Source organism: Mercenaria mercenaria, chromosome 12 (assembly GCF_021730395.1).
Source record: "Mercenaria mercenaria strain notata chromosome 12, MADL_Memer_1, whole genome shotgun sequence".
Taxonomy (NCBI): Eukaryota; Metazoa; Mollusca; class Bivalvia; order Venerida; family Veneridae; genus Mercenaria; species Mercenaria mercenaria.
In genome coordinates, this window is record NC_069372.1 from 13,275,835 (window position 1) to 13,347,923 (window position 72,089).

The following is a 72,089-nucleotide window of genomic DNA, read 5'->3' on the forward strand; positions in this document are numbered from 1 at the left end:
AGCTTGTCAAACTTCAAAATGATAAAAAAAAATGTATTTTTTGGACGTCTGCACACAATATTACATACATCGAAACATTCTGCAGATTTGATTTCAAATTATCCAGTTGCCGTTTCATATCTGTTCGTTACACATTATGTATTGCATAAGTTATTTCATTTTCTGGCATGTGCATATATTTTTATATTGAAAACGACTACATTAGGCTTGTATAACATATATAAGATAGATAAATTACAAAATTTGTATAACTGTAGAATCGGACATGAATTTAGTTTACTGCACCATTGTTTGTCTTTGGCTAACATTTTAAAATCTAAAATATCCAAACGTTTTAACAAAATATTCGGGAAGCTAATCAAGCATTTATGCATGTGTTTAGAGGTCTGTGATTTGTGTACAAATAACTGTACAGTTTGCAATTTATCTCTTTATTCGATTGTAGACATATATATATATGACTGTATTCAAAGACAATGCTCATGTCGCTTTCTAGTAGCGTCATCGTCGACGGATGCAAACATTGTGTCTGATCTGAAAGATAATGAGGAAAGGGTTAGCGACCTTGTGGAGAAGTATTCCATGAAAAAAACTGTCAGGTAAGACTTCGTTTAACGTGTTATTTTCCTGTAAAATATGTGCTGTCATGTAATTGTAAAAACGTCATTATACTTAGTCTCTTTTAATATATGTTGTTCCTGAAAAACTGGCTAATTTTAAAAGTATAATTACCCCATCATTTATACACTTGATGTTTTCCTTCCGTTACATACGTTCTAAATCTACTTTAATGACATTGTTTCTCCAAACACGCCAGGCATGTTTCAACCGCCATATTAAGTTATAGGTTTTATGAAGAAGTTTATAAACAGTTTAAGTGTTTGTTTGTGTGTTTTGTGTTTCAAAATTAACGCAATTTTTCAACAGTATTTCAGTCATGTAACGGCGGGCAGCTAACCTAACTAGTGTTCCTGGATTCTGTACCAGTACAAACCTGTTCTCCGCAAGTAGCTGCCAACTTCCCCAAATGAATTATCAGAGGTGGAGGACGAATGATTTCAGACACAATGTCTTTTATCAAATCGTCACGGAGAACATACGCCCCGCCCGAGGATCGAACTCGCGACCCTGCGATCCGCAGACAAACCCTCTCCCGGCTGAGTTAAGCGGGCGGGCAAACAGTTTAAGTGAAGAACTCAACAATAATTTGGATCTTAGAAAAGTTAGAAGCCATTAGGCCTAAATAATATCATTAAATATATAACCTGTAAAATATGAAACACTATTTAACGTTTAGGAACATTTTAGCATACGCATGTATATTTTTTTCCGAAATAAATATCATTTTAAATATAAACGAAACACTATAGAATTTTCATCCGAACAACCTTGCACTTTTTTATTGGTGAATTTATGTATTCCAACCAGAATAATGTCGACGTAAAGCGTCAAGCCTCCATGTTTAAATGTATTTAATTATTGCGACATATCTGTTAGAGAGATCATCAATTATATTATAAAGGAATAATTTTTGTATTGAAATGAGTCTTCAGCAAACCATGAAGGTGCCATATGGATTTATAGGTATCTGAGAAAAGCCAATATGTGATTGCTTTCGCAATATATAATAATAATAATATTAACAGTATTGAATAAATGTCAACTAACAGGACAGTAACTCCTCTTTGTGGAACCACTGGATACGCTATTACTATAACATATCAATCATTTTTAACTTCCTAATTATGTATTTCTTTATATTTTATCTACAGTTAAGTGGTTATGGCAACAGTGCGGAAAATCAGGCGAAGCTATTGTAGACACTGCAAAAAGAAGAAGGAGCATCAATGTCGATACTGGGAATATGGAGAATGGGTTTGTTTAGAGGAACATTTACCGGAAGTGTCAGTGATTATTGCTTACATCATTCGGATATCCCAGTTCCTATATGTAGGCATAGACCGCATATCAAACATTCAAGTGAACACCGTTCTTAACAGCGTTCATTAATATATAAAAATCAACGTGTGACGTTGCGTCTGCGTTTTCATGTCATTAAATGATGTTTGTTCTGTTGTTAAACTGAGAAAGCGATGTAAAAATGATGCAAATTCCAGACGGCAAATTTCAAAGGTATATTAGGAGTATGAGACGAATTACATTTTGTATGTTATATTAAACACGGGATTGAAAATCCAGAGAGACTAGTATCATGCGATGAAATAATTACCATTGTTTCGCCGTTCTTAAGGACTATTTGTTTGAACATGTTTTATTGTATAATACATATTCAATTTGATTTATGCTTATATACTTAGCATGTGGAATTAAAGAGTAATTGTTCAACGGGAAAACAAAAATTGATACATTTCTGGCACCAATACGAGTAAGCACGATCAGTGCAAGACAGAATTTAATATCTATTTACAGAAGATAAACCAGTTAAACGGAAATTTCCGAATTTTCGTGTTACAGTTGGCAATCTGGACAAAATTTCTTGTACGCAAGTATTTTCCAAGAACAATAAAAGTATAAAGAGCTAACTCTGATGGATGTGTTAAGCCTTTATGCTTGGATTATTCCATTAAAAACTGAAGCATCTTTTACACCTGTAACATTTAATAATATAGTTTTAGAAGGAATTATAATGCCTTAACATTGTCCTACTGGATATTTAACAATTACGAAGGAAAGGTAGTAGAAATAGAAAAGTCGCAACTTTTTGTTCTGTTCCTTCAATATTAATTAGCATTTGTGTACTACTCTTTTTGCCTAATGTTGATATTTTTATTGTATTATCTAAATGTCCCGTAATGACATGTTTTAAACTTACTAAACAATATCCTTGAAAATATCTTTTTATAAAACAAGGCATTCAATCAAGTAATATAGTAAACTGTTTCAGTTCAATTTAACGTTGTCTTCAAAACACAATATATAGAGGATATTATATGAGTATCTTTTTGTATTGAATTTATTAAACGAGTTGAATAAAATAATAAATTGCAAGGCTCTGCCGAGCATTTTATCAGACAAATTCTATGAGTTTAATAAATTATATGTGAAAAGTCACTAATGTAATATTATTTTTATCACATGTTAGTTAGCTTTTCCTGCCGAAACATCATATATTCTACTTTCATTAACTATTATTAGCATGTCAATTTCACCGACGTCCCCTATGCTTTAAACGACGTCGACGTGAAAGTGACATTAACCACTCGGCAGCGGCCCTCATCCCCCCACCAACCCAACAGAAAATGAGAACACATAACATATATTCTGTCATAAATGTAACTATTATTAGGATGCATTGTGAGTCATTGTTTTAATGCATTGCATTTAGTTACTGATCACGTCACCATTGAACAAAATGTAATAACATAAAATGTAGTAGTGTACAATATAATTCTATTTTCGAATTGATGCTCCATATAATAATTCTACCTGAATCCAAGTGAAAAGACAAAACAAAACGGAGTAGAAAAACATCATTACAGTTTCATTACCACTAGATCAGAAAAAAGTACGTTTTAATTACATTTACAGACATTTCCGTTCTAAAAAAAGAATAGAGACATTCGTGACTGCCACTAAGACGTAGTCAATATCCATAATATAGGTCGTAGCAATGGAAATATCTTCTAAGAATTCTATAAAACTCTTTAAAAGAATGTATTTAGGCTTTCTTTTATTTACGCTGTCTTGTCTAACTTGTTGAAAATAGGGATAATGCGAGGTCGGCATGCCCTGAACGCGTTTAAACCGCCCGTTTCCTTTATACAGGTTACTGACTGTTCCAATGCATTTTAGGAACGTGGCATTCCCTGTTGAATATCCGTCCATTGCAGGACCTACCTTGCAATTCATGGCTGTATGGTTGTGTATGGTGCAATGTAGATTTTAATAAAACTTCTCAAGCTTTGGCGTTAACATATCCAGACTGCCTCATAAATATCGGTGCACTACATGCAAAATGACAGTAACCAGATCCTAAGTGTTAAATTTGTCTTTCAAATAAAAATAAATAAAATAAAAAATAAAATGATATAAGACAAACTGGATAATTGTTTTATAAAAACTTATTTTTCAGTACATACTGCTCTGCTTGAGAAAATTCTACTACATATCATAGCAATCTTTATAGTAAAACTACTGTGTTTTCTGAAATTCATTTCTTTGTCTACTATAACAGGATATTGAACAGACTGTTTGTTATACGATGAATGCAGTCAGAGATGTTACATCATTACCATTTTATACGGAAATTACAGATAACGAACAGACACTTTCACTTATTGTTTATTTGCTTAGCACGTGTATCTGACTGAGTAATATTTCAAATGCTTCGATATCCTAACATCTGGTCAAGCTCGTGTCAGGCATATAGTACCATAAACAACGTGAGGTATATTAACGATCAGTCCAAGATTTCTCTGTAAAAATATTTACATAATGCTGCCAAAGCCTTCCAGAAAATAACCAATGACTGCCAAAACTGAACACGATGATAGCTAATTACCGAACTTCTTTTTATGATAAGCACCAAACAGATTTGTAATCCTACAATTCCAATTGTCTTATAATAACATTTGAAAAGTAGATCCCTCGGAAGCACCGAGAACAAGGCAAACAGTGAAAATTGCAGACTCGGTTTGATTGAGTCTGTTCATGAGCAGTAATGGAATTTGCAACACTGCCCACGCCCCCTAGCACCGGCTTAAGCAGTATTCAATCTTCAAATCTAAATGAGTTGAAATCAATGATCCCGAAGGACCAGAAAATATAAAAAGAAAAATATCTGAAGAATTTAGTTTTTTTCTGTAGAACAAAATTGAATATAGTAATAGATAATATAGTTTAGTGTTGCTTAAAGGTGCCTAAAGTACATCCATCGTGTGTATAAAGACGATATTTTAGACAGTGAGATATGAATATAGCTTTCAGACTTGGAATAGTCTGGAAATCCGATCTTCAAGTTTACAATATGGATAAACTAAAAGGAATCGTTCAGACAATTTTAGCATGAGGTAATGTAGTATGTTCTTAACCTTTCATTCAATTTGAGCGGTACCATTTGTTATTCAAAGGGGTGTTCACTGAAAATTTACTGACTGAAAAGCAAGCAGTACAGACCAAGGTGAGCATACACGGTTGTGCAGGCTCACCTTGGTCTGCCCTGGTCGCAAATCACTTCCTGCAGAAAGCCCTACAGACTCAGGAAAATAAAGGCGTCACTCCTATCGTATTTTAGTTGCACTTTGTTAGTATAATATGTGATCTACTGATATTAGGGGTCAATGTCGAGGCCTTTATCATATGAGCATTATGTTTACACCAAACTTGATATATTATTTAGGTATTTGAAATTTATTGATTTAGTATTTAATGTATTACTGAAGAGTTTATGGAAATATTACATGTAGTTGCAGCAAACTTCTGCAGTCATTTTTAATGGTCGCAGAGGGAAAACAAATCCAACAAATAATACTGATAGAAAATCCACGAGTTACTATTCTCATAAATTTTGCTAAGGCAAGCAATGTTAATGTTGTCACCCTTGATACCTGTTTTTCTTTAAACAAATGATGTGTGACATTCATCTGTTTATGTTTGATCTTTTGAAGCATGCGAATTCAAAATTATTTTATCTAGTTTGAAAAAACAAATGACCTGTTTGCTACAATAAATATCTCAAATAATATTCTAAACTAAATTAAACTGACTAAAGAAACTAAATTGAAAACACCTAACCAAAAATGAATAAAAGAATTATACTAGTACACATGTATATAGTGCCGGATACATATTAATATTATTCCAGCTGAATTATTTGTTATTTGTGTTCGCTTGTAAAATGTTGATGTTCTCTGGTTTGCTTCTGTAACGTGACCATAATTGGCAAAAACATTAAGTTGAATTTTTAATCGGTACGTGTATTTACTAATCGTGTTTTGTTCAATGCATATGCAAGATTTAATCTTTCTTGATTACCGAATAAAGACCGCAGAGGACTTTTCCTGGAACTATTATAAAGCTAGACCGTTGTTACTGTGAACAAAATGTTTAGCTGCACTGATGTCATGTTGTACAAAGGATATTATGACAGGACTCATTTGAAATACTGGTTAATACAGTGTGCTACTGACATGCCTGTAGCCAACTACTAAAGTTTGCTAGACTAAAGTCAAATATCATAGAAAAGGAAAGATATGAAAAAGGAAAGATATGACAATTCATAATTTTCTTAAAACACATTTATTATATAATTTGCTCCAAATAAGCTTTTTCTAGAAAAAGAAGATATTAAAAAGACATTACAACTGCATCGTACATGTATGCAATTATTTTCTTTAAATCACGCAACGCCATAATCCAGACGAGCTTTATTTAAATTTACAGTTTGTAATATTCATCATATCTATATCTTATGTGTATAATACAAAATATTTGAAAAATAAGTGAGTGTATAGAAATTGTGGCTGGCTTTAAGTATGTCCAAATTTCAAAGTTCTGCATGCTAAAGTTTGTACCCGTACAATAATAAATCACAAACCATTCGACACATACGTCGTAGGCTTTTTAAAAGTGAACCATGACGCGGAATCTTCCGAGCACTGAAAACAAAATGAAAGAAGAATAAACAATTTACATTTACCAAGTTGTAAGCCAGTAGCACTGAGATGAAGTTTCCGTTATGTCTGTTGAACATATGTTTATTTTAAGTTAACTGAAAAGTGGATTATCTGGTTTCAGATATAAACTTTCAGTGCCTAATTCTTAGCGCTTATTGAGCGAATGCCACTACATTATTACAAAGTAGCGAGTGTATACAAGTAGAGTTTTTTTCTGATACTCATATTTCGCGCTAGTATAAATGTTTTGCAATGAGATGCGGACCTGATGATTTGGTCACTGTTGTAAGGAATAAAACATTGAAAATATCTATTGGATATTGCTCAACTTGTAAAAGGGGTAATTAATCTTAAGAAATAACTGATACTTATTGAAAAGAGGTTATGATTCTCAACTAGTTATTGTAATAAAAATATGTTATATATTTGGCATGCGCGTAATATCATATATGGCTATTTTACGGCATGATAACACAATAAAGGCTACTTCTCATTTATGTACTAAGAGTTTAGTACTTGTCCGCTTATTGAAATCAGGAAATCCTTCGTAACTTATTTTCATAATCTAATTTATGTCTTAAAACAGGCGTGTACTAACATAGATTTCATAATTTATGTACGAACTCTATTATAGATATGTTCCATAAGGCTTTAAATTGTATGTTCAAAACAGATGAAACAGCTGTCCGAATAGATGTTTTGCACAATTACACGATTAAAAAGCACTACAAGGGATGGATCCATTAATAGTTTCTGCTATGTTAATCAATATCCAGATCTTTCATTGGTATTAGAGAAAACGTAATCTGAAAGAGGATTTAAAAAGAAATTAATATGTTATGTAACAAAACAAAGCTTGCATGGTATTTATATCAATGTACGCTGAATTGATAAATGTGAAGGTAGGTTATATACGATTGGAAAAACGCTACGACTCTAGTTGCTTTATTATGCTTTTGCAGGTATACTGGGTTTCTACGTAAAACTCGTCTGACGTGCCTGATTATATAAAGTTCTTCAACCTATCAATTAGACAAAGCAGATCATTTTTTTAAAAAAATGTCATCTTCATGTATACGCAATAATTTCAAAACATACCTAATTTCAATAAATAATTAAAAAATATCAATATCGGCATATGCGATTATTTGTAAAGTTGATAAGTAATATAACAAATAAAGAACAGTTTTTAACACGGTTTCTTTTTTAAATATTTCTAAAAATAACTAATCGATGTCCTAGTCTTTAGCCACAGCAAACGTAACATTCATTTTCTCGAAAACCAAAACAAAAGATCAATAAAAGATAAACGGTTATCCTTAACTTAAAAATTATACAGACGGCAACACCTGCTGCGGTTTAACCTGCAATAATCAAAAGATGACTTTGAGTAAATTAAAGATGACATTGCGGGAACAGTTTTTCAAGAATTTTCAATAACTGATTTGTTTGCCAAGAGATAGCCTGCTTGTAATTGCTATCAAAGACAATGCATCACGCTTACAAAAATCCCTGCCGCACTAAACGGACATGGAATTGAAAGATAAGAATGCATTTAAGGTAAAAATATAGAATATACATACATAGAATGTAATATAATACGTTATACTCTGAGGAGAAAACCGTACGATATAACAGCCCCAACAGTTGCCCCCTCCTTTCACTATCTTAGTAATGTTTCCTTTGAAAAGTAAGAGGCACAGTGTATGGTGATTCTGCATAGGAAATTTGTCAACTCTCTTGAAATAGATATGAACTTAATATATAATTTTAAACAATTTGGATATAAATAACAAATAAAGTTTCATTATCAAACTCATCTGTGACTGAAATTGTTTTGTGAACATGGGGCCAGGTCGATATTTACATTCAGGAATCATTAAAGATTAAAATTATCTTTAACATAATGAAGGTCGTTTGAATTAGCACTAACTGCATAAATAGAGAGATTACTGACAAATTACATATAGTTGCAACACACATAGGCAGGCAGAGTTAATGGTCGTAGACGGTAAACAATTCTAAAAAAAATAATGTTGATATTGCTTCAGGTTTGCTTATATAACGTACCCATCGTTATTCAAAGATATTACTTTTATTTTTATGTGTACTTTCGTATCAAGTTCCGTTTCATGCATGTGCAAGGTGTTATTTTTCTAGATATAGTCTCCGCTCGTCGTCTAAAGCTAGACCAACATGATTGCTTCCTTACTGATAAAATGTTATATAAAGGATGTTGTTACATAACTGACTGACCCGCAGGTTGTGCTACTGAGAGTTTGTCTTTAGTTCAATACTAAATTTTGCTGGACTGAAGTCAAGTCTTAAAGACAAAAAGGTATAGAAATTATATGTGATGTTATGTAACACTTACTTGTATGACTTGTCTCAGTAAGTGTATACAAGCAAATCATTAGAACTCTGTGTATAAGGTTATTTTCTTTAAATTACGCAAAGCCCTAATCAAGAAAAGCCTTATTTCAATTTACGGATTGTAATATCTACCACATCTATATATGAATAATACAAAATAATCCAAACATTTATAGTAAGTGAGTGTATGAAAATCGTGCGGCTAATAGGTATGTCCGTATTTCAATGTACTGCATGCTGAAGCCTGTATCTGCACAACTGAACTTGCATTTACGTCGTAGGCTTTGTATAGGTCAATCCTGTCGAGGGATCATCAGTGCACTGAAAACAGAACGACAGTAGCATAAACAATATATGGTACAAACTGTAAGCCAATAGCACTAATGAACGTTTTCAATAATGTCTGTTCAACATATGTTTACCTTAATGAAAAACTGGATAATCTGTTTACAGATAGACATTAGTCAGTGCCTAATTCCTAGAGATTACAGAGCGAATGCCATTACATTACGGCAAAGTAGCGAGTTTATGCACGTAGAGGTTTTTCTGATACTCGTATTTCGCCCTAGTACAGATATTATGATGTGAGATGCGGACTTGATTGTTTGTTTAATGGAATAAGGAATTCAACATTATAAATATTTATTGGATACTGTGAAACTTGTAAAGAAAGTATTAAGTATTAAGTAATAACTGATACTTTTTTGTAAATACGGTACGTTTCTATATAATTAAAAATATGCAATACCTAGTGTATGTAAAAAATGTGTTAATTTTTTAGAAGACGTTTTCTATTTTATGAGGAATTTTTACGGCATTTTAACACTGAAAACTACTTATCATTCATGTATTAAGTGTTTGCTACTTGTAAACGTATGCGTATTGAAATCTGAACCCCATTAATAATTCAGTTAGAGTAATCTAAATAAATTTTAAACATGGACGTGCTAATACGAACTTTCATTACTGCGTACGAATACAACACAAATGTTGATGTTGATATACAATAAAATTAACAGTGTTTTTAATCCTGCCCATATTAAAAAAATAATTTTTTTTTATAAAATCATCTGCAAAATACGTTTATGTTCCATAAAGCTTTAATCCTATTTCAAAAACAGATAATTATTAAATAGATGTTTATTTAAACTACTATGCACTACTTTTGTACATTTAATACAGCACATGAATACAGTCAAACTCATAGAGGGTGGCAATAAAAAAGAATGGATTCAGTAATACTTTTTTCAATGTTAAACAATATTCAAATCTTTCATTAATATTACAGAAAACAATTAACTGAAATAGGATTTAACAAGAATCTAATATATATATGTCATGTTCATAACAAATGCGTGGCAGTCATATTATAAATAAAGTTATTATAAGCCATTAAATGCTTTGTATGACATGTATATTTTAGTACGCTGATTTAATAAATGTGCAGGTAGATTAGAACAAATAAATGTATCAAAGTGTCGGGTATATTTACAAGAGCTGGTTTATTATGCTTCCGTCAGTATATTGACTGATTTTCTCCTATTTCCATAGAAAAACTGCTAAAGTGGCTATTAATACTGTCTTCAACCTACCAGTTAGACAGTGTAGTTGAATTCAAAAGTGTTGTCTTTATATAATTATTTATATGCAGTAGTTTCAAGACATATCTTATTTCAATAGATAATTAAAAAGGTCAATATCGGCATATATATTTTTCATTTAAAAAGGTTCCTTATTAATAAATAAAGAACACAATTTTAAACCCGAATTCTTTTTGAAATATTATCCATAAAGGTAATTACCAGCTGAAAGCTTCAGCAGTACAGAATTGTAAATAACTGATGTCCAAGTCTTAGGCATAGGAAACGAAACAATCAGTTTCTCGAAAACCAATAGGAAACATCAGTTAAAGATAAACGTTTATCCTCACGTTTATCCTTAACAAGAATTGTGGAGATGGCAACACCAGCCGCGGCCTAATTTGCAATAATCAAAGGATGTTTATTGAATTTAAGTAAATCAAAGATGACGTAACTGGAAAAGTTTTCCGAGATTTTTCAATAACTGATTTATTTGCCAATAATTAACCTGCTAGCAACTGCTATCAAAGACAATGCATCACGCTCACAAAGGCGTATTTAAAAGAAAAACGTAGGGATATTTCCTAGGAATTTTACTTCTTTGAAAAACTTTGGAAGATGTAGTTGTTGTTTCTCGTTCATATCATAGAAACAACGGAATCGGCAGGCTGAAAATGTCACATAATGAAGTGCTAAGTATGTACAATACATCTGCTCTATACTTCCCTGGCACTTCTCAAAATTAGATTTTTAATGATTTTTTTCGCACTGAAATCAACGCAAATTTGTGGAATTTTCACATATACTGTCCCTTGCCCTATTGTGTAAAAAATACTGGAACATTGACGTGTACATTTGCATTTTACAAAATATCGGCTCCAGCAATTAATTTTAGAAAGAATTAGATGAATTCAAGGTGTCCTGGCAGGCGGCATTAGTAAACAGGCATTCAATTTCAAATTATGTTGGCGCTGGCCTGTTAAATTGAACATTTAATTGTGCACTAGTATCCTTGCCGAGTTTGAATCACATAGGATATAAGTTTAACATCAGGACCAGTCTGATTTATTTTCTTAATTAAAGGTATTTGTAACTATCAGGTCGATAGTTACATTCAGGAATCATTAAAATGTATTTCTTTTGACTTGTTTCACAACACATATTTATGATGAAAGACGAGTTTTGACACTCGTATCAGCCCCGGCTAATACGATAGTTCTTGGTCTAATAACAAAGCCCATGTGAAACACGTAATTGATAGCATTATAATTATATATTTTCTTAATAAGTCAAAACATGCCCAGAGAAATAAAACAATTTGATATTTATAGGCACGAGTTCTGCAGTGGCAATATTGTGTGGCTTTCAGAGTGCATATATATTCACTAAAGAAAGAGTGCACATTTCTTGATGCAAAACTTATCATATTTTAATTAATACTTATCTATACAAATCTATATTATATGAATATTATCGATTTGTTCAAAAGCCTGAATTAAACTGACAAAACTGACGTGAATAAAAAATAACTCAACGACGCACATTAAAATGACGTCATGCACAATAAAATGACGTCATGCACCCGATATAAAATTGAGACGTCGGTAAGAAAACTATTGATGTTTCCAGTCCAACTGTTACTCGACAGAGACTAGCAATTAGACTAGCAACTAGTCTAACTAGCAATGAGCATGTAACAATACTAAATGAATCATGTTAACATGACCTTTATGTTTTTTAATCGAACCAAAATTAAATATTGAAACTACATAGTTTTACATGTATATCACTAAGTAACTCGCAAAACACTTGTTTGTTATAAAAACTTCATATATTAAATGTGTAATACAAACAATTACTAATAGTCTTAATACTTGTGTATAATGCGAGTGATAGATTAATTTCGAGCACAAAAAACTATTAAAAATGTGAAACACAAACCTCTTTAACTTCTCAGCGAGTGTAAGTACTACGTATTGGCAATTCACACTGCTGGAGTTTCTGGAACTCGTTTTTTATCTTTACCTTTTCATTTTCAGCAAAATCTTCAAGAAGGCACCCCTGTGACATGAGTAAAAAAACTATTAACAAAATCAAGCAGCTTGTGTAGAATATGTCTTTTTCTAACTTGAACTGTTCTTGGAATAACTGAACGCCTCATTTTGTTATAACGTTTAGCTCAAACATCTTGTTATAACGTTCGATCTAACATTCTGAGATGTATTATAAATAGTGCCTTGTGCAAGAAAACAATGTTTAGTTTATAGTACATTGTTCATTGTGGCTGTATTTCACTCGGTGGAACTGGTGGAGTAATATAGCTGCCATGTCGGGGCACAGGACAGTTGTCATAGCAATAGACGACAGTTTTCATTCAGAATTCGCGTTTGACTGTAAGTATGTTAAACTTATTTTAAAAGGCTGGGATGGTAAATGCACATTATCTTTGGTATATTTGTATAAAATTAGTCTGATCAGCTCTATTTATTCAAAAGTGATTTTAGATGTTTAGACAGTTAGGAACTTAGAGCTTATGTTGGTCAACAGGACTTAGTCTAACAGAATTAGCACCAAATGTCTGAAAGCTGAAAGCAGTGTTGCCGTTTGTCCGAATTTTATATCATTAGCAGAATTTACTGACGACTGTTGAAGACTGGCAAAAGGGTATAGCTTTAAACACTAACATGCTTTTAATTTTTATTTGTGAGGGTCATAGTAAATAACAGATGCAGGTATCCAAAGTTGGTAAATCTAAGTTTTTATCACAAATGCAGAAACAATATTTTAGCATATCATTTGATATTTAAACAAATAAGAACACAATTTTAAAAATGATGTTGATCAACTTGAGCTGCTCCTAACATTTATATAAATTAAAAGTCTATCGTATTACTAAGTCCATAGAATGACCATAGGTCATTCAAAATTGTTGATATGACAAATAGCGTTCTTATTTATGTAAAAGTTTGAAGTAAAAAAACTTGATTTAAATGATACAGTATATAATATATTATATAGTATACTATGTGTTCAAGTCAAACAAAGGAGGAAGTTTTCTAACATACTAGATAGTTGCACGATATTTTCGTACATATTTCATTAATTCTTATCTTTCTGGTTCAGTTTACGTGGAAAATGTACATAGAGAAGGAGATCGAATAGTTCTGGTTCATGTTCCTGAATACAGCAACGTATTGTCAACCTGTAAGTATAGATAGCAGTGATTAACGTAATAATAAGATTGGTAGTAAGATGTGAAAATAAATTATATCAGTAAATTAAAACTCTAATTGTTAAACTGAATACAAAACCACTGGCACCAGACCAGAAATAAATGCCACTGTACATGTTATACCCTACCCCTAGGTATTCTATAAGAACCGTGGTCGTGAACGGGAAAATATACTAACCCATTTCAATAGCGTATTTCAAACCTAAAACACGCAGTTCGGTAAATGTGTACTATTGATATCAAAGAAGTGGTAATTTTTCTTCCGTTGTGTACCGGTCACATTTCTTCAATATTTCTTATCTTAGAAAAACAACGTGGAGTTTATAGTTTTTTCAACGGTACACAAAAAACTTGCGTGAACTTCCCTGGTGAAGTTCCGGTCTAGATTACAGACACACTCTGACTGGCTAATGTGAAAATGTATGTCAGTCGTCATTTTACTACACGTTTACGCTAAAATCTTTATATGCAGCATAAATGTGTAAACTTAATTAAATTAAATTAAACAGAATAGATGTATACCAATGTATCATTTCAAATTCAAAACCATATACAAGATGAATTTCATTCATCATTTCGAGTCTTATCGTAAAACTGTGAATATATTGCATTCTGTTTTTGTTTGTTTACATTTCGCTTAACATGTGCACACTGCCGTGACCTCTAGACCAGATGTTCATTAGGGGAGTTCACGCAAGTTTTTTCTATAACGTTGACTTAAGCATAAAATATGTGGAGCATCTCTGCAATATGGAATTTTGAGACAATATGACTGGTGCACGATGGAAGATAAACTATCCCTTGCTTAATATCCATAGTACTCATTTATCGAACTGCACATTTTAATTGAGAAATATGCGATTGAAACGGGTTAGTGTATTTTCCCGTTCATGACCATGTTCTTATAGAATACCTAGGGGTAGGGTATAACATGTACAGAGGCATTTTCTTTCTGGTCTGGTGCCAGTGTACAAAACTATACATATATGACTTTTATGAAGGCAAATTCAATAAAGAAAAGTATCTAAAAACTTGAAATAGTATATTTTGTAACGAAGCAATGTGGCATTTAACATTCTAGTTTTGCTTCTCCGCTTTCAAAAGTCGGACCAGGTAAGTTTTATTGACTATTCTAAACTTTTTTTTAATTTAACCTGGCGAAACAGTGCCAGTTGATAAACAAAGAAATTACATTCAGAAGAACACATATTAACATCATAGTCCATTCTAACACGACCCGATTTATTTTCCTATTAAAAAAGAAAACTGGAACTCTTTGTTAGTATGCAAAAAAAGTCACTGTTTGTAGGTAACAATTATCATGCCATGGCGCCAAACGTCATAGCCACGCCCTAGAAAAGAAAACCACACAAAACAGGCAAACATTTGGTGAATGTCGTCAAAGTTGAAAAGAAATTCATAGTCATTTTTCGAGTAGAAATAACATCAATTACTAATTTTCTCTGGAATAAAATGTGTATCATTATATATAATATTCATGCGCATCTAAACTCAAAAACTGTGATTTTGTTCAGTGACCAGTCACAGTATGGGACATGTTATTAAATAAATGATATACGCTTTTGATACGTCTATGAAAACGTGCAAAAGCTGGTCAATCACATTTTAGTAACATTTCATAATATTTTTCACTTTTCGTATACATTTGTATTTTGTCTGCTGGAAAGTATTTGAGCAGTAATTGACATTTGGCCTATTAGTCTTGTCATTCTCGTCTTCTCTGTCTCTTTGTCGAAGTTTTATCTAAGGAAAGTACCCCCTGATTACGCTTTGGCGTCCTCAAAACAGCGGCTGTTATCATTTAGCGGTGTTATTGTAACTTTTGCGCCTATGTGTGAATGTTACTCTTCCGTTTAACAAATTCTTATATTTTATCTTGCCTACATATTTACACGAATCAAGCATGTGTATAACTGGAAAACATCATCTTTTGTAAACATGTTATGATTGATGTTGTTATTGCTAGGCATGTGGCATTTTATCAGTTCCAACATAGCTTTTCTCCACAGGTATCAACAGAAGTTTGATAATAATGAATGGATTCAAAGTTCTCCACTGACTTTCGAAGTTCATATTTGAATGCAGATAACAAATCTATACGGAATCAAATACGTAACAACTCGCCGAAAAAAAGTCAAACTTCATTGTTCTATCGTATACATGAATACATACCTGGATTGATTAAATAATATTTTTTTTTAAATGCAAAATTATATCGATCTTCGCTCAGGCTGACGGCAAAACCGAGTTTATAAAAATTATTTCTTGAGATAATTCATGTATATAATTATGTTCTTATCATTATGTCAATAGACTAAAAGATTCGAACATTAAAAAAAAGAAAGTGCCAAGCTGATATCTCAAATACCACCCCAACATATACATTTCTAATAATTACATTGACTATCATCAATCTGTTACACCTGCCACTGAACTGATACTAGATGTAATATATTACTACTTCATTTGAAGTATTTTTATTTCAAATTTCATTTTACGGAGTCAAAAGCCAATTTCTCAACGGAAAGAGGTTAAAATTATATAAAATTGGCTCTATTCCTTTGAAATTAGCTTAATTCCCCTGAAATTAGCCTCGTTCTCTTAAAAGAAGCTTATATGTTTTAAATTAGCTTCATTTCCTATTACAACAAAAATGATACATCAGAAGATTATACTTGCTTTAACGGCACGAGGCAGTTTCCTGTTATGAAATCTATATTTTTTTAACAAAACATGTACAGAAAAACAGTTGTCTAAGAACATGTCTGTACTAGAAAAACTTAATTGTATGTTTATTTCACGTTCTAGATGCAAGTTATTACTTGATTTATCAAGGGACTATTAAAACGGGTTTTACTAACTGTGTTGCCATGGAAACTATTTTTAGAAATGAAATATTCATACTGATATTGAAACGAACAGGTGACAGTAAGATAAAAAGATTTCATTAATTGCATGATGTTCTTGTTATTTTATTTCGATTTTGTCTTGATATTGTCTTCATTAAGCGCCTGCCTCAATTTTGATAAACATTTAAACATGGTGTCCAAAAAGTGGCAATATCTCTATACCAACGGCTGATTTCTGTTATGAACTTGCAGACATTTACTTGAAGTATGTCAATTTTTCAGATTTGCCAAAAACCCATTTTCGGCCAAAATCGCATTTGGACCAAACATATATGCTAATGTGGAAAGTATACGAATGTTGTATTGGTTCTTCATCAGTTTTACTATCTCCAAATTTGAGAAAAACAACAGTTCACATTTACAGTAAAACCTATCTAACAACCAGCAAAGGTCGGTTAAATTTTTATACAAAATGTCCGAACCTCAAACTAAATCCAACATGAAAGTTTTATTGCTGATTTATTATCTTTAGTTAAGTATAAAATACAGTACAAAAGTCCTCAAAAGAAATCCAAGCCAAACTCTGAAAATTAGGTGATATTTAAGGGCAGCTTCATTTACATTTTAATTTTACAAAGTATTGCAAATTTATCTACAAAAGATCAATTAAACAAAATATTGATATAATTTCCTCATTCACATGCATGCATTGCATAATAAAAAACAAAGAAAAATATCAAACAGGGAATGCCACGCACCAAAAACGTAGCCTCCTTAAAACGAAACCCCCAGCACGCAGACGCGTGCACCACACACACACACACACACACACACCCAAAGCCAACATATAAGGACAAAACGAACAACACACACGCACACAAAGCAAACACATAAGACGAAACGAACAAACAAAGGAACACAGTGGGGCACCGCCTTGGAACGGTCAGTGGCAAAAACACCACTGGGGAGCTTAAACCGGTTTATGGTGCACCTAACCTCACTCTTACCCCCACCACGTTCCAAAGACATGGGACAGTGTAAATAAAAGTAATCCCCTCCAGGTGAATCTCTTACACACGTAATGGAAACAAAAAGGCATGGCATGTAAAACACAAAAATGCTCGTGTATAAATATATAAAAAACAAACCTTAAGAACCAAAAACGTATGTACTCAATAAACCAGTTCAAGAAGCATAAATGATTTTCGTAACTGTTAATGAATTTCGAGCAAATATTGATGTTATGAAATGCCCTATCAGTAACATTGCGAATACATTTTTGTTTCACGAATTCCCTATGTTCTGACTTTGAGATACACATCTTGGGTATTTAAACCTTTTAATTCCAAAGCCGATGAGTCTGTATTAGAAATATGTTTGTATAAATTTGGTTAGATATTCTGTTCTGAATATTGACACCTATGTTCTGAAATTTTGACAACCCAAAATATGGTAAAATACTATAGGGAGGCCACCAGTAATATCTTTTGTACTGATATTCAAAGCACAGATTTATGCCGTAGCTTACCGGTAAAAGAACAATTCGGCATAATGGTCCACAGTAACGGCCACAGTAAATATTAGATGTAGATTTCTTTTGCAATATCTCAAAAATGTGCTTTGATATTTTGAGGAATTGTTTTCTACGTTTCCTTTCTTTACATACTACTTATTCCACACCAAAAAAGTTTATGTTGGAATTAGTTCAACCCCAAAAGTTAAAATGATCAGCCTACGTTGCATATAATATAAAATGATATATTTGGGGGCCTCCGTGGCCGAGTGGTTAAGATCGCTGACTTTTAGTCACGTTCCCCCTCACCGATGTAGGTTCAAGCCTCATGCGGGGTGTGAGTCTTCTTGAGAGGAAGCCATCCAGCTGGCTTACGGAAGGTCGGTTGTCCTACCCAGGTGCCCGCCTTTGATGAAATAATGCACGGAGAGGCACCTTGGGTCTTCCTCTACCACCACAGCTGGGAAGTCACCATAATTATGACCTAAAATTCTGTCTGAAAATATAAAATTATTGATATCATATTCAGTCGCTCACTTGTCAATAACTGTATAATGTTCTTTAGAACAGGTTTGAAGAACAAAATGTTTACATATCTGGCTCTAAAAGCACATACTTATACAAATCAGTATCCGTACAATTTTAAAAGTAACCCCATTTCAGGGTAATGTAAGAGTTTTTCAAACGTTATTTTCTTTGTTGTTACTGATATATTGTCCAGTCTGTCTTGTGAATTTTCCGTAAACTGTCTGGATACATACAACATAGTACTTTGCTGTCGCATAACTGGAATTTCAGTGCAACATTATACAGCTCAAACGATGCAATTAATAAACGTTATTCTTTACTCAGCTGTATCGATGTAACAACTTGCCGTCACATTCTTACCAAATGTTGACCAATATAATCTAGTCTCAATTACCAAGCTTGCGGAATATAAAACCCGATATTCATTTGCTGCTTAAAAGCTTCCATTATGTTGAATATGAACATAATGACAGACTTCGTTTAACGTCTTTCTAATTTAGGTTTTTGACAAAGCAGAATGTGTTATGTTTTATACAACTAGAAGGAAATGTTGCCATTTGTCTCGATGGACTGACATTTATTAGAGATCCAATCTGTTCATTTTATCAGTGTATTCATCAAAAGAAACAGGAAGTCTAGCCATCATCATTAAGATTTTGTTATAAAATAGCCAGTTCAGTCAGTATCATCAATTTTCATTCCATCTATAAAAGAAGAGCTATGTATTCGATTAATACGAGTGTTAAGAACTTGATAAAGGAAAAAGAAGGTAAAGGCATTTAGACTGATATACAATCCATTTAGTTTTAAAGGTCAAAGTACTTATGGCATCGTTTAGTTTCAGTTGGATCATGACGTTTAATGTGAAAAATATTTGTTATATTGCTTCTCACATTGTTTAAAATTGCTTAATGCCGAAATAGCCTGCACAATTTTTTTGGATCCACCTACTTAATCTATAACGTATGTGTAAAAAACAATATTCTTTATTCAACAATATTTTAATAGGTGTTCCAACAACAATGATGTACAAAGTATTCATTTGAATCCATGCCATGTCTTTAAAAGCTGCATTTAAACTCTTATATCATCTGTATATTATTTACACGTTTCATTAAGACTCCAACAGTTTTTACATGGGTTCAAAATGTGCACAAAACACCTTAATATCAACAGACGTGTTCAATGCCATTAAAATCCATGACCTCTGTCAGTTAAAATATGTCTTTACCAAATAATTTACACAAAAGTTAATTATCTATATCTTCTGTAAGTATTATCGTAACCTTTATACTTTATAATTACATCTTGTAAAATAAATTGATTATGGTGTTATTAACGAAGACGAGGCAGTTAATGTTATTGTAATATGATAGATAAACAGATATAATTGATAAATTAACATTGCCTCCTTTTCCGACAACTATTTTGAGACACAAAAAATGTTTCGTGTTCAGCTCTTCCAAAATAGGACGCTACGCTTTCTTTGGATTGTAAAATAGACCGTAAAACCTACTATTTTATAGGTTTGTCCGTGTTGATATAGAACACTGATATCTCTTTGATCTATTTTTATCTGAGTATTCAGACATTTTACTACACTTATAATTCCTTGTAAATAAAAGGGATTAATTTACATTAAATGACGTTATTAACGATATAAATAGTTTCTTCTCAACTTTGTGTCATTTATCTAGAGTCATCCGGCACGCGCAAGGATTCAGTCACGGCCGGATAGACCGTCTTCATAGAATACCTCAGTCCGTTGCAGTTGGAACATCCGGGGAACTAATCAGATTGATTTGCCGTCACCATAGAAATGCCCATGCCTATTTATTTAGGAACCCCCGGCGGGACTAGTCGGACTGATTACCCTGTGAATACCTCAAGTCTGTCAGAGTTAAATAAGTAATAAGTGAGAACAAAAACAAAGACAGGCAATTCTTAAAGCTCACTAGTGCAGCTTGTCAAACTTTAAAATGATGAAAAATTTATATTTTGGACGGTTGCACATATTATATTCATCGAAACATTAGACAGATTTGATTTTAAATTATCCAGGAGGTCATTTCATATCTGTTCGTTACACTTTATGTATATCATAATTTCATTTTCTGGCTTGAGCATATATTTCTATGTTGAATACGACTATATTAGGCTTGTATAACATCGATTAGATAGATAAATTACAAAATATATTTATGATTGTATAATCGGGCATAAATGCATATTACTGCATTATTGTCTGCCTTGGGCTAACTGTGTTAAGTCTTAAATAACCAAATTTTAACAAAATATTCGGAAGACTATCCAAGCTTTTGTGCATGAGTTAGAGGACAGTAATTCGTGTACAAATAATACAGTTTGCAGTTTATCTGTTTAGTCGATTGTTGACATATTATATAATTGTATTCAAAGATAATGATTATGTCGTTTTCTTGTAGCGTCACTGTTGACGGATCCAAACATTGTGTCTGATCTTCTGAAAGATAATGAGGAAAGAGTTAGCGACCTTGTAGAGAAGTATTCCATGAAAATGAAGGAATGTAACGTAAGACTTCGTTTACCAGGTTTTTTTCCTGTAAATTGTGTACTGGCGTGTATGTGTATGAATGTAATTATATTTATTCTCTTTTATGTATGTTGTTCCTGAAAAACTGGCTAATTAAGTATAATTACCCCATCATTTATACACTTGGTGTTTTTCCTTCCGTTACATACTTTCTAAATTTACTTGAACGACTTTTGTATCTCCAAACACGCAAGACAAGATTGTTTCGACCGCCACAGTAATAGGTTATAGGTTTTATGATGAAGGTTCTTAACAGTTTAAGTGACATACTCAGTTATAATTACAAAGGTTAGAAGCCATTAGGCACAAAGAATATCATTAAATATATAACCTATAAAATATGAAACACTATTTAACGTTAAAGAACATTTTAGCGTATTAAGCATTTATATTTTTTCCGAAATTAGTATCTAAATAACAAGAGCTGTCCATAAGACAGCCAAGCTCGAATATTCGAAATACTGTCCCAGAAGCAGGAAAATATTACCCAAAAAGGTTAAATATCAAAAGAGTTTTTAAGTTCAGAAGGGGAAATGATTTGACCAAAATGCATATCAGTTATGGGACTTGCTGCTATCAACAAGTTTTATAACCCCGAAGGCACATGTGAAGTTTCAATTCAATATCTGCATTAGTTTTGGAGATAGAAACTTGCATGTAAAACTTTAACCAGAATTTTCAAAGTCCAAAAGGGGGCATAATTTGCCCAAAATACATGCCAGAGTTATGGGACTTGATCCAGTGAGGTCAGTAATTGATCTAGAAAAAGAAAAAATAAGTTTCAAATCTATATGCCTTTTAGTAATAGCTGTATGTTCTTGCACGCAAAACTTTAACCAGAATTTGCTAAGTCCAAAAGGGGACATAATTTGGCCAAAATGAAGGTCAGAGTTATGGGACTTACTGCTATCAACTAGTTTTATAACCCCGAAGACACATGTGAAGTTTCAAATCAATATCTGCATTAGTTTTGGAGATAATAACTTGTATGTAAAACTTTAACCAAAATTTTCTAAGTCTAAAAGGGGGCATAATTTGCTCAAAAAACATGTCAGAGTTATGGGACTTGACCCAGTGAGGTTGGTAATTGATCTAGAAAAAGAAAAAATAAGTTTCAAATCTATATGCCTTTTAGAAATAGCTGTATGTACTTGCACGCAAAACTTTAACCTGAATTTTCTAAGTCCAAAAGGGGGCATAATTTCGCCAAAATGAAAGTTAGAGTTATGGGACTTGCTGCTATCATCTAGTTTCATAACCCCGAAGACACATGTGAAGTTTCAAATCTATATCTGCATTAGTTTTGGAGATAGTAACTTGCATGTAAAACTTTAACCAAAATTTTCAAAGTCCAAAAGGGGGCATTATTTGCTCAAAATACATGTCAGAGTTATGGGACTTGACCCAGAGAGGTTGGTAATTGACCTAGAAAAAGAAAAAATAAGTTTCAAAGCTATATGCCTTTAATTGATGGCTGTATGTACTTGCATGCAAAAACTTAACCAAGGTGTGACGCCGACGCCGACGCCAGGGTGAGTAGAATAGCTAGACTATTCTTCGAATAGTCGAGCTAAAAACGAAACACTGTAGAATTTTCCTTTGAGAAAACTTTGCATTTTTTGTTGGTGAATTTAGATATTCCAAGGAAAATACCTAAGAAACTGGAACTCTAGTCTGTTTTTAATAATTACCAGAATAAGGTCGATGTAACGCGCCAAGCCTCTGTTTTTTAATGTATTTAATTATTGCTACATATCTATTAGAGAGATCATTAATTATAAAAGAAGGAATAATTGTTGTATTGAAATGAGCATCTTTAGCAAACCATGAAGATGCCATATGGATATATAGGTATCTGAGTAAAACCAATATTTAAATGCTTTCACATGATATAATAATAACATTGAAAAAATGTCAATTTACAAAACAGTAACTCCTCTTTGTGGCACCATGGGAGATGATATCTCTATATCAATAATATTTTCCTAATTTTGTACTTCTATATTTTATCTACAGCTAAGTGGTCACGTCAAGCAACAGTGCGGGAAACCAGGCGAAGCTATTGTAGAAGCTGCAAAGGAAGAAGGCGCATCAATGTTGATACTGGGAACCAGGGGAATGGGTTTGATAAGAAGGACATTTACCGGAAGTGTCAGTGATTATTGCTTACATCATTCGGATATTCCAGTTCTTATCTGTAGGCACAGACCGCATATTAAACATACAAGTGAACACCATTCTTAACAGCTTTCATTAATTTTATAACGATCAAAGTGTGACGTTGCGTCTGGGTTTTCATAATGTCATTTAATGATGTTTGTTTTGTTGTTAAACTGAGATAGTAAAACACAAATTGATGCCGATTCAGACGGCAAATTATAAAGGTATATTAGGAGTATGAGACGAGATATATTTTACAAGTTATAATTAAACACGGGATTGAAAATCCAGGGACGTTAGTGTTATGCGAGAAAATAATTACCATTTTTCCACCGTTCTTAAGGAATATTTGTTTGAACATGATTGATGGTATAAAAAACATATTCACTTCTGTTTTTTGTTTATATACTTATTCTGTGGCATTGAAGACTGATTGCGCAACGGTAAAACAAAAATCGATACATTTTTGGTACCAATACAAGTAGTATAAACCGAAGCATGATCAGTGCAAGTTAGAATTTAATATCTATTTACAGAACATCTTAACCATATTATTTATTATAATTGTGCGTAATCTTAATAACTTAAACCAGTTAAACGGAAGTTTCCGAATCCCCGAGTTACAGTTGGCAATCTGGACAAAATTACCTGATATGCATGTGTTTTCCAAGAACAATAAAAGTAAAAAGAACTTATTCAGAAGCGTGGTTGAAGCGTTTATGCTCGGATTATTCCATTAAAAGCTGGAGCATCTGTCACATTTGGAACGTTTAATAAAATAGTTACAGAAGGAATTATAATACCTTAACATTTTCCTACTGGATATTTAACAATTAACGAAGGAAAGATAGTAGACATATAAAGGACACTACTTTTTGTTCTGTTCCGTTTGTATTAATTTGCATTTGTGTACTCCATTTGAAAAATGATAATTATGTTCATTGTATTATCCCGTAATGACATTTTGTATGTTTTACAACTTCTTAAACAACGTCATTGAATATATCCTTTTTATAAAACTAGCCGTTTAATCAAGTAATATTATTCCAGTTTCATTTGTTTGCTTCAGTTGAACGTTGTCTTCAACACAAAATAAATAACCTTTAAACATCAAAATGAGCTTGATGATACTGTGAAACCCAAATGAATGTCTGTTAAAGCTATCATTTTCACGCAATCTCAATAATCAGACAAATCTGACATCCTCATTACCTCTTGCCTAGCGAGAACAGATGATAACATAATTTCCCTCGATATACGTAATAAAGGCGCGAAAATGAAACAAGAAACATTTAAGTCCTTAGATATAGTAAGGTCGCATTGTGTTTGGATTACTGATCACGTAACTATTAAATAATTTGTTAGTACATAAAATGTAGCAGTATGCAATATAATTCTATTTTCGAATTAATGTTCCATATAGTTATTCTACCTGAAGCCAAGTGATAAAGACAAAACAAAACACAGAATAGAAAAACCTCATTACAGTTTCATTACCACTAGATCAGAAAAAACGTTTAAATTACATTTGCAGACACTTCCATTCTAAAAAAAGTATACTGACATTCCCTGACTGCCACTAAGACGTAGTCAATGTTCGGACATAATTCGTAGTAATGAACATATCTTCTAAGGATTCTATAAAACTCTTTAAAAGAATGTAATTTGGCTTTCTTTTATCTACACTACTGTCTAAACTGTTGAAAATAGATTAAGTAAGTGCAAGGTTGTCATGCCATAAACGCGTTTAAATATGTTACTAACCGTTCCAAGGTAGCGTTTTAGGAACGTGGCTTTCCCTGTTGAATATTCGTCCATTCCCCCAACACCCCACCCTTATATCTACCCATTACTTCATGTATTTTGCATATAATTAAAATGTGCTTTTTGAAGCAACCCGTCCCTTTATTTTCCGTTGCAGTTTCTTTTTGTTGCAGGCCTACTTTGCAATGCATGGATCTATGGTTGTGTCTGGAGTGCTCTGTGCTTACGGGAAATCTACCCTTACCTTTAATCTTTTTTCTCTACAATTTCAACCATTGCCGATTTCTTCGATATTGGGAGCATAATCCCTTTTCCCATAATTCATTTTACTCACAGTCATTTATTATGCTACATCAATGAAAACTTCAGCTCCTTAACAATATTAGTTTTCTATTAATTCTGTTTTGTAGCAATCAGTTGGTCTTGGTATTCTCCTCAAATAACTAACATATTCCACATTATCGAGATAACAAATGACTTTAGTAAGAATATAAAAGTTTGAGGTATCCTTGTTTGCAATTTTTTTTAACTTGTCATTGCATAGCGTACGCCCTATTTGTTACGGCATGGCATGCACACAGTGACTGTGAGGTACACTGTCTAACGCATTGGAGAGGGAAATTATTTCTAGACAATGTTTATTGACCGTCGTGTATTCTAGAAAACATCAGATACTGTCCCTATCACACTCTATTATTATGTTGTCATGTATTGCTAAAAGTATAACATAACGTAACAACACTGAGTTCAAGTACGGGTATAAGGATGTTGTGATAGATAATAAAATCTTTAAGAAGATCGTTTGGAAGCATACCATGCAACCAAGACAAATAATAGCAGACTCGGTTTGTTATATTCCATGTTCCTTTGGAATCATGAATACAGTCATTTAGTTTTTCTGTAATATAATTCCGCTAACAATAGCAGGTGCTAGAAAATTGCACATTTCATTACCTCTTATGAACAGATTTAAACAATCAGGGTCTGCTATTATTTTGCTTGGTTGTGTTCCATGCTTCCACAATAACAAAATTTAATTTATCCCAAAGGACCAGGCAATGTAACAACTGAGTTCAATTAAGATAGTTCTGCATTTTCAGATTACTAGTATTTTTTTTTCTGTAGAAAAACGTCAGAATAAAAATCCACAGAAGTAAGACCTTGTCATATTACTACTATCTATATCATGCGATGTTGAGCGGAACCCTGACCCGGATAACACTGATTGTGAAAACATTCGGATCAAAACTGAAATTACAGGTAGTAAAATAGAAAAAGTGGAAACTCCACAGGTCGCTCAACACAACAAAAACGAAAATGTTGCAGGCTCGGTTTGATTGAGCCTGTAGTAAAAACAAAGAAAAATATCAAACAGGGAATGCCACGCACCAAAAACGTAGCCTCCTCAAAACGAAAACCCCAGCACGCAAACGCGTGCACCACACACACATACACACACACCCAAAGCCAACACATAAGGACAAAACGAACAACACACACGTACACAAAGCCAACACATAAGACGAAACGAACAAACAGAAGAACACAGTGGGGCACCGCCTTGGAACGGTCAGTGGCAAAAACACCACTGGGGAGCTTAAACCGGTTTATGGTGCACCTAACCTCACTCTTACCCCCACCATGTTCCAAAGACATGGGACAGTGTAAATAAAAGTAATCCCCTCCAGGCGAATCTCTTACACACGTAATGGAAACAAAAAAGCATGGCATGTAAAACACAAAAATGCTCGTGTATAAATATATAAAAAACAAACCTTAAGAACCAAAAACGTATGTACTCAATGCCTTTTCAGAAGACAGAGCAACAAGAGAAACACCCTTAAGGGCCCGACGAAACAGGCCAGAAGACAAATATCAAAACAGTTCAGTCCTGGTAGGATTTAAAAACTGCTTATCATAGAGTCCTCCCCCTCTTCCGTCAGACGCAATCAAAGAGGGAAGCGTAGTGTCCAACTGTAAACGGGTTGAACACTAAACATGCGGTATGTCTCAAAACAATTGGGTCGTAACCTCTTTTAATAAAACGTTTGATAATCTTTCCAAATACATTTGGAAAGTTACCGTGACCCAAGATCTTACGAAGTTTGTAAACCACATCCCCATAAAAAACGGGTTTAGAAATACCTTCTCGCAGAAGTGTCTTTAAATTACTATTGAATTTTAAAACTAAATCAGAATTACGATAATAAAATTTAGCAAAATATTTACGCAATTTGTAATAACGGTAGCCTTGCTGAAGAAGTTTACCTGTAATATATTGATTACGTTCATTGAAATGCTTGACATGACTACACGCTCTGGCAAACCAAATTAATTGAGAACTTGCCACACTTTTATTGCATCCTATTACAAACCACAGGAATTCGACATGAATAGCATTTTAGAATTTGAAAGATCCTTTGATTTTGCACGAAACTTAAAAGGCACGAAGTTAATTCTTGGTGATTTAACCTCCCATAGTTACACAAACCTACCTTTAAAGCAGGCTCAAGCACAGGTCCTGTCTATGACATCATTGCGTCACCTTGGCGCAAGAAGTAATGTAACTGATAAAATTGTAAGGGGACGCAAACAGCTGATTTGTTTATTTCCAGTACACCTTTTTAATACCATGCCATAGAGTGATGTTAGTATTTATCAGGCAGATTAATTTTTTTAAAACATTATAATCATTCATTTGACTATAAAAAAGTAGTAAGATATTCTTTTCCACTTACATGACTCTTTGCGCTAATTTTATTACACGCAAAAAGTCATGTATGTAAGAGCAGTTACACGTGTACCAGAGTTTTTAATGTGAAAAAGCTAGGTTACAGCATTTCACATACAATTTGAAAATGCTGAGAATATTTTAATATCATAGATAAGGCCAAAAACATTGTGGCCATTGTTAATTTGTAATCGCATTTTATACATAAAATGTAAGCTGAAGAAAAATAATCTAGTTTATTTTTTAATATTTATTTTGAGTAGTAAACTTTTACATCAGACTAGAGTAACAGCTTTAAATCAAGGATTCAGATATAGTTAAAACCTCGCCGAATCAAACAAAATAGGTAGTAAAGTTATCGGTGAGATGGTAATTTGATCACGCTTTTAGTTTGCTCCACCCAAAAGTATATTTCTATTGATCACAATGAATTAAAGTTACAGAGAGAAGCGAGAAAAGCAATAGTGTAAAGGGTTAGTTGCAAAAGTAAAATATTACGGGAGTTTATTTCAACATAATCCTGCATAATACATACATACATGTACGTGTACACGTACGCAACATATACGCTTAAGATTATTTAGATTATAGATTTATAGCAACTCTCAACGAAATACAACAAAACTGCTACCACAAATTTTGTCTATTATTGTTTGAAATTTTCATGTATTTATTTTAAATTGATGTATCCAGTCTTTGTAAAATGTTCACGGATGCCAGTCATGGATTTTTTTTCGAACGCGGGAAATATCGCATACACGATGCTGTCTTTACACATTGAACTAAGGATTGTTTTTCAATTTTGCTTTCAATTGTAAGAAAACAAACTCGGTAATATTTATTTATTTATTTATTTAAAACTACAGATGCAGTATCTTGTCGAAATACAACTGAAAGTTTTGTCTCTAGAATCGTGAACGTCTGCATGGTAATACATATTATGTATAGTGCCTCAAAAGTTCTGCCTCAGTTTGTTGCAAATAATAGAATATTTGGTTCTTGTTACATAGAGAATGGAAATCTATGACCATGCACTAGATTTTGTAATAAAGAGGTTTATTGTCCAGACACTACTCGACAATTTTGACACGCAGTCCTCCTGTCATGTTGATTGCTATTTTAGCGCGCCAATTATGACTGATATCACTCTACTGAACATGCTTTCAGGTCACTGTTATATAATATGACTAATAGTATAATATATCTACTTTCCAGATTTTAAGTCATTTCTTCTGTCTATCGGCAGTTTCTTACAGATGACGGGAGTCTAATACTGGTTCTACCAATGGGTGATGGTTAGGTAAACTGCCCACCCGATATAAAGGAAGAACTATTGAGAACGTGCGCTAAACGCAAGAAAATGAATAAATGAATTTCCGTCGTGAGTTTCTTGTCAAGGAAACTTACTTAGTCATAAATCCCGAATAAAAAAAAAAAACAAAAACAAAAACAAGGAAGAATATCAAACAGGGAAAGCCACGTTCAAAAAATGCAGCCTCCCCAAAGACACACACGAACAACTCTTGCACACCATACACAAACATGAACACAAAGGACAAAACAAACAAATACAGGAACCCAGTGGGGCACCGCCTTGGAACGGTCAGTGGCAAAACCACCACTGGGGAGCTTAAACCGGTTTATGGTGCACCTAACCTCACTCTTACCCCCACCATGTTCCAAAGTCACAAGACAGTGTAAATAACAGTAATCCCCGCCAGGTGAAACCCTAACATACGTAAAGGCAACAGAAGGTATGTAATGTAAAACACAAAGATGCCCTTGTAGATATAATATAAAAATGCAATCCTTAAGAACCTAAAACGCATGTACACAATGCCTTTTCAGACGACAGAGCAACAAGGGAAACACCCTTAAGGGCCCGACGGAACAGGCCAGAAGACGGAAATCAAAATAGCTCAGTCCTGGTGGGATTTATGAACTACCAATCATAGAGTCCTCCACCTGATCCGCCAGACACAATCAAAGAGGAAAGCGTAGCGTCCAACTGTAAAAGGGTTGAACACCAAACATGAGGTGTGTCTCAAAACAGTTGGGTCATAACCTCTTTCATAAAACGTTTAATTACTTTACTAATTACAATTGGAAATTTGCCATAACCCAAAATCTTACGAAGTTTGTAAACCACATCCCCATAAAAAGCGGGTTTTGATATACCTTCCCACAGAAGTGATTTTAAATTGCTATTGTATTTTAAAACCAAATCTGAATTACGATAGTAAATTTAGAAAAGCATTTTCGTAATTTATAATAACGGTAGCCCTGTTGAAGAAGCTTATTTGTAATAAATAAGTTACGTTCATTGAAATCTTCAACATGACTACACGCTCTTGCAAACCGAATTAACTGAGAAATATATACCCCAAAAGATGTAGCCTAGGGTACATCTCCATCCAAATGTAGGAAATTTACAATACTGAAATTAAAATCATCCCTCTTGTCATAAATTTTGGTATGTATGAAATTGTCGTAAATAAAGAGATGCAAATCTAGAAATGAAGTAGTATTATCCGAGTTGTTAATTTTATTTAACTGCAGCTCCCTGTGATATATATGTTCCACTAACTGATCAAAAAACGAATTATCCATATTAAGTATATCATCCAGATAGCGTGATGTATTATTAAATGCAGTTATAATGTCTGCTTGTGTATCTTGAGAAAGGCTAAACATAAAATCTCTTTCATAACAATATAAAAACAAGTCTGCAACAAGAGGTGCACAATTTGTTCCCATGGGAATACCAGTTACTTGTCTAAAAACCGCATTCCCAAACCTGACGTAAATATTGTTCAATAAAAAGGAAAGGGCTTTACAAATTTCGTCACAGGTCCAAATAGTAAAATCTTTACAATGCAACTAGTAAAAAATGCTTTATCGAAATTGCAAGCGAGAAAAGTAGCATTTTCCCTGGCAAAAGTCTTTTGAATAAGGGCAGTAAGTTTTTCCTTTATTAAATTATGAGGTAAAGTCGTATAAAGAGTGGAAAAATCGTAAGTACTGACTGAAGACACCCTGTAGTTTTCAATTCTAAATTTATCTAGGATTTCGCCAGATTTTTTTACCGACCAAAATAAGTTTTTACCCGAGTATTCGTATACTTTGTCACAATATCTTTTCACATGGGCTTTAACAGCAGTAAGGCATGATGTTAATAACTTGGAAACATTTGTGGTGTAACAGGAGCTTGAATTAGCGATAAAACGAGCTTTATATGGCTGTTTATGTAATTTTGGAATCCAGTACATAGTAGGAAGTTTAATTTGCTGGTCATTTATACGAACTTTCAAATTAGAAACTTCAGTAATGTGAACATTGATCAATCGTTTTTCATCAGAATTACTCGGTATGTAAGTTTTGGTACTATTTAGTTCGTTTCGTAAAACATCTATATAATGTAAGCGTCAAATGATAATAATTTTGTTAGCCGCCTTGTCTGCTGGAACTAAAACATAGTTAGAATGAAATTCTTGAATTTCTTTTTTCAGATGTCTTGCATTTGAATCAGCATTTTCACGTCGGCACCATTTTACACAAAAAGTTTCGATGGATTCTGCAATCTGACCACGACATGCATCAAAGTCGATATTTGAAGGAATTCTGTATTTAGGCTTTTTAAAAAATAATATCAAAATTACCAGTGATTACATGGTCTGCATCTGGGTAGCAAAATTTTGAGTGTTTACAATCACAGGAAGTTGGATTATTAGTATATATATCTAGGTCTGAGACGATTTTATTGTAACTGAATATAATATTTCTTACAGGTGTTTTATATTTATAATAGGTAATCGGAACTTCAGAGTTTCTGAAATATTTAGGCACAGAATCGATGACACGTTTATCCCGAAATATACTAGGTACATCGATGAAGTCAATACCTTTATTTACAAAACATATTTTAAGGAAATGTCTGTCGTGGTCAGATTGAGTGTCGATATGTGGACGGAGAATATGTTGCGTATAACTTTGAATAAGATATGATACAGTGTAAAAAGGATCTGTTTGAATAACATACTGGTCCGCTTCTTCGTCGAGTTTTATAAGGGACTGAACAGATAAAGATGTGAGACGAGAAAGCATCGAGTGTCTACCAGAGTTAGACAGAATTAAATCAAGGTCGGCAACAGACATATTGACTTTAGATTTACGCTTAACATTACCATTGCGTCTTATTCCATGAGATCTAGATTTACGTTTTCTAATGTTTAGAATCGAAAAGATGTCAATATCCGGGTTTTTAGAGATATTACCTTCTTGATAAATGTTATCATTTAAGCCCAACGGAAACGGTGACTGTAAATTTTTTATCCATTTGAATTCTGCTAAATGTCTGGCTTTGATCTTAAAACTAGAGGTGGCATTTAAATCATATACGAGTTGTTCTACTGGCTGAATTGTAACCTGATCAAATGTATGGTCAGATTTACGAAAGTGTTGGTATAAAAAGGTAGTAAACTTGTTCCGACTACGTATTTTGTATGAATGTTCGCGGAAACGAATTTTCAAAGATCGCCCAGTTTGGCCAACATACTGAATACCACAATTTGGTGCGTTTCTCGTCAGTACATAAATCATGAGGGTAGTATTTCAATCAATGTCAGAAGTCAGTTTTACATTAAAAGTTCTTCCACTAACATCTGAAGTGATAGTAGACCTGTGCGATAAATGATTGCAACAACCGCACCTCTTAGAATTGCACTAATAGAACGGTAACCTCTATATCTCTGTGGAAAATTTGTATGTTTTATTTGATATTTCTTTAATACAGTAGAGTTTAAAGGTGAGAGGCAAATTCGCAGATAAGTTTCAATTCGCTATCAAAGTCAAATGAAGGAGTCCAGCACTTATTTAAAAAAAATAATTTTTGTTTGGGTTTAACGTGGCACCGACACAATTATAGGTCAAATGACGACTTTCCAGCTTTGATGGTGGAGGAAGACCCCAGGTGCCCCTCCGTGCATTATTACATCACGAGCGGGAACCTGGGTAGAACCACCGACCTTCCGTAAGCCAGCTGGATGGCTTCCTCACATGAAGAATTCAACGCCCAGAGTAAGGCTCGAACCCACGTCGATAAGGGATTTGAAGTCAGCGACCTTAACCACTCGGTGAGTCCAGCACTTAAGGGTTTTAACTTCATGTACAAAGGCTACAGGACCGGAAGTTGAATTGTTGATAAGTAGGACCTAAATACATACATGTTCAACGTACAAAAAAAAACCACCAATGATTCCAGCTAAATCAAGCCTGTTTTCAGAATCGCGTGTTCGCTAGACTCGTAAACACACAAAACTGTTTATTACCTTAATAACCTGAGTAATGTATATAAACAGGACATTTAAATGTTTAAATTAAATATTTTATCTTTTTAACATGAAAAGTGATGCCAATCAGGCTATGATTTACTATTGTAAACAAGCGACAAAAATACACATGTCTTTATATAATTATGTAATTTTACATGTATAAACACATCTTTTGATCTTTATGCACCCGCTGACTTAACTTGCATTTTGTAGCGAGGCTAGAAGGATGAATGATTTTTTATAACTTGTCACAAGGAAATTGATGGACATTGGTGACAGAATAAATACTTTTATACGTGAAATAAATTGAGATATGGGAACGTTATCAGCAGCTATCAAATGGCGCAGTTGTACAGACAAAATGTAATCAGTCCGAGTATTTGGTAATGGCTGGTAGACGTTTTGTGTAGAGATTGTAAAAAAAATTTGATTTGAAACTGATTCTGAGATACGGCTAAAAACTGTAATATCATCAATTTTAAAAAATGTACACTTTAGACAACTAACGGGAAAACCCAGCAAAATGAAATGTACCTTACTTGACTCTCGTCTTGGACGGAGTTTATGTAAATGACGGTTACAAAATTAGCCACTCACGATAAGAAAATCGTTATCAGTCAGCCACTACATGTGTATGATGCAAACGCTCTATCGGTGCGGTTTTCTAAAACCAGCAGTAAATTCAACTTCTTGAAATATTCAACTCAGTCTCAAAGCATTGCATACTTCATAATGTTTTACATCATGTCAACAAAGTAACGGTTACGTTTCTGACCTGAGCAATTATCAGAGTACGTTGATACATATTGCATACCTTTGTCTGCCAACTGTTTTTAAAGAAGTGAAAAACACATGATGAAATTCCATTGGATTCTAGGTTTTTCAGTTGCAGTTTTTCATTCCATATATATCCTTTCCGCAGCCTTAACGTACTAAAACGTATTAGCGTCTGATGGCCCTTTCACGCTTCCGCAGAAACAACATTTATTACACGAAACTTATTTTGGAAATATTTCTGAAATGTCTAGGTCTGCAGCTCTCAAATACGGTTATATCTTACATATGAGGCATATACTGACACTCTCAGACAACATCAAAAATGACATTTTGAGCGATTTGATGATGTTCCAAAATTATCAATGTACAATTGGTCCGTTACGGACCCCTGTGGGATTTGTGTTTATCCAGAGCTCAAATATTTTTTCATAGATTAAAAGTTGACAAGCTGTACTAAAGCCCAGGTAATTTCAATTCGTAATAAAGTGCTGAAAGTTGGCTCCGCAATAGAAAAAAGAAAAAAAAGTCCACGCGCATACATTTAGACGGGGTGACCCATGCGCGTGACCCCTGACTATCTATGAATCAAAATGCGGCTTTCGTTTTCAAGTTTAGCATTTCTACTTTCATTTTATTTACTTCCGGAAATAGCTGAAGGTCGAGTGACGTCATTTTCTATGTTGTCAAAAACATACATATGCCTGGCGAGATTGCATAAATATGTGCTGGCCGTCCTAAGGTTATATCGCTATAAACAGTTAAATTATTCAAATATATTGAATAAAATAGTTGTCTTGAAATGATTCTTGAAGGATGAACACTTGTTGCAAGTCAAAACAGGAAGTGACGTGAGATGTATAGACTTCAGCAAGAACCTTATCAGCCTCTTTTTGTTATCTGGCAAGAGTTTTATTTCTAATAATAATATGTTGCTCAAAATATGAGCTGTTGTGGTCATTTTCTTTGTTTTAATGCATGTTTTGGTTTGCAAAACATGTATCACACTGACCTCTAAGGATATTTGCTTGAGTTGTAACTGAACAATCTTTAGCGCAGTTGGCGATCTGTTACTTACTTACTCTTTTTAAGTTAAATATGAATCTGAATAGTTGCGGACAATCCTTGTTAATTGAATAAAAATGTTTCAGCAGGTAAAAATTTAAAATGTTGCTTTGTATGTAATGGAAAGGCAACAATAATGAAAAACGTCTTTTACAAGTAGAAAGACGAAGAGTAATGAAAACGCAGTAAGTTGTATCTACGGTGTACTTTTTGCAAGATGTATTCATGTCTTATTTTATGCTTCTTCATGAAATAATGGAATAAAACAGTGAAATAAAATCGATATTTCACTGTTTCAAACAGTTTTCATTCCGTTGTGTATGATGTAAACCACTTACACAGTGGAACATCTGTAGAATAAAATGTTATAATAGAAATGTTCAATGTCGGTTTGATGTCATCGGTGACATCATCAATGAGTATTTAATTGAAATGAGGAATTAACAGAAACTTGTATTCAAATAATCAGATTCTGACACTATAAGCTTCTCACTTATTCTCAATTATTTGGGAAAACGCGGATCAGCATTATGCTATTGCCGTTTGCGCGTACTTGAATCATATTTTGTTATCGACTCCCGAGTAAGTACAATATCTATAATCAGAAAGGGATTAAAGGCCATAGAATCCAAAAATAAAAAAATAGATTCTACCGTAAAAAGTCCTGAATTGTAATATTCGATACTGTCGCCGTTTCCGTTTCTTGTTTTCCGCGACGTTATTTAAAGCATCTGGCATCAATTACAGCAATAAAATACACGCTATATTAAACGGTAAGTATAATATTTCTTGAACAAACAACATTTGATCCAAGATATCTCGGCTGGTAAGAAAAAAGTGGATGTTCCTGTCGCCAAGATTACAGAAATAAATGTAATCATCGATACCGTACCCTTTGATACACGTTTTTGTCTATGTTCTTACTGGCGTCTCTAGAAATATGGATATTAAATCATAAACAAACCGTTATAGTTGCTAATTATATTGACTTAAATGCAAGATTTGTTTCTAATTTCAAGTAGAAACATGAATTGATAAACCAGTACAGAGAAGAATGATTTTTCTGTAATATTCGATATCATGATTATATTGTCTCTAACACGAGATTAATATCATTTCAGCATTCCTCAATATAAATAGTCCCCTTAGGAGATTAGAAACATATCTGTAATATAATATATAGGTTTCAGGCATGAAAATAACATTGGTTTCACATACATTCTGAAATATACGACACTATAATATCCGATACGCGGTCTAATTAATTTCCAATTAAAGCCTGTCAGTCACTTGTTATTACGTCTTTTCGGGTTTGAGGTAGTTTTTGTAACACGTGAAGACTTTTCAGCAACACTTGTGTGTAACCTTTTGACATTGTGATCTTTGAAATTCCGACAGGAGATTTTTGGTGAGTACTGATTTGTTAGCTCGTTTGTTCTGTGTCTCTATTTGATGTATTTTTATGATTTTTTCCTAGATGAAGTAAAAATGGTTAATAAATGATTATGTATAATGAGTAAAGGAATCAAATGGATATATCATTGTATACATCTAACAAGAACAAACAGTTGTGAATGTATATTAACGTTTCCTTATATAGCATGTATGATAAAAAGCTCGTTTTTATCTTTTGCAATTCTAAAAATTGTACAATTATTAAGGTAAATATCCAAAAAGAATGTCTCGAATATTACACTGAAATGTATCGCATATTACAGAGTAAGTAATACAGTAACTTTTATATATTTTCAGGGCAAAATGGTCCAGTCTAGAGCGGAAATTTTGTAGTGATTATAGAAGAAGGCTCAAAGAAAGAGGCAATAATGGGTACCTGCGAAGAGAGCGTGAGCGACAGAGAAAAAATTATATGCCAAGTCATTTGCTGTCAACAAGCGAAAGAAGGGAAAGAAGGCGTAAAGGCAAAGAGGCAGTGAGAAAATTTCGCCTAAAGCAGAAAGAACGTGTTGCAGAACTTGAAAGTAACCGTCAAGAGGACGAAATGAATACCAGTGGATATAAAAGTGTAGGGTCCTCGGTATCTAACCTTGTTGTTGCCATGCAATTTCCAAGACGTGCAGGAGGCCCTAGAATGAATAAGTAAAGAACTTACAGAAGCAAAAGATAAGTTATCCATATTGAAGGATAAGAACATAGACTTGGTACGAAAGCTCAAGGGTGAACAGAAGAAAAATCAGCGTCTCCTTAAACGTCTACAGTCGTCACCTAAAACGCCACGAAGTAAGGAGAAGTATTAATGAAAGCAGCAAATCTCTCTGAAGTACAAAAAGATATGGTTAGAAAAGAACTTGTCTTTGGAAACGCTGTAGCAGAGCAGATTCACGTGGGTGTATCATCAATGGACACGGGTTCAGTGAAAAGTGTTCGTATGGTTATGGCGGGAGAGATACTCGGAAAGTATAGATGTAGTGTTGCCTTTTGTCATCGATCCGGTCCAAATAAGAACACGCTCGCAAAATACAGACACCGTCCACCAAAGACAACAGAAGAAGGCCAGAGCTACAGTAGAAAGTTTGAAGACAAAATTATCGAATTCTTTGAACGAGACGACAACAGTCGTGTACAACCAGGCAAGGCTGACGCAACAAAGTTGGTTACCAAGTTAGGCAGACCCGAGTTCTGACAGATTATCTTGAAACTTTACATAAAAAAATTCTCTCAGAAAATCCGGATAGACAAGTATCCTATTCAACATTTTGTAGGATACGTCCGAGGTATATCCAACTGTCCACATTCATCAGTAGAAATAGTTGTTTGTGCACGAAGCACCAGAATATGGCACTGACAACGAAAGCTTTGCGAAAGGAATGTGTACTGGTATCTGTCAATCCGGAAATGTTTATTCAAGACAAACTGGATGTTCCCTCACTTGAAACAAAGATAGATTGTGCCGAAATTAGTTTCTCGCAATGGAAACGAGTTGCAATTGAGGATAGGGAAAAACGAAAGTACGTTATGCGAATTGTGCAAAATACGCTGACAAAAGCAGACTTTATCAACCATGTCGCAGTTCAGTCTGAAGACTTTAAATCACATGTTAGTCGTGTTAAAACTCAGTATGAGAAAATTCGCGAACTGAAGCAGGATTTACCACAAAACCATGCTATAAATTAATTATACACATGGATTTTGCGGAAAATTACTCTTGCAGATGTCATGATGAAATTCAATCTGCATATTTTAACCAGACCGGTGTTACACTACATCCAACAGTAGTGTATTATAGTAATCCACAAACAAATGATCTGCAACATAGAAGTTTTGTAGTTATATCTGATACCCAGTCTCATAACAGTCACGCGGTGCTTTGTTTTCTTGATTCAGTTATACCGTAGGTCAAAACACTTGTACCTGGCTTACAAGTCTGTCATTATTGGACAGATAGTCCGACATCACGCCGTGGTAAACGCCCATGTTATGGTTTAGGCGGCACTGTCAAACGCATGGCCGATATAGCTGTCAAAAGCAGTCGAGTGGTTATACAAGATGCCAAAGATTTCTTTTCTTGGGCAACGTCCTCTGGTTTTACGAATGTTGTTGCATTCAAATTTGTTTCAGACGAAACTATTCAAAACAAGGTAAGTTCGCTGGAAAGTACAGTTAGCCAGCTGAGACCTGTAAAGGGTACAATGAAAATACACGCGGTTTATGGCACAGGTAAGTCGACGGCTCTTGTTCGTGAAACGAGTTGTTATTGTCAGGTATGTAGGTCTAATGAAGGTTATTGCGATTGCTGGAGAAAAGTATCTACAAGGAAAGTTATACCATCAGGTATTTCCCCGCAAATGTCTCAACATGATGGCCTGTCTGAAATGAAGTTGAATCTGGCTGAAAACGACTTTGTAGCTGCAATTTACGGAGACCAATGGTATATCGGTAAGGTATTAAACATTGATTTAGAGGAAGGAGATGTAGAAATATCCTTTATGGAACGCAGGCAACAGTTGTTTCGTGGCCGTCATGACAAGATACACTCTGGGCAGATTCCACGGATATATTATGCAAAGTGCAGAAGCCTGTTTAAACCGGTAAGTCTAGGCGAACGTTCAAAATCTGTGAGAAAGAAGATGAAAGTATTAACACACTTTACAGTGCTTGTAGAAAATATTGTATTTGCCACGCGTTACCATCACATGAGTCTTTACCGGGCCACTTACTATTGTGTTGTAATGTTCGATACTACATAATATAAATTGTGCATATTTTAGAGATACGTTCACAGAAGCTCTGTAAAAACGTGATACATTTCAAAATATAATCATGTAGCAACAGAAAAAATTAAAAGCTCTGTTTAGTTCCGTGATTTTAGGCAGTTGCCTCTTCCGGAAATGTTCCGAAATTTTCGATACCATTCGATTTTTTTCGAGATATTTATCGTTGTTCTTGGTTTTGTTATTTTACGAGTTTCCATATTTAATTTTGAGGTATTGCCAATTGCTGCATTAGTGTAAGCAAATTTAAAAACCAGGTTTAAGTATTGCTAAAGTATCTGTGAATACCTGTAATATTCGCTACATTTTATTGTAAATAAAAACTCGGACATGTCACTCTCAGCAATGTGTAAGAAGGGTTACAATAATCATTTACCTTTAAACAATTGCTTCTTATTTCTGTAATAACTACTTTTGGTCATGTATGCACATAGGAATTCTTGAGATTGATATCAGGTATGTTTTCAATGTTCGTGAAAAATATTCCTGGTTTAAAAACACTACATTTTTTGTAGAAGCTAAATATCAAAAACGAGTTATACAGGAAAACATTTTATGTTGTTTGATTAATTTCGTATGGTTAATAGAATTCCAAAACAACGTTGAGTTATACATTGTCATATTTATCAAACGGTTGTATAATGATCACCAGTGTCTTGTCTCGTATATTACAATGTATATATTTTAGCTATTGTCTAAATTTTAAAAAAAATGCTAGTACGAACGAAGTTTGATGTTCAAAATACTTTGAAGCCACATAATTGTATATGTATGCTTAATTTTAAGACGGAAATAAACTAGTTTGTGCATCCTCACTTTGTTTTCATGTTTTACTAGCGAAAATCCCAAATAGTTTGAGAATGAGTCTTCTAACATAAAGATTTTGTTATTTAATAATATTATTTTTGAAAAATATTTTGACCCAAAATAGTATGGTAAGAGCAGTTACAACACTTTTTGCACCAAATGATTTATAGTTAATTTGAAGATCTTTGGTATACAAACTCTAGTAAGTGCACTTATCATAGGTTTTTCGTCAACAAATTTTGAAGTGCAATTACGTGCTTAATGTTTTTTCCAAAACAAAAAGATAGCTTTCATCAAAATACATCTTCCAAACTTTTATTTACTCAGCTTTATCTACTGGTATGTATCACTTACCGGCACATTCTTACAAAATGTTGACTGAAATAATTCAGTCTCAATTACCTAGCCTGCAAAATATAAGACCCGATATTCATTTGCTGCTAAAAGCTTCCATTACATTGAAGTAAGAATATAACGATAGACTTCTCTTTACGTCTTTCTAATTATTTTGGTTTATGACAAAACAGAATGTGTTGTTTTATTCAACTAGGAGGAAATGTTGTCATTTGTCTTGATGGACGGACATTTATTAGATACCCGATCTGTTACAAACACTTAATCAGTGTATTCATCAGAAGAAAAAGGAAGTCTAGCCATCATCATTAAGTCTTTGATATAAATAGCCAGTTCAGTCAATATCATCAATTTTCATTCCATCTAAAAATCAAGAGCAAGGTATTGGATTAATATTCCTGACGAAGGACAAGTATTCATTTTTAAGAGGAAGGTACTGGCATTTACGCTGATATACGTTCCATTTACTTTTAAATGTCAAAGTGCATGATATATTATTTAGTTTCAGTTGGATCGTGAAGTTTAATGTGAATAATATATCACATTGCTTAATACTGCTTAATATACAAGGATTCCTGTAAAGTTTATTTGGGTCCACCTACTCAATCAGTAAATCTCCATAGAATACCTCAGCCCGTTGCAGCTGTAACAACCCAGGGAATTAATCAGATTGATTTCCCGTCACTGTTGAAGTACACATGCTCGTTTAAATAGGATCATCAGGCGGGGCAAGTCGAAGGTCTTTAAATACTTCAGCTTGTCAGAATAGTGTATGAAGGAATAGATGAAAAATCTTATGAAAGGCAATTCTTAAAGCTCACTAGCGCAGCTTATCAAACTTTAAAATGATAAAAAAGTCATATTTTGGACGACTGTACATATTACATACATCGAAACATTAAGCAGATTTGATTTTAAATTATCCATAGGTCTTTTCTTATACTTTATGTATTGCATAAGTTATTTCATTATCTGGCTTGAGCATATATTTCTATATTGAATACGATTATATTTGGCTTGTATAACATCGAGTAGATAGATAAGCAAAATATATTTATGATTGTATAATCGGGCATAAATGCATATTACTGCATTATTGTCTGCCTTGGGCTAACTATTTGAAATCTTTAGTAACCAAACTTTTAAACAATATATTGGGAAGACTATTCAAGCTTTTGTGCATGTGTTTAGCGGACAGTGATTTGTGTACAAATAACTATACAGTCTGCATGCAATTTATCTGTTTAGTTAACATCTACATCTACATGATACTCCCAACAGTCAATAACTGACTATGACTGGGAGGCGACTGTCTGGGGGACACTTTGTTAGACATATAATATAACTGTATTCAAAGATAATGATTATATCGTTTGCTTGCAGCGTCATTGTTGACGGATCCAAACATTGTGTCTGATCTTCTGAAAGATAATGAGGAAAGAGTTAGCGACCTTGTAGAGAAGTATTCCATGAAAATGAAAGAATGTAACGTAAGACTTCATTTACCAGGTTATTTTCCTGTAAAATATATGCTGGCGTGTATGTGTATGAATGTAATTATATCCCTTTTTTCTTATATATGTTGTTCCTGAAAAACTGGCTAATATAGTATTATTACACCATCATTTATATACTTGGGTGTTTTTCCTTCCGTTACATACGTTCTCAATTTACTTTAATGACATTGTGTCTCCAAAGACGCAAAACAAGATTGTTTCAACCTCCGTATTAATGAGTTACAATTTTTATGATGAAGGTTCTAAACACTCAGTTATGATTATTACCATTATAGTATTTGCGTCTTTAAAATGTACGAAACCATTAGGCAGAAGACAATCATTAAATATACAATATGTGAAATACGAAACACTATTTAACGTTAAAGAACATTTTAGCATACGCATATATATTAGTATTTAAATAAAAACGAAACACAATAGCATTTTCCCCTGAGCAAAACTTGCACTTTTTGTTTGGTGAATTTAATGTATTCGAAAGAAAACACCTCAGAAAATGGGATTCTGGTCTGCTTTTAAACATTACCAGAATTACGTAGATGTAATACGTAAAGCGTCTATGTTTATAAGTATTGTATTTATTGCGAAATGGCAGTTAGAGAGAGGATTGTTAATCATATAAGAAGGAGTAATAATTGTCGTATTGATACAAGTATCTTCTGAACCATGAAGGAGCCATATGAGGTATATATAGGTATCTGAGTAATATAGTAAAATGTCAACTAACAAAACAGTAACTCGTCTTTGTGGCACCATTGGAGGCACTATTGCTATAATATATAAATCATATTTCCCTAATCTTGTACCTCTATATTTTATCTACAGTTAAGTGGTCACGTCAAGCAACAGTTTGGGAAACCAGGCGAAGCTATTGTAGAAGCTGCAAAGAAAGAAGGCGCATCAATGCTGATACTGGGATCCAGGGGAATGGGTTTGATTAGAAGAACATTTACCGGAAGTGTCAGTGATTACTGCCTACATCATTCGGATATTCCTGTTCTTATTTGTAGGCATAGATCGCACAATTCTTAACAGCTTTCATTATTTTTGTAACGACCACAGTGTGAGGTTACGTCTGGGTTTTCATAATGTCATGAAATTTTCTGTTGTGAAACTGAGACAGCAAAACACAAAATTATGCCAATACCAGACGGCAAATTTCAAAGTAATAATATAAAATTAGTATTAATAAACTGAACTAAATTTGCATGCTATATTAAACACGGGATTGAAAATCCAGGGACACCAATGTTATGTGATGAAATAATTACAATTGTTCCACCGTTCTTAAGGAATATTAGTTTGAACAGGTTTGATTGTATATTTATATGTACATAACATTACTTTTACTCATCCTATATATAGATATATCTGGTACCGATACAAGCAGTAAAAAACTTCAGCCATATTTAAGAAATAATAAATTCCCAAACGTGGTTTATCGTAGAATAACCCGTGTTTTGAGTTCTTATGCGTAAAAATATATCACGAAGGCTGTAGGCCTGAGTGCTATATTGTTTCGCATAAGAACGAAATACTCGGGTTATTCAACGATAAATTACTCTTGGGAACTTATTATTTCGATTCTAATACGACATACTAGTATCAACAGTGTTAGAAAAATGGTAACTACTTTTTACGACCGTGTTACGCACCTCGATTGGATAACGTATTGCACGCGAGTGGTTTATTGCAGAATAACCCGAGATAGATTTTGCTCTACATGTATGTAGGTTATTTGCTAGTCGTGTTAGAATAATTATTATGATTGTGCGTTATTTTTTTTATTACATAAATCAATTAAACAAACATTACTGAAACGTCGAGTTACAGCCAGCAATCTAGATGAAAACTAGGCTGGAGATTTAGTTGATATGCAAGCGTTTTTCAAGAACAATAACATTAAAAATAAGTTATTGACTCTGATGCATGTTTTTAGTATGCCATCTTTCATTTAAAAAACTGGAGTTTCTGTTTCTGGAGCATTTGATAAAATAGTTTCAGAAGAAAAAATACCTAAACATTTATGGGTTGATGGAAGTTTAGCCTAATATAATAAACCTTTTGAACAGAAACAATATAAACATTATTTTCCTACTTGGTATTTTACAATTGACTCAATTGACTAAGGAAAGATAATAGCAAAAAAGGGACGTAATAGACACTCCAAGAAGAAATCTGGAAAAAGTACACAACACTTATGCTTAGTTAAATACATAATACAATATATACTATTAGCATGATACCTACCAAAGTCCGTAAAGATTGAAATAAAAGCACTGCGAAGACAGTATTAGAAATTAAGCAAAATTTTAAAACTGGGGACCAAGTTCGTTTGAGTAAAATGAATAGACATTTTGAATAAAGTTACAAATCGAAGTGGACAGAGGAAATATTTGTAAATAATGGAATTAGCAATACAAAGCCTACAACATTTTAAATACAGAAAAAAATTGAAGTTACATTTTAGAAAGATTTGTTTGCCCATCAAACCCAGTTTTTAGAATAAAAAAAGATACGGAACTAAACCATGCGAAAAAATAGGCTTTAGTAAAAAAGAAAGGTTACAGTTACTAATTTCATAGCTGGGTTTCGTTTAGTAACCATGAATAAATATGATAATATATAGATAGGTTAAATGGATAAAATTATCAGCCTTTGCCTTCTGGAGACATTTATTGGGTCACTGAAAAACAATACAATAAGTTTGTATATTGTCTAGTCCTTTGGTTAATGGGGTAAATTTAGTTTTGCTACAATAGAATTCCGCTTAAGCCTGTGCTAGGGAGTGTGAGGGTTGTTTCACATTTCATTTCCTCCAACCGAGTCTGCTATCATTTTGCTTGGTTGCATTCTGTGCTTCCAAATGAAGTTCATTAGATTTTAAGAATAACCGAATGCGCAGCCAATTGCATGATCTTCACTATGATTATCCTTAAGCTCTTGAAACGACACTTGTTCAAGATAAATGGCATTCAAGTACACCAACATTATCAAAAATAAGTTTGAAATAAGAAAAAGTTATGCACGGAAGCTGTTTCCAACTTGAAAAAACAAAACTATTTTGTTCATGACAGAAATCTGCAATTTACTAACGTAGTGCAGTCAGCACGTCTTAATAACAACATATATGATATACATTGTGTTGATATTTATTTCATACGTATAGGATAGACAACGAGTGCCGTTGTCTACGGGATATATACAACGAGCAAAGCGAGTTGTATATATCCCGTAGACAACGGCACGAGTTGTCTATCCGACTTAGACCACGTGACATAAAAACTGCAATTATTTAAAACTCTCCCACGCGTTCTATAGAAATTAGGATTAACGTGTTTTTATAAGAGTAAAATTATCTTTGTACCGTTAGCGCTCATTTGTCAGTAGGGCATATGAAAGAATGCAGGTTATTTGTATAAATTCAGTTTTACTCAAATACCGGATTTACTAAGATTTAACGTTCATTAACACCTTGAGTCATTTGCAATCACATATGCCAAACAGTTAAATATGGATTTCTCAAAACTACTCAAAATTGAACTGCATGCTGAACAACTAGTTTTTGTGAGGGGTTTGCATGTTGGCGAAACACGATGACAAATACATTGATTCAAGAAGATAGACAGGTTCCGAAACTACAAAAAAGGCTGACAACAGCAAATCGGAGGTAAACATGTTGGATAAAAATAATATTGTTGTTTGAAGTAATCTGGTATTTTAAGTATGGACTAGTGCTTACTGGTAATATACATAATTACATATAAATTATCAGATTCTATTAGAAATCACTTCAACAATCGGTGTAAAGTGACAAAATAATAATGGTTATATTCATTTTTCGTTCTTATTTAAACAGAAACCAGTGACGGTGTTTATCTATCTATCTATCTATCTATCTATCTATCTATCTATTTATTTATTCAGTTAGTTAGTTATTTTTTTATCAGGATATAGTTATTGCGTACATGCTCGTAGGACTACGAACACCTTTTACTATGTCGTGCCCTTCTTGTAAGAATGATGTAGTTGTTCGAAACATTAACGGGCTGTAATTTAGTTTAGTTTAGTTTAGTTTAGTTTAGTTTATACTAATTTGTTTTAGCTCGTTTGTGATGAAAGCTTTAAGCTTATTGTAACCATTCTCGAGCCCGTTTCCTATGAAAACCAGTACTGGGGTCATATGAGGTCATGGTCGTGACTCCAATGGTGCTCGAACCCATGATCACTGCATTAAGCTGTTAAACTAACCCCCTGTTAAATTTCTATTCAAGATTCTAGTCTTGGTGCGTGGAAAACACTAGTATGATGTTTTAATTTTACTGTAAAGATGATTTAGTGTTTATAATCCTTAACAAGTCCCGAAGTACATTTGATTTTCAAAGTTTTCTAAATTGTCGAAATCTACAGATAAAGTTAATCGACCGTTAAAGTTTCGAACAACTGGATCCAGTTGTTTGCAAATGTAAGGATCGTGCTGACATGTCTATTTTATAACAAGTGAACATAAAAAAGTTACAACTGTTGGAAACGTTTCAGTGAATGTGTAAATTACGTTTTAACCCAGTTGGTTCTACACTACAAGTGTGTTGTTTATTGTAATTCAATTTATTGATATCCAATAACATGGGGTCATTTTTACGATATTAATATTTAGACGTTGTCAACTGAATTTACCCGCAGTCAGTCATATTTTTTATCCTATTGATAACTGGTGAGAATATTGCAAGGTCATTTAACTCCGGCATTAGCCTGTATTGTTCGATAGTAAATTGACACGAAATTCACGCGTTTTTTGCCCAAGTTTCCCCCGATATATATACAACGCTACTGTTGTATATGAAATATAGACGGGTACAAGTCTGCTTTGCGATTGGCTATTTATGGATTATCGTGGTCTTAGGTCAGTTTAGATACAATTGTCCGCTAGTGAGTTAAAATGTTTTCTTATCATTACAGTTTGGACGGACTTCCGGTACATTTTATTTTTAAATTATTACTTAATCGTTTTCCCTTATTCATAAAATCAACATATTAATTTGACGTAAGGTAACAAGAAGTGCTATGGTAAATTTCTTTCGCCAAATTAAATTTGATTGAACGTATATTCTTGTTTAATATCTGTTGTGCAGTGAGTACACAAAAACGTAATAAAGATGACCATAAAGGACAATTAATTAATGTGATTGTATTATTTTAAGGAAAAAGCTTGCAAAATCCCTGTGTTGATCCAGTAGCAGAAATATAAAATCAAATGTGTATTATTGTCCCCTCAGGAATACTTCAAAAGGATAAAACTTTCACAAAATCAGTCTTACGTTAAGTTTCCCACTTAGTGATTTAGTGATGTTTTTTTATGTCAAATACTTCCATTCAATGTTACTTTATAAAAAGAATCAGCGGTGAGGCAATTTATGGGCTGTTGCCAATTTCAATCCCATTTAATTACTCCTTTTACATGATATTGATATTTTTATTGTATTATCCAGATGTCTCGTAATGACATTTTTATGTTTTAAAACTTATTAAAGAACGCCATGGAATATATCCTTTTACTAAGCTAGGCGTTGAATCAAATAAATAAGTTACAATTTCATTTGTTTGCTTCATTTGCACAAAATAAACAACATTTTAATACACATCAAAATGATCTTAAAGCGATCTATGATACTGTGAAACCCAAATGAATGTCTGGTAAAACAATCATTTTGTAGTGGTGGCAGAATTCCACGCAATCTCAAAAATCAAATTAATCTAACATCCTCATTACCTCTTGTCTGGCGATAACAGATGATAACATAATTTCTCTCGAACTCCGTAATAAAGATTAAAGGCACAAAAACCAACACAACAAACATTTGAGTCTTTAGATACTAGTAGTAAGGTCGAATTGGTTTGTAAGGTTGTTTTATTCTTTTTTGATATTTGACTTTTGTCACACAATAAATATTTTTGTTGGGTTTAACTATAACTGCATTTAATAATACATCACGTTATCTGGATGATATTCTTAATATGGATAATCCGTTTTTTTGGTCAGTTGGTGGGTACTATTTATCCTAGGGAGCTTCAGTTTATCAAAACTAACAATTCGGATACTGATGCTTCGTTTTTTAGATTTACATCTCTCTATTTATGACAATATTATACATACCAAAATTTATGACAAGAGGGATGATTTTAACTTTAGTATTGTAAATGTTCCCCATTTGGATGGGGATGTACCTCAGGCTACATCTTATGGGGTATATATTTCTCAATTAATTCGGTTTGCCAGAGCGTGTTGTCATGTCAAGCATTTCAATGAACGTAATCTATATATTACAAGTAAACTTCTTCAGCAAGGCTGCCGTTATTACAAATTGCGTAAATATTTTGCTAAATTTTACTATCGTAATTCTGATTAGTTTTAAAATTCAATAGTAATTTAAAGACACTTCTGCGAGAAGGTATTTCTAAACCCGTTTTTTATGGGGATGTGGTTTACAAACTTCGTAAGATCTTGGGTCATGGTAATTTTCCAAATGTATTTGGTAAAATTATAAAACGTTTTATTAAAAGAGGTTACGACCCTACTGTTTTGAGACATACCGCATGTTTAGTGTTCAACCCGTTTACAGTTGGACACTACGCTTCCCTCTTTGATTGTGTCTGACGGAAGAGGGGGAGGACTCTATGATAAGCAGTTTTTAAATCCTACCAGGACTGAACTGTTTTGATATCAGTCTTCTGGCCTGTTTCGTCGGGCCCTTAAGGGTGTTTCTCTTGTTGCTCTGTCTTCTGATAAGGCATTGAGTACATACGTCTTTAGTTCTAAAGGTTTGCTTTTTATATTTTTATACACGAGCATTTTTGTGTTTTACATGCCATGCCTTTTTGTTTCCATTACGTGTGTTAGAGATTCACCTGGAGGGAATTACTTTTATTTACACTGTCCCGTGTCTTTGGAACATGGTGGGGGTAAGAGAGAGGTTAGGTGCGCACCATAAACCGGTTTAAGCTCCCAAGTGGTGATTTTGCCACTGACCGTTCCATGGCGGTGCCCCACTGTGTTCCTTTGTTTGTTCGTTTTGTCCTCTTGTGTAGGCTTTGTGTGTGCGCGTGTATGTGTGTTCCTTTGTTTGTTCGTTTTGCCTCGTGTGTTGGCTTTGTGTGTGTGCACGTGTTTGTGTATGTCTGTGTGTTTGTGGTGTGCACGTCTGCGTGCTGTAGGTTTCGTTTTGGGGAAGCTGCGATTTTGGTACGTAGCATTCCCTGTTTGATATTTGTCTTTGTTTTTAACGTCACGCCTACACAATCATATGACGGCTTTCCAGGTTTTAATAGCGGAGGAACAACGCAGGTGCCACCTGGATAGAACCTCCGACCTTCCATAATATAGCTAGATGGCTTTCTCACATGATAGAATTCTATACCATAAGCGAGGTTTCAAATCCACAGCGATGAGGTGAAAGGGACATTAACCACTCGGCGGCTATGGAAGGCCTGTTACAGAGGAAATGAGAATATATGTCGCAGGGTCACGTATACACTGCCTGTAGTTTATGTTTTCTGTATGTTAATGTTATGTATGTTCCGTTTTGCCCTGCGTAGTCGTATTATTCTAATTAGTCCGCAATCGTCTTCCGTAGTCTAGTTATTGTATTTAGTCATGTTAATTTTCGGTGTTTTTTTTTTTTCGTTTTGGGTTTAACGCCGTTTTTCAACAGTATTTCAGTTATGTAACGGATGGCAGTCAACCTAACCAGTGTTCCTGGATTCTTTACCATTACAAACCTGTTCTCCGCAAGTAGATCTAACTGCCAACTTCTCCACATGCATCAGTGGTGGAGGACGAATGATTTGAGACACAGTGTCTTTTATCAAATCGTCACGGAGAACATACGCCTCGCCCAGGGCTCGAACTCGCGATCCATAGATCTGCGCTCTCCCGATTGAGCTAAGCGGGCGGGCTTTAGTCATGCTTAGGAATTATTCTTCATCCAATACACCTCATATAAACCATAACCAATAGTCCAATCTTTACCCATATCACTTATTCATAATTCACTAACTATAACAACTAATCACATGGATGGGCCTCTCTTCTAATTTTCGATTTCCCGGCTAATTTGCACAACGCATGCGCACTTGGAATGAAATATTGATGGCGAAGGCCACAGTTTTTGTCGTTGACTAATAACATATTATATAGGCGCATATATGTGTATTTCCAGGTAATTCAGAAGATTGTTTTTGATGCCTAATCATTTATCTACATTTTACCATTCATCGGTTTTGTTATTTCTACGTATTCGCACTTGGAATGAAATATTGGTGGCGGAGACCACAGTTTTTGTCCCTGACAAATGAAATATTATATAGGCGCATATTTGTGTATTTCCAGACCCGTAATCCATTGACCCGAGTCTTGAACTCAAAGCAGAACCAAACCATTAAGTCAGTGTAATTTTGGACTGCGATATATATAATATAAAAAGATTCTGTCATAAATGTAGCTATTATTAGAATGCATTGTGCGTGATTTTAATACATTGTATTTGGATTACTGATCACGTCACTATTAAACAATATGTTGTACATAAAATGCAGAAGTATACAATGTAGTTCTATTTTCGAATTAATTAATGTTCCATATAGTTATTCTACCTGAAGTCAAGTGAAAAGGCAAAACGAAACGCTAAATAGAAAAACCTCATTACAGTTTCATTACCATCAGATCAAACAAAGTAGGTTTTTATAACATTTGCAGACTTTTCCATTAAATCTAAAAAAAAAGTATACTGATAATCTACGACTGCCACTAAGACGTAGTAAATATACACACATAATTCGTAGTAACAGAAACATCTAAGAATTCTATAAAACTCTTTAAAAAATGTATTTAGCTTTCTTTTATTTACTGTTGAAAATAGGGTAAGTGCGAGGTTGGAATGCCTAAAAGCGTTTAAATCCCAAATTTCCTATATATAGGTTACTGACCGTTCCATGGCAGTGCCCCTATTTTTCATTCTCGTATTTTATGATGCGTATGCTGTCTTGTTCGTTGTTGGCATTTTTCACCTCTCCCCCACCCCGTCGTCCCCCACCCCAATTGCATAAATTTTGCGCTTTTTCTCCTTTTACTATTAGTGAGTTATCGTGCCTACCATATTTTGGGCCGCCGGGCCCTGCCAAAGTATGTTGTTTTTTTCTGCTTGTTTGTTGTTTATGTGTATGTGTGTGCCCAATTTTGTCGTTTTAGTTTGTTTTGGGTTTAACGCCGTTTTTTCAACAGTATTTCATGTATGTAACGGCGGGCAGTTAACCTAACCGGTATTTCTGGATTCTGTACCAGTTCAAACCTGTTCACCACGAGTAACTACCAACTTCCCCGCATGAATCAGATGTTGAGAACGAATGAGATCAGACACAATGTCTTTTATCGCACCATCACGGAGAACATACGCCCTACCCGGGGATCAAGATTCGTAGATCTGCCAATTGAGCTAAGCAGGCCGGATTTGTGCCGTTTTTTCATGCTTATCTGTTTGTTTGTCTGTCTGTCAGTTGTGGTTGTGTGTGTTTGCCTTGTGTACGTGCATGTTTGCGCCCTGTTGAATATTCATCCTTTCCCCCCAACACCCACCCTTTTATCTACCCCTTACTTCTTGTACTTTGCATAGAATTAAAATGTACTTGTTGGATTTTTGAAGCAAAGTATTTTTGCGTTGCAGTTCTTTTTGTTGCGGGTCTTGTTTGCGACGCATGGATGTGTGGTTGTGTTTGAGGTGCCCTGTGCTTCCGGGAAATCTACCCTTACCCTTGATCTTTCCTCTGCAATTTCAGTCATTGCCAATTGCTTCGATATTGGGAGCAAAGTCGCTTTTCCTCATATTCATTCTATGCGCAATCATTAGTTACGTAACACCAATGAAAAATGTTTTTTTAATGTTAATTCTGTTTTAAAGCTATCCGTAAGTCTTAGTATTCTCCTCGAATAACTGACAGATTCCACAACTTAATTCGTGGATGACAAATGGCTCCAAGATTCGTCTCGTCGAGGACAATATTTTAGATGTCCTACCTACTCGGCTTACCGGAATAACTGGATATATATATGTTACTTGATTGAAGGAAACTATGCTGTGATAAATGCGAAAAAAATAATAATCACACAGGAATATAGTGATTAAAAACATAATGATATAACAGTTGGGGGTGTCCTTGCTTGCTTTCCGCATTCGGCATTGTAATTAGCCTTACGTCCTATTTGTCACGGCATAGCATGCTCACAATGACAATGAGGGTCACTGTCTAACGCATTGGAGAGGAAAACTGCTTATTTAAAATGACATTACGTATTTTTAATGTCTTTACATGTCAATAAGAATTATTTCTAGACAATGTTTATTGACCTTGGTGCATTCTAGAAAACATCAAATACAGTCCCTATCACAAGCTGTTATCATGTTGTCTTGTATTGATAAAGGTATAAAATTACATAACAATACTGAATTAAAGGACGCGAAGCTACATAACATATTAAGAATGATTTCGTGATAGATAATAACAAGGTTTGTTACATTCTCGGGTCTTTTGGGATCATGTAGCACATTCAGTCTTTCTGTTTTGATAGAATTCCGCTTAAGCAAGTGCTAGGATGCATGAGGAGTGTTGCACATTTCATTATGATCAAAGAAAATCAACCCGGGTCTGCTATTTTTTGCTTGATTGCGTTCTATGCTTTCATAATAACACAGTTGAATGAACTCCATGACGAGTCATACTTTTAAGCAAATTGTTTGTCTATTCCTTCGGGCGTATAATAAAAGGGTTATTACAACAGTAGCTCGATCTGGGATGCTGAGCCTTGCAAAATCCACGACAGCCGGAAACAAAATCCCAGATTTAGCTACTGTTATAATGACCCTTTTATTTTATGCCCCCACCTTTGTGTTTGTTGTTTTGTTACTGAACGAAATCTTAAATGTTGATCGAACTTATGGAACTTAGTGAAGTTTTTATGTGCGCTATTTATAGAACTGTGTCAGGTCATGCATATTAATGAAAATAGTCCTCCGGCATCATATAATACAAAAGGTACAATACGGATTCTTTCTATCTGGTCATATTTACTTATGAAATATAAGCCGAATTTAATAAATTGTTTTACAGAAACATATGTTTCAGTACATACTTCTCTGCTTGAGAAATAAGTCTGAGTCAATTCCACTTGATATCTTAACAACCTTTATTTGTAAACAAGTTGTGTTCCTTTGTCTACTGTAGCACGATATTGAACAGACTGTCTGTGATAAATTGAAAGCGGTCAGAAACATTACATCATTACTATTTTATATGGAAATTGTCTACTTACATACTGGAAATTTGGTTCAGGTTTGTTTCAATTTCGACTAAATTGTTAGATTGACGCTTCTTAAAATAATAACGAAGCTGCAAGAAACAACGATAAACAATTAAGTTTTCTCATTTCTGTAATTTGTTTTAGAATTTACCGTAACTTTGCCAACAGAAAATCTGCTCTGTCGTATCTAATACTGAGATTTTTTATTTCTAATCTGACGATACTTTTATAAGTATTGTTCTGATATTTTCAAATCATCAAATATCATACATTTGTGATAAATGTTAACTTTTTAATTTTTATGATATTGATGGGTGAGTGTACACAGGGCGGATGATCACGTGACAATTGTTTATGATCAAATAATGCCAACCTCAATGGCTGCCACCGTGTTCTAGAAGGTATTTCGAGTTTTTCAACTATTTCTTGAAATGTATCACGTTGACGTTCGGGTCAAAACACGTGCGTCGTTGTATTGTACGTTGTATTTCATGACGTAAGCATAAAAGTCGAAACTATAAGAATGTGTTCTTGGTAATTTTAAATCACTTTTGATCTATCAACTATTTCTTGACATATGTAAATATATGTTTCCGTCCATGTTGACGTAAATTCAATCGATCACCTTTCTGAACGAGTTTTACAGATTATCTGCCGCAGTAGGTGTGTTCGTCTCTACAATTACTGCCACAGATAAACTTATCTTTTGTATTGATTTTCGCGGGAATTGAACTTACATGTTACGCAATGCCTAAAGACGTGTACATCAATTATTTACGTAATCAGTCAGCAAATATTTTTCGTAACATTGTTAATCGTAGGCAATGTAACTTGCAGCCAAAAACAAAATGATGTTGATACTTGAAGTTCTCTTTTCTCTCCTAAACCAGTTACTAGTAATTTACTGTCTGTGAAGATGGCAAGTTAAAACCCAATCATGGTTAAAGATATATAATGCATTTAATGCTGTATTTCAAAATAGTAAGACAAAACTTAATACTAAAATAAACACATTTTTATATATAACCAGTACTGTTGTGCTAGAGTTAAAATACCGTATAAAACAACGTGTTACTATGAAATGCCAGTAAATACTGCATAGTCGTTACATGATAAGACATGCAGTTAATAGTTATGACGTGCAGTTACTAGTTATTTCAGATATGTCATGCAGTTACATTTCGTAACGAAAGTGTATGTTAAAAACAAAGTAACGCATACTGCTAAATGATGAATGTCATGGGATTTTGAAATGTCGTATGGCAAAAGTTAAGGTCACAGTAACTATGAGGCAAAAATGGTAACTGATTTTAAGCATTCGGTAATGCCTTTGGCATAAAATGTATGGCATTTTGCACTTGGTAAAATCCACCCGCCCTCTTGTTCTGGAAATGAGCACCATGGATATTGAGCAACTTGTAATTTATGTTTCATCGTGTCCGAGTTTTCTCATATTTTCTGATCGCAGTAGTTCCCTTTGATACGCTACAACTATCAGTATTAAAACAAGAACGTTTCCAGTGTTTCCAGTGTTTCAAACTGCGCAACCATATTTCAAAATGCTTAAACTCGGATTTCAATCCATTTGCTGCATAGTTTTGAATGCAATACTAATTTGATCTACATCACAATCATGAGAAAGTACGTACTGATAAACCACATGGGAGGCAGCGGTAGTTAAGACCCTTAATAAGTCAGTTCGACGTGATAAAAAATGTAAGGGATAAATGAAATCGATAGTAAGTCGTCATTCTGTTGCAATTATCCAGATCGAGGAACGTCATATATTGATACTTAATACTGTATCAGGTCAAGAGCATTTATATTGTCTTCGTCTTAATACCTCTTAAGTATGTTTTATTGGCATTGGATACTCTCTATTACCCATTATTGTAATTCTGTTAGGGAAGTAATAGTTATCTTACTAGACAAATTGACATTTATTAGAAAACCCCATCTGTAATAAATACTTTTTCAGTGTATCCATCTATTTACATATTCATTATTCAGTCAATGAGACGTCATTGCTATTTATTATCAACTCTTTAAATATTTCTAATATTGTTTGTCACAGTCCATCTATAACAAGAATATCACACGCACACACAAACGCGCGCGCGCACGCACGCATCATGCCAACATACACAGGCACATTCAAATGGTTTCGCTTGGCCCCTTGTAGGGATCACAAAAGCTAAAAAAACATAAAACAAAATATTGAAACGACTTCCTTCATGAAATACTGGAAGATCTACTAAACCTGATCTGTAGCATCCTTGTATCCTCTCAAATGTATTCAGATGTTTCTGTTTGACCCCATAGAGGATTTCCCCAGAGCTTAAAATAGTGAAACATAATTAGGTTATCACCAAACATGGACTGTAGCATCCTTATGTGGTCTTCATTCATGTTTAGGGTTCCCCATATTAAAAAATGGAAACAAATTGACTTCTCATAAACTTTTAAGTAAACCTTCACAAAATTGTGTTTGTAGTATCCTATCCTTGTAAGGTTCTTCTTCAACAGTTTTCAAATTTTTCCGATTGGCCGCTTTTAGGAGCTGCCACAGCAAAAGAAATACAAATGTAAAAGTTAGAAATTTTAATGAAATGAAAACATTCCACTTTTTAAATACATTGTAGTTAGGGCCGAAACTCTACGTATTGGTCTTTTGCTTCGTAAATAAGTCTGTAACAGAATACAGAAAAATGATAATGTCACAAATTACTGCTGAAATGTGACTGTCCATCTTTTAAAACAGAATCTAGAAGACTACCCTGGACTCAGATTGCTCAAATCTGTTCATGAGAGGTAATGGGACATTTATTTATTTATTTGGGTTTTACGGCGCACCAACACAGTATAGGTTATATGGCGCCAAACAGGACTACAAATTTTGGTTTCACATCTCATTTACATCGAAATAAAAACATGAGGTATGGAAGATATGGGACATGCAACATCACAGACCTGGGGTAATTAAAAATGTAATTGTAATTAATTGCAATTAAATTACATTTCCCAAGTAATTGAATGTAATTTGTAATTGGGTCGTTTATCAATTACATGTAATTGTAATTTAATTAATTACAGAACAGTTCTAGGGTGTAATTGACAATTACATTTTAATTACTTTCCAATTACATGACACATGCTAATCCAGTTTGTTGAACAAATAGTGTATATAATTTGTTCAACAAACTGGATTATTATTTTATGTTTATTACCAGTGACACTTCACTTTAACATGCTAATATGCATTTCATAGCTGTGAAAAATAACAACAGAATATTATGGTAGGTGTTAACCCCTTGGACATAGCTCCTTTGTTCTGATATTTGTTTCATTAGAACCAACTGGTAATGTCACTGTGTTTTTGGAGAAAATGATCAAATTAGGATTTGAAATTGTTATTTGCATAATTATTATTTAGATTTTTACCGGAGCAAAAATTGAAATGCTAAACATTTAATTTAAACATTTTTTATCTGTGATAAAATTTGTTGTATTAAATGATATAAACAACATAGCATTTCACAGTTCTAACAAGATAAAAGATTTAATTATTTTTGTAGACATTATGAGTATTCTACAGTTTTAGTGACATAGTTATTCTAGGATGACTCATGAATGTTTTACAATTTATTTTCGATTTGGTCTTTTGGATAACTTGTAGTGTCAAGGATAAAAACTTGAAATATATGTTTAAAATGTAAATGATTAAATACTGAACTAGACTAGTTAAATTTGAAACATATTGCAGAACCATGATCATATAAACTTCAGAGAAATTCAGACTTCAGAGAAATACCTGACTTTACATGCATCTTCTCTAACCGAATTCTGCTAGACGATGTATTAACTATTAATTAGGGCTGACTTGTAGCTCCTTTTGCAATAATATAAAAGACAGAGTAATGTTCTCCTGCAAACACAGATTTTACTTTGAGCTTAAATTCAATTTTGAAATAACTGAAATCAGTTTACATGTGGATTATCATGTTTGTGTAGTACAAAGTAAAGAACTTTGCTACAGTGTTCGTGTAAGAAGCACCACATTTGGTATTGTAATTGAATGTAACTAATTACAATTTCCAATGTAATTGTAATTTAATTAATTACATTGCTAAATTTCATGTAATGGTAATTGTAATTTAATTGGACATTTCTCAATGTAATTGTAATTTAATTAATTACATTTTAAAGTAATTGACCCGAGGTCTGCAACATTAGTTTGCCTTTGCCTATGTTAGGGTTTCACCTGGCGGGGATAACTTTTATTTACACTGTCCTGTGACTTTGGAACACGGTGGGGGTAAGAGTGAGGTTAGGTGTACCATAAACCGGTTTAAGCTCCCCAGTGGTGGTTTTGCCACTGACCGTTCCAAGGCGATGTCACACTATTTTTCCTTTATTTATTTGTTTAGTCTTTGTGTGTTCGCTTTGTATGCATGTGTGTGTTGATCGTGTGCGCGTCCGCGTGCTGCGTTTGCGTTTGGGAGGCTGCATTTTTAGAACGTGGCTTTCACTGTTGGATATTCTTCCTTGTTTTTTTCTTTTCAAGTCTAAACTGTCTGTTACTATTAGCATCGTATCATATTCTTGCGTTGTTTTTGTTGGCTTTTACATCATATGGCGACTTTCCAGCTTTGATGGTGGAGGAAGACTACAGGTGCCCCTCACTGCATTATTTCATCACAGACAGGCGCCTGGGTAGAACCACCGACATTCCAGAAGCCAGCTTAACGGTTTTCTGCGAAGATTTCAACGACCAGAGTGAGGCTCGAACCTACATCGGTGAGTCAAGGTACTTAACGTCTCGGCCACGGAGGCCACCTTTCATAGTCTTGTATAGTAGATGAAATCAAATAAATTTAAAATCCATGTACTCCAAATCATTAAACTGTTCATATCTAAAAATGAAATAATGCATCAAGGAGGGTTTTTAAGTAAAGTAACAAAATGTAATGACAAAATCTGGAAAGTAGATCCCTCGGAAGCACCGAGAACAAGGCAAACAATGAAAATTGCATACTCGGTTTGATTCAGTCTGTACATGAGAGTAATGGAAAATGCAACACTGCCCACGCCCCCTAGCACGGGCTTAAGCAGTATTCAATCTTCAAATCTAAATGAAGTGGAAATCAATGATCCCGAAAATTTTATATCGAGATCGCGTGTTTCGGTGCTGTACACCGGGCACGTTAAAGAATCAAAACGTTTATTTGTAGAGCTAGGCAAAGTTAGCCGGACAGGGCTGTATCTACAGGATTTCTCTGTTCTATGAGCTTTCTCTCGCTCTATCCCTCTGGTCAGATCGGTCGATGAATTTGGCACCCAAGCCGGCTGCGTTTGCACTATGTAAAGTGCCTCATGGAGAAAGCACTATATAAATCTGAGTCCACCAAGAGGTCCACCAAGCGGGGTAATATACGCCGTAAGGGTTATATCACAAAAGGACGGAAGCAAAATTTAAAGATATTTTTGGTTGAAGGTTGGCTAGGAGTGTGTGTGTGGCGGGGGGGGGGGGGAAAATGGATTATTTTTTTGGTGGGTGGGGGGACAGGATACTAAGGGCAAGAAAGAAAATGGATTATTTTTTTGGTGGGGGGGGGGGGGGGGGTGAAATGAAATCGAGAGTGGGGAAAGCATTCCGTGTGTGTGTCGATGTGGTGACCGGATACTGAAGGTTAAGAAACTAAATGAAAAAAATATTTTTTGGGGAGGGAGCAAGATGTGTGTGCGCGTGTGTGTCGAGGTGGTGACCGGATACCGAAGGTTAAGAAACTAAATGAAAATAGTATTTTTGGGGCGGGTGGGTGAGGGTATTGGTCTTTGACAGAGTTATTTGAAAAAGTTTCAGTCGGAAATATTTTATCGTTTTTAAAGCACATAGGAATTTATCAAAAAATCTGAACATTTCATATTTTTATTCACATCTTTTGCAATATTATTATGTTTGCGGCTGATATTTTAACACATACGTATATACATTTTTACATCAATGATTTTAGATATGCTTTACATTTTTACATAAATGATTTTAGGTATGCTTTACAATTGGCGTTTTCAATATAATTTCTTTTCGGCGATATATGACCATTTTGTGTCGAATCGCCGTAAAACCCAGCTCACTCACTCACTTGATTGAGCCTGTTCATGAAAGGTAGTGGAATTGCATGCTACTGTCCACGCCATCTAGCCCCGGGTTGAGTAGAACTCAACATTTACAAATAACACTTAGGCATTCACAGATGTGTTCATACGGCGGTGCACATGGAACCTTCAATGATCCAATTCAATGAGTGTGTAATTCCATGAAAAGCGGCCTATGGTCCCCAGTTAAAATAATTGGCTCGTCCAAAACGAGAAAACAATGGGCAGAATCTGAGGTTACTGAGCCTGCATATCACAGAAACTGCCAAAACACAATTAACTAGAGCTATCACTAAAGGTGATGAATGTACCCCCAGCATGCACTGACACAGTACATTGCAATTTGACGCACACAAGATTGCGTAATTATGTGGACTGTATGTATATAGACTTTATGTATACAGTATAGTAACAAAAAACAAAGTCCCATAACTATGCAGAATATTTATCTAAAAGAATGTAACATGCACCATGCACAACTAGGGTTGGTACTGATCACTTGTGTGAAGTTTCATTAAATTGTGTGTAAGGGTTTGGTAGATTAGGCACGCACAAGATTGCATATGCAGACTGTATGTACATAGTATGTTAACAAGAAACAAAGTCCCATAACTCAGCAATTTTTGTCGCTGAAAGAACCTAACATGCCCCATGCACAACTACTGTTGTTACTGATCACTTGTGTGAAGTTTCATTAAATTGTGTCAAGGGGATGAGGAGAGATGGTGCGCACAAATTTGTGTCTATGTATATAGTATAGTAACAAAAAAACAAAGTCCCATAACTCTGCAAAAAAAATTTCTGAAAGAACCTAACATGCCCCATGCACAACTACTGTTGTTACTGATCACTTGTGTGAAGTTTCATTAAATTGTGTCAAGGGGATGAGGAGAGATGGTGCGCACAAGATTGTGTCTATGTATATAGTATAGTAACAAAAAAGCAAAGTCCCATAACTCTGCAAATTTTTTTTCTAAAAGAACCTAACATGCCCCATGCACAACTACTGTTGGTACTGATCACTTGTGTGAAGTTTCATTAAATTGTGTCAAGGGGATAAAGAGAGATGGTGCGCACAAGATTGCGTATACGGACAGACGGACAGACAGACAGACGGACAGACAACCTGAAACCAGTATACCCCCCCTTACAACTTTGTTGTCGGGGGGTACAAAAAGCAGGCACCATATCTTAGGGGTGATTAAATAATACCCTATGCTTTGAAAGCGGGAGTAAGGTTCATGCTGAAAAACTAAACAGTACCAATAAGACAACATAAAAGTCGTGCTGAACGATCTGAAAAGAAATTTAACAGCCCAAGACTCATTTGTGTTCTAGCGGATAAGGAATCGGCCGCTCAATCCAGGTGTCGTGGGTTCGAGCCCCACTGGGTCACGACCATCACTTCACATATGACACTAGTACTTGTTTTTCTAGGAAGCGGACTCGAGAGTGGTTCCAATCAGCTTGAAGCTTTTATCAAAATCGAGCTAAAAAGTATAAACTAAGACTAATTTGTCAAATTGATGCTTTAGGCCTATTACGTAGTAACTGGTCAAGCTGGCCAAATGTAAATTTCGGTAATTCAATGAGTTTTATTGCAGAGGATGTTTTATCTTCATTTACATTGGCTATGAATTCCCCAAAACGATCCTCCAAGATGTTCTTTAAACATTCTCCTAAGCGGCGTTGCTACTGCTGAGAAAAAAGCGTCTGAATAAGTGAGACACAAATTTAATCAGCTTAAGTGGGTGAGTTGTATTTTACGGCGAATCGACACAAAAATGTTAAGAAGAAATTGTATTGAAAACGTAAATTGTAAGACATTTCTAAAATGTGTGGGTGTGTGTTCGAGTTTAACGTTTTTGTGCCCCCCCCCCCCCCTATGAGTGGTGGGGACATATAGATTTGGTCTTGTCCGTGCAGCGTCCGTCCGTCCGTGCATCCGTCTGTCCGTCCGAAGTTCGTGACGCGCCTAGCATGAAAAGTATTTGATATAAATTGATGAAACCTTGCATGAGTCTTTATCATGATATGAACTTGCGCACCTCCTATTTTTTGTCTGGCTCCACCCCCTATTTTCAGAGTTATGGCCCCTGAAATAGTCAAAAATGCACATTTTACATTGTGACACGCCTAGCTCAAAAAGTATTTGATATAGATTCATGAAACCTTGCATGAGTCTTAATCATGATATGAACTTGTGCACCTCCTTTTTTTTCATCTGGCTCCGCCCCCTATTTTCAGAGTTATGGCCCCTGAAATAGTCAAAAATGCACATTTTCACCTTGTGACATGCCTAGCTCAAAAAGTATTTGATATAGACTCTTGAAATCTTGCATGAGTCACGAGTCCAGGGGGGGGGGGGGGGGGGGGGGGGGGTGCACACCCTGTGTCCTACAGACACATTCTAGTTTTTTATCAATTTTTCAGTCATATAAACGACGGTGTCTACTTGTAGCAGTGAGCATTATGCCGCTCTTTATAGTGCTGCCTCACTTGAATATCACGCCGTAGACGCATGACATGATATCCCATCCTTCACATGACTGACTAATCCTAGCACTATCCTCTTAATGCTGAGCGCTAAGCGAGGAAGTCTCTAAAGATATATATGTCAAAACGTATATCATATAAAGGGTTAAAATATCGTTGGCAAACGATATTGCAAAATATGTGACTCATATATTTAATGTTCAGATTTGTGATAAATGCCTATCAGCTTTAAAAATGATAAAATATTGCCGATAGAAACTATTTCAAATATCCCGTTCAAAGATTGAACGTCATAGTATGTACTGCGCTGTAGAGCGAAGTCCACACAGTCGATCAAATATGTTTTATAATAAGCTGTGTTTGACATGGTACACATTCAGGTTGATATTTGTCCAGAAGATGCGTCAAACGGTTATGACCAATTCGACAACGAGAGAACAACTTTCTCTGTTCTCTTGGTGTCGTTCACCTTAAATAGGTTTTATGTCATGAAGTTTATTGAACGAATCGTGTTTCATGACAAATGCCATTGAGACAAAATGTATATATTTATATCTGTTTTAAAATCAGTACGTGGTAATTTCAAATTAGAGTTTGCTAATGAAAGACACAGCCAACCTTTAAATCAGTTTTTGAACCGTCTGTGTAAATTGGGATATACCCACTATGGGTCGCGGGGTCGTGGGTTTGAGCCCTGGACGAGGCGTATGTTCTCCGTAACGATTTGATAAAAGACATTGTGTCTGAAATCGCTCGTCCTCCTCTCTGGCAGTTACTTGCGGAGAACAGGTTTTTACTGGTACAGAATCCAGGAACACTGGTCGGTTATAGAACTGAACAATTGTTGAAAAACGGCGTTAAACACAAAACAAACAAACAGTTCGTCCTCTACTTTTGATTCATGGGAAATTGGCAATAATTTGAACAGGTTTCTACTGGTACAGAATCCAGGGACACTGATTAGTTTAACTGCCCGCCGTTACATAACTGAACAATAAAACAACAGCGTTATATATTGGGGAAATTGTCCTTGTAGGAAGTTGATCTGATTTCATTAAATTTGGATTTGAATATTTCAGGGTTAGTTTAGAACTGTAGGGGAAGTAAAGGTCTATGGTAGTGTATCCGAAATTGACCTGTTTTGCAAGCAACCCTGTTTAGTGTAACCAGACTTTGAAGTTGAGCACGTTTTGTTATGAAAATAGAAAAAACTTGTCATCATAGGTTCAATGATTTTCTCTTCATTTCTTAGCATTCCAAGTCTCATGTCCTCATTTTCAACATGCATATTTTCAATTTCATTATGTAACTGTCTTATTTCATTTTCAGTTAAATTGCATTGAATAGATTTATCACACTTGAGAGCCCATTTTTGTGTTCAATGCTCATGTCATTTATATTCTGTTTCAATGACATATTTTCACTTTTATATTTTTTTATGTTACAATCTTGTCTTGAAATTGTCTGACGAAGTACTTTAATTGTCTTTAACTTGTCTTGCAGAATGGCGATATCCATTTTCAGTCTTCTGATTGTATTATCTTTCAATTTATTGCTGAATATAATAGCATCTGCTTCTGTGGACTTAAAACTGCAGCATGTGGTGTAACCATCATGTGTGAGGGTTTTGTTTTTGTCACTTTCCCTATGGAAATATCTTATGACAGGCACTGAATTCAGACTCTAAAAACCCCGTGCATCTCTCATTTTTCTTTGTTAATTTTAGATGATTAACTTTTCTCTTGGCAAGATAAATCTTATTATATATTGCACTTGATAAAACTCTGTTTTGAGGAATATGTTCCAATTTACATATATCTTTTTTCATTTGTTTCTGATTTCCTTTTTCAAAGTCCATGATATCTGTTGCTTGCTGGTATGTTAGCATTTTGGCAGTTCAAATTTTTTTGCAATATATATGTATATACCCGCAGTAGCTAAAAAGTTTACAAATAATATCTGTGTGAGAAATTTTAATGCTTTTGCAACTTCGGTTTGAATACCTTAATTTAAATTAATTTAAAAAGGGACATAACTCTTTAAATATTGCTGACAGAGTAATGTCCATTGTCATATATGTGCACACTGGCACTATATGCAATTATTCCAATTATCAGTTCAATGTCTTTGATAGAATTTAAGATATTTTACATTATAAGGAACTTCAAGCAACTTTGATTAGATTCCGACACTGGGATGAGTAGTATAGCTTTCCATATTATTCCAATAGTCAAGCTTAAAAGCTTTGCATAAAGACTGCATTTTCAAAGTCTTGGAACGTCTCTCCCTCCATTCTTTCTTACATAGAGATTTTTGTAGAAATGTTGTCATACTTGCATAAAACAGGTTGACAATGGCAAGAAATCCATGTGCACTAGTAAATTTTACTACTCGGGGCGTTGAATTCTTCATGTGAGGAAGCCATCCAGCTGGCTTACGGAAGGTCGGTGGTTCTACCCAGGTGCCCGCTCGTGATGAAATAATGCACGGAGGGGCACCTGGGGTCTTCCTCCAGCATTAAAGATGGAAAGTCGCCATATGACCTATCATGTGTTGGTGCGACGTTAAATCCAAAAAAAAAAAAAATAAAAAATTTTTACTACCTTCCACAAACAACTGAAGTATGTCTGAAATATTTTGGTAAACATAATAAATGGCACACTGTTCTTGTGTACCTTGTTCACATTTAAGTTTTCTCTCCCTATCTGAATATTATACTTACATTTGACTATATTCTTGTTTTACAGCTGATGCACACTTTACATCATATCTGAAATAAAAAGTTAATAAGTATAGATACTTATAGTAATAATGAAAAATAACAATGCACTGTAAACGTTTCTAAACACTATTCATTTAAGGAAATATCTCAACACTTCAATTTCAAATCTTATGTATGACAGCAATATCATTTAATTTTTAAAATGACAGATCACTGATTTCTCTACATGTCACATAAGGACATGTGTAAAAAGACTACATGTGGATCACCAGTCAGTACACTAAAAAAATCAATAAATAAAATAATAAGTAAAAAAGATTTATATGAAATTTGTAGAAAAGCTACAGCTTTCATAAGTAAAGGTGATAAATCCAGATATAGAAAAGTTAATAATGAAAATTTTATAATATACCACTCTGCTTTTCTTCACTGAATACAAGATTATCAAACACGTCTCAGATAGAAACACCACTACCAAACACGTAATACCCTGCAAATTCATAATATTATTTTTAAAAAATCTTATGTGAAATAAGTGATGTCTTGAAATACTTAGGTAATAAATTATCTTTGACGTAAAGGACAAAATTAAACTAAGCTGCTCCAAGGCTGACATGTAATACTAGAAGGAATGTGATAAAAGGTCATGCATGAAATCATATGATATATGCAAAAGTAGTTCCATTCCCTGGTAGCCATGTTAAAAGCAGAATGCTTTGAAGAAGGCCATCCAAGAAACATTTATGTGAAATCATTTTTTCGTAATATGGCTAACAGTTTAAAAGAGAAGACTTTAAAGAGTATTGTTTTGGTTGCCACAGCAACAATAATTATGCATTTATTACCTAGATTTCAAGGAATCTCCAAGGGGACCAAGGAACATATATTCCGGAGAGTTTTTTATGAAAATGGTATAAAAATCATGGTCTTGGAGATGTTCTTTTAAAGAAAATTGTAGACAACGATGGATGGACAGACAATAATTGATCCCATATGCTCAGTTTGAGTGCTTCATGCTCAGGTGTCCTAAAACCACAATAAAACTCATAGACACATGCACTTAAAGCAGTAAAAATACATATATGAAAAATCCTTCAGTTCACCAGGCGTGTCGCACAATAGTCTGAACTGGACTGACCATTACACTGAAAAATGAATGTATACATTAAGGATTATCAGTAACATGATTTCTTAACAAGATACAAAAATCAGTAAGGCTGCAACACATTTATTTTTATGCTATCAATTTTTTCTTATGGCTATGACACCATTTCACAACAAAATTTCAAATTATAATCTGAAAAGAAGATCCTTCGGAAGCATCGAGAACAAGGCAAACAGTGAAAATTCCAGACTCAGTTGAACTGAGTCAGTTCATGAGCAGTAATGGAGATTGCGACAGCACTTAACACCCGTTGTTGTAATTGGCGTTCAACTGTACGCATATTTGTCGAAAAAAAAATCATCGACATATAATATAAATCTGTCTCTGGTAACAAACATTCCCACTATAATTATTGATTTTAATGCTAAAAAGTGTAATAGATACGATAGAACCTTGCGGAACGCCATGTTCCTACTCAAAAGAGTGAGAAAGGGTAAAGCGAACAAAACCTTTAAATTTGCAATCTGATAAAAACTGATATATAAATATTTGTAGACGATCTTTTAAATCTAAGTCGTAATGGTCAGTCATAATACCATATTTCTATAAAGACGATGATCTTTTTCGACAAATGCATCACGAACATGGTGGTGGAAATATGTTACCTGGCCAAGGTAAAAACTCAGCTTAAATTCTTTTCCTCACCTGATCTTAATTGTATCCTTTAATCCTTTTTTCTCTTTTTTCTCAATTTAGTTTTTGGAAAAGGTTCTTATCAGAATTCCCGTTTTTCTTCATTTATCTGAAATTTGTGTCTAAAAGGTTGACATTTTTACGCAGTTCATTGAATGCTTTAATTTTCATTTGATTTTTGTCTACCTTCTACATACAAATGTATCAAGCTTTAAATTTTTATGACTGATTTGCAAAATATCGATTCTATTTTCAATGTTTTTCTTCGTTTATTAACCTACACTATTGTTGGTTCTTTTTTTTTTCTTTTTGTGTTTCTGTAATATCACCGGCTTTTATGTTTTCCTTTATTTCTATTTCAAATCTCTCATTTTCTGTATTTCTTTCTTTGATAATCTCTTTCATCAATTCTACTTGATCCTTCTTTCAACGCATCCATCACAGCATTGTTTTCTTGGGTTAGGATCCGAATATTTTCGTATAACGAACATCCCATTTAAAACTGTTCTTTTTTTCAAAGTAAGATTTATTCTTCACAGAATTCAAATTTCTCTGTATTTTTGACATGTCAGCACTACAGTTGGTAAAATTAACATTTGTAATGGCGTACAACCGTCCCCTTAAAGCAAGATTCTGGTCCAACTTGTTTGTTTAAGCCAGTTTATATAGATAAGTTACAAGTTCATTTTTGATACTTTTACATATTTTGGTTGAACATGTATTATCAAATAATGCATCAATATTTATATTCTGTTCTTGAAGAAATGCCATATTACTGTAAATGATCTGTACATTATAAAGAAGATTCTCTGAAGAACACCCACAATGTCCTGACAGTTACGTTTGAGTACACTTATTATTAGATGATTGTAAATTTCCATTCATATTTTTGAAATTCAAAGATTCATTTATGCTGAAAATTTCTCCACTGATAATTGTTTGAGAAAAGTTTTCACATACCTGAATCGTATGTCTGGTCTTTTGTTTCTTGTATCTAGTTCTGTTAGTTAGGTCCTGAAAAAATCCAAAATGCTCTCAAGCGTTACATAATATACTTTGTTATCCTATACTGGATGTTCAAAGCCTTTATGTGTAATAAAAGGGACATATATTATGAATAAGAATAACGGACTCCACGTACAGCTTGTATATTATAAACACCATCGTAAAAAGGCGTTTTGTAAAAATAATTGAACAATGTTTGCCCCCAAAGTTATATCCTTCAATTTCTGTAAAAAAGTCCAGCTACATGACGGCTAAAACGAATTATTCGCAAATGACGGCCGTCGCGTACATTTAGCAGTTACACCCTTCAGTTTGGATGGTTTTCGCGTACACATTTTTTATTTTGCAAAACTAGTCGGATACTTCTCTGTTGTTCATGTTGAGTGTTTTACATTGTTTGATACCTATGTATTTTCCTTTTTCAAAATTTCCAGAGGAAAGTAATTCGCAATGATAAAATGTGCATATTTTTGCTTGGAACATATCTAAATAACTAACAAGATAAAATTAATTATTTATTCAAGACTTGGCGGGCGTATGGCTTGTATTAAGAAACTTCTATATGTAAAAATATATGCAAGTCATTGTCACATCATTACATGTAACACATAATATCAAATGTTCTTAATGACTTCACAACACTATTTTGTAAAAATACTTTATTTCTTTGATCAGATGTTTTTCCTAACGTACCAGTCGTTCACACGTATACAGCCTTGCAGAGGAGTCGGAACAGTGTTCATCGAGTCAGTTGGGAGAATGTGGACTGTGTTCACGTAACCCCGGGGAAATGCCTAGAAATATTATACCAATGTAAGAAAAATAATTATATAAACAATATAAAAGGTTGCAGATTTAAAACAATAAGGTGTATTTGAATTAATTAGGTTGAGGTTTAACGCCCGATTTCAACAGTATTTCAGTAATAATTAGACTGGCAGTTTACCTAACCATCGTTCCTGGAAAACACCAGTACCAGACCTCAGGTACCAACCTCCGTAGAAAACTGATATAGTTTTATCACTTAGAGAGGAGACATGGTCGATGGCAAGGCTCGAACCAATCCCCTCAATTTGTGAAAGGTTACAGTGATTTCAAGTCAGCGACTCTAACCACGGAGGCGGTCATATCTAATATTGCATAATTCATAATTATGAGTGTAAATACGCGAAACTTGCCCTCTTAAAATAACAAAATTCTAACCTATCAAGTCAAGTCAGCTGTTAAACGTCCCTTTAATTGGAACATGTCCGATTTAGATTCGAACACAATATCTGCAATAATTGCGGAATATTCTTTATTATTATTATAACTCCTATAAATACGGATCACACTAAACTGCTGAAGGCTATTGCTGACGATATAGAATGTATTTGAAAATGCTGGCGATATAGATAAAGAACGATTATCGAAAAATGCTGACCATATGTATAAAGACGGATTTTCACGCTATAGTATTATGGTATGTTTAAATTATGAATCCCACAAGTGGTGGGGGTTATAGGAATGGTCTCCGTCCTTCCGTCCGTCTGTCCGTCTGTCCGTCCGTAACATTTCGTGTCCGCTCTGTATCTCCTAAATTCCTTGAAGGATTTTCATGAACCTTTCGATAACCTCATCAAGACGATGTACAGAACCCATGAGTCAGCCATGTCGGCTCAAGGTCAAAGATTTATGGTCAGTATTTTCCAATACATTCTATATCGTCAGCAACAGCCGTCAGTATTTTAGAACTTGCCCTTAAATATCCTGTCCCGGTGTTATTCATTTTCAATACACCCTGCACCGTCAAGTGTTTGGTAACGGGTTATGGAATATTATTATACCTCACATCAATGCTCAATGCAGAAATTCCGTAGACCAACAGTTATAATAAATGAATAACACAGGCCACCGAGGGTGATATTGGATTTTGTCATCCTGAGAAAATAATAACACCCGAAGCGTAAGCCGAGAAGGTTGGCAGTATTCAATGTCACCCAAGCAGGCCCGTGTTATTATTGTGTTATACCGAAACCCCAATCCTGAGATGTCTCACAAAATAAAATATTAGAATTAAAACTAAAAGTTACTTTTTTTCTTTGATCAGTAGGTATACTCATTTTTGTTAAGTTCTTAACAAGCGTTCGATCAGATGCCTGATGTCTGCGAAGGTGTTTTGGAAACGAGTAACACCTTCACCGACAAGCGTTTGGTGATTTGATCAGGCGACTGACGACTCGGTTATTACGCTTGTGCCTTGGGTGTTATTACTTTTCTCAGGTTGACATTTTCCTATATCACCCTTACTGGCCTGTGTTATTTTAATATTGTCAACCGTCGAAAAGTAATAACATCTTCGGCTTAATTACTTTCCTCAGATTAACACCAGAAGATGTCACCCTTGCTGGTCTGTGTTATTCAAACATTTATGCACACAGTCAAAAAAAAAGCACAAAACGTTCACGCTTAATGGCGCAAAATGTATTCGATATTGATATAACATGCCTGATCAAGCAACTTTTATATTACTTAAAAAATATTGTAAATTTACCGTATCGTTTGGCTTAGTTTTGTTTCTGCACTAGTTTTATCATTTTATTCGATGGAAAATGAAATGTGAAGGGATTTTCTTACAAACTTGTTGTGGTAATGGTGATGTTGAAAATATAATAACTTTAATATCAACGACAAATTAGGCAGATATCGAAAGAGAAAAACAATTAAGCTGCCACAAGTCAAGAGATACGAAAACTTCATTTATGGTTAAAGGATATTGTTCTAGGGAATTGGTGAATAATACGTGTTGCATGCATATCTTGTAGGACTTTCTTTTAAGACTTGCATTTTATGAATCTGTTTGGAAATAGGATACTGAAGGAGCCGTGTTCAGATCGAGGTTTTGCTTTACAGGTAGAAATCCATTGTACAGTGTTTTAATCGACCCTTGTTCGTCTCAGAAATAAACTGACAATACTAAAGTTCCTAGAAACCCTTTTGATATACAAGAATTTTAAAGATTTATCTTTCAACCTGTCCACATAAGTTGACCACTATTGTCAAAAATAGTTCGTGGAAAAGATTTTCCAACACGTCATTAGTATGAAGCTGGCATGTTTTTCACTAATCAATGCATTGTTTTGTGGTTTTTTGGATTGTATTTTTAGACAGGTTTCAACTCAATGAACTGAAGATTGTTCAATTATGGCACCCAACAAAGATGAAGTGTTTTCTAAAAGTCTGTCACGAATGCAGCCTAACTTAAAAACTGTTGTTTGTTTGCTTTGCGTTTAGCGTCGTTTTTTAACAGTACTTCAGTTATGTCATGCCGGGCAGTTAACCTTACAAGTCTTCCTGGATTATATTTAAGAAACAGAAACACTGGTTAGGTTAACTGCCCGCCCTTACATGACTGAAATACTGTTGAAAAACGGCGTTAAACCCAAAACAAACATACCCAAAGAATTGGGTTGAAACACGCATGTCCCACAGGGACAAATTGTGTGAAATTATTTTAAAAACTGGCCGAAAGTTTTATACAAGGAGATTTCTACTATATACATATAGGGAATATGACCACGCCTTCGGGCGGACATGTTTTTTGACGAATCAAAATAATTTGAACAGTATTGGTAGAGGGTCACACAAGGACCATTTGTGTAAAAAAAAGTAAAATTGAACAAGGAGTTTCACCCAAGAATTTTTTAATTCCACTATATACATATAGGAAAAAGTGATCACGCCCTCTGGCGGCCATGTTTTTGACGAATCAATAAGATTTTTCTTTTTTCAGCTCTGGTGGCCCCTATGTGCAACCAAGTAAAACCGTTTGAACAACTTTGGTGGAGTACTATCCAGGAATCATCCACACCAAGTTTCATCAAAATCCATTCAGAGGTTTTGGAGGAGAGGTCGATTAAACACAATTGTTGACGACGGACGGGCGGACATAGCATGATCACAATAGCCCGCCACGAGCTTTTTGTGCTCAGGTGAGCTAAAAACGGCTAAAATCCAAAGTTGTTTTGTGGAGTAATATGTACATGTTTTATATGTTGTGCAATTTTCATGTGAAGCAACATTATCTTTCGATAATTTGGCGTTGTTTGATTGGCATATTAAGGAATAGCGGGGAGTAGGGGGGATTATTATTGAGTATTTTTGATCGCTTTATACTTTATATATATGTCAGTGATCTGGATCACCTGGACACTTGCTTTAAAATATAGTATCAAAGTATCATTCCGCAAATAGTCCGATAAAAATATATTCAATACACGTACATGTACGTATGAGGAATATTTATAGGTTAAACCTATCTTCCAGAGGCGTGTACATAAATGCGTACAGTCCCATCTAAATATTCATATCGTCTATTGGAAATGTTCCAAGCATACAGGCTTTTGCTATAATGACCTGATTTAAATAAACGGACGAGTGGCCGGTAATGATTATTAGTGGACCTATCCCTAGCAAGATTCATAAGTTCAACCCACTCAAAAACACATCTGGGTTTCAAACCATTAACGTACCGAATGCACACGTTATAATC

The 72,089-nt window shown here is 34.3% G+C and overlaps 1 protein-coding gene across 3 annotated transcripts; it reads left to right on the forward strand.

Annotated features, from left to right (window-relative positions):
* Nucleotides 1-6,830: 6,830 nt before the first annotated feature.
* On the forward strand, nt 6,831-43,378 carry LOC123534207 (universal stress protein in QAH/OAS sulfhydrylase 3'region-like). 3 transcript variants are annotated; one of them, XM_053519254.1, is made up of 5 exons: nt 6,831-6,975; nt 12,628-12,981; nt 13,712-13,792; nt 21,176-21,282; nt 23,320-25,127. In XM_053519254.1, the coding sequence occupies exons 2-5, from the start codon at nt 12,915-12,917 to the stop codon at nt 23,545-23,547; spliced, it is 483 nt and encodes a 160-aa protein (XP_053375229.1). In that variant the 5' UTR covers nt 6,831-6,975; nt 12,628-12,914; the 3' UTR covers nt 23,548-25,127. The 3 variants fall into 3 exon arrangements, with proteins under 3 accessions (XP_053375229.1, XP_045172273.2, XP_045172274.2); XM_045316338.2 differs by lacking the exons at nt 6,831-6,975; nt 21,176-21,282; nt 23,320-25,127 and adding exons at nt 9,350-9,680; nt 41,901-42,007; nt 42,860-43,378; XM_045316339.2 differs by lacking the exon at nt 6,831-6,975 and adding an exon at nt 9,392-9,680.
* Nucleotides 43,379-72,089: the final 28,711 nt, after the last annotated feature.

Excerpts from the sequence above, each read along its gene's own strand:
- LOC123534207 (XM_053519254.1), top strand. The coding sequence starts at position 12,915 with ATGTCGGGGCACAGGACAGTTGTCATAGCAATAGACGACAGTTTTCAT. Across the intron at positions 13,793-21,175 it reads CAGCAACGTATTGTCAACCT|CGTCACTGTTGACGGATCCA; the intron begins GTAAGTATAGAT and ends GTTTTCTTGTAG. Across the intron at positions 21,283-23,319 it reads TGAAAATGAAGGAATGTAAC|CTAAGTGGTCACGTCAAGCA; the intron begins GTAAGACTTCGT and ends TTTTATCTACAG.